Below are 72,089 nucleotides of genomic sequence, written 5' to 3' on the forward strand. Positions count from 1 at the left end.
TAGCCCAGAGGCCTCATCTCTTCACCCAATGAGCTCTGGCGTACATGGGCATGGTTATAAAAATATGTCCTATTGGGCTGTGACCCAGGCAGAGTCTACTGGCAACCGATGCACATAGCACAAACTAAATTTCTGTGCTCACTAAGTTACTGTGTGACCTTGGGCCCTCATCAGAACAAATGAGGAGTCCTATTATCTTACTCAATCCTCAGGGCTCTTGTGAAGGTAGATGAGGAGAGTGCTTTGAAATGGTGCTTTGAAGGACACTCTGTAAGTATGAGCTCTCTTAAGTCGACCTTCCTACATTTTCTTTTCTTAAGTGGAGGGAAGAGAGTAAAGAAATGGATTATCCCCAGATGATTAAAAGGTATTTGTTAACCCTGTCCCCTGGAAATCCTTCGGTCTTGCACTCCTTTTTCAAGCATATCTCCTAGTACCAGTGCTATGCTGAGATATGTTAGAGATGGAGGCAAAAGAAAAATGAATGGTACTGGTGATATTTATTTAAAATGTTGAGGTTTTGTTCACCATAATGTTTTTGCATGGATTTTGATTTTTTAAAATATTGCATTATTATTTACCTTGTTTACTAAGGCTTTTGGCCATCTTCACTGCTGTACCCAAGGTGAGTGCCTCACTCGCCTCACCCTAGTTCTGGACTTGCCTCGTACCATCTTGTGCTGCTGCCAATGTCTCACTCATTGGCCCTGGAGTAGTCCCTGGGCTCTCCTGCTCCTGAGAATTTGCTTACACTGGTCCCTTTCCTGAAGAGCTTTGCCCATCATCCCCCCACCCTGACCTCCATCCAAACTGACCGTCACCTTGTCTGGGAAGCCATCCCTGATCTACCCCAACCATAAGCAGTCTTGCCCTACGTAGAATCCCCATGGCACCTTACCTACACCTTGCTTAAGGGTTAAGTACTTGTTATATTGTAGGATGGATAATTATCTTAACTATTAGGTTGCATATTCCTTGTGGACAGGCTTTTTTGTGTGTGTGTTTTTAGGGGGGAGAGGTTTGTTTCATTTTGTACCTCTTGCTCCTTGTTTAGAACTCTTAACATACTGATGAACTAATGAACTATGCGGTCTTACTTTCTCTTGTTTCTCTTGATTGTCAAAGAGAACAATCATTCTGTTCTTCCCCATCTTCTTTACTTCCTTTTCTAAATTGAGACATGTTGAAATTCAATGACTTGACAAAACGCCTATGAATTTGGGGCTAAAATATACTAAAGTGTCAAAGATGCAGAGAGCTGGCATGGCCTGTGCCAACAAGAAGAACTTGCCAATTTCTTCTCCGGGAAACAACCCAGGTTTTTGTTTTCTCTGTGGTTTCATTTGCTTTTAAAGAGAAGAAGAAGGAGAGAGAAACACCTGATGGCCAGGGAGGGCAAACTTAGAAGACACTGTGCGTCTGTTGAGGTCTCTGAGTAGAGCCCCCACTGTATCTCCTGGATAATATGGACCATGGCCTTGTGTTTACAAAGCACCCTTCTTTTATGGCCACACTGACAAGGGTGGCAATGGGCACAATTTCTGATGTTCTGATTGGAGAAGTTAAGGTCAGAGGCATCTCATTCCTCAAGGGACCGTGCAGAACTGGGATTCAGTGCTTTTAGACCCTACTCAGTGGGCGTGTCTTAGGGCTTTGGGACTTGGGACTGGGCCAGGTGCCTCACTGAGGATCCACACGAGCGATAATTGCTTTTTCTTAGAGACCACTTTAGCTATCGACTGGGGATTTCAGAGCAATCGTCTGTGGCAACTATTAGTGTCTTCTCCAAAAGAGAATTGCACTGGGGCCAGGAGCCCACAGGAAGAGATTTTTCTCCAATCTCTGCTATGCCAGCCAGCAACTGAACAAAACCCAGGGTGAGGAATGCATCTTAACCAGATTTACCAGATCAGAGAAACAAGGAGAGAGAGAAGAAAGTGCTTGACAGACCAGTATTGAGAAGGCTATAGTTTTGGGACTGACATTCAGGCAGCTAACACAGTGTCCCTGTGTTGATTCACTATGTGTGTGTGTGTGTGTGTGTGTGTGTGTGTGTGTGTGTGTCTGGTGGGGGGGGGAGTGTAGGAGGAGGGGGATACCGAGGCCCCAAGAGATCAAGCAGCTTGCTCATCATCATAGCTGAGCAGGTGTGGGAGACAAGTACCACCCAGAGCCCCTGCTGCCCAGGGCAGTGATCTCTCCCCTGCAGCCGTAGGGTGCTTCACCAATCAGAGAAAGAGAGACGATCTTTAGAGATAAAGGAGAATTAGTGGACAAAGAGAGAAGAGGACTGGCCAGGTGAAGGTGAAGTGGAATTCAGGTGAGAAGATCGATCTGGTTTTCTTGGTTTATGCTCAATTCAGATCACCAGGTCCCATTTCTTTTATTTAGCATTTTCCCTAATATCTCAGTCCAATACTGGAGTAGTTGCCAAAGTCAAATGCTTTAAAGATGATCAAATATCTTCTTTATCCTGCCGCATTACAGCTCTGCCAAATGACTTTCTATCCATTAGCACAGAAGTTTCCATCAGCCTTTCCATCAGCCTTCAGATCTGAATAGACTGCAGTCCTGGTATCCATGATTTCCAACTTAAAGGTAGACATTTCCTGAGTCCAGCTGGGCTCTTGGAGTAGACACGTGATACATGTAAAATCCTTTTATAAGATAAACAGTGTATCTGTGTGTGGTTTTGTTCCTAATGACAGTTCCACCATTTACTAGCTGTGCAATGTTGGGTATGTTACTTAAACTCTTTCTGTCTCAGTTTCCTCATCTGTAAAATGAGGATAATAAAAGTTCCTACCTTATAAAGTGGTTGTGGGGATTAAATGAGTTGATATATAAATCATTTAGCATTGTTTCTATCTATGTGTTTCTATTATTAAGGACAATGTCAGTTCTTATAAAATCTATTTCTGGTAAACTAAGAAGCTCTAATTAAGACAGCAGCTTTCTGTTAAGTAAGGACATTGGTAGGTTGAGAATGGAAGGGTCAACCCGAAAATGGCTATGACTTTTGTGAATGTTGATGATTTTAATGAGTTCTTAGACTTCAGCCGTTTTTTGTTTTTAAACAAAAAACGGATTATTTTCACAAAAATAATCACTTGGACATTTGTGTAGTGCCTTTCCCTTTGCAAGGTACTTCATAGCTCATTTGATAACTTTATTCCAGTAAAACATATTGAACCCTTACGATGGCACATACCCTGGCCAGGGAAGACAGATTCGTGAGAGACTTCTTGTGGGAAGTACCACCTGAGCTGAGGTTTGAAGCTAGTGTAGGAGCTGGGCAGGACCTACTATAGGAGCTGGGGATGGGAAAGAGAAGGTGTTTGAGCAAAAGGGGTGGCCTATGGAATGCTCAGAGATGTGAGAGGAAATGGGGAGTTAGAGAAGCTGCAAACAGTTCATTGTGCCTGGAGAGAAGTGTGGGAAGGTGGAGTGTGGCTGTGAAGAGAGAGAAGGAGACATGAGGACGTAAGTAGGGAAGCACCCATGGAGGACATTCCCTGACGTGCCGAGGAGCCTAACTGATATCCTGTCCTTGATGGGGTGCCATAGCTGGAGTTTTAACAAGAGAGTGAGACGTGATCAAACTAAAGTCTTAGAAATATCACTCTGGATACAATGAGGGGCAAGAATTGGCAAGAAGCAAGTCTGGAGGCAGGAAAAGCTGTTAGTTACATGGCTGTTGTTTTGATCCAGGTGAGAGATGAAGACGGTTTGAAATAAGGGAGAAGCTGTGGTCACAGAGAAAAAGGCACAGAGTCCTGGGATGGATATTCCCGTGGTAGGCAGGACCCTCTGTATTATCAACCCCTATAGGAGCAATAGAGAAATTTTGGTTAAGAGTGGTTATCTGAATTGCAGGGGCTCACACAGTTAGTTAGCAATAAAGGTGGGAGATTATGGACTCTTATTCTGAGAATGTCTACCTGTATGGGTTTTACTGACATATTAACATGACTCTATGTCACAGAATTCCCTTGAAGGTAGGAACTAAGACCAGTAATCTCTGAAGCCCCACACAGCACCTGGAGTATTTTGTCCATAGTACATGTTCAATAAAATGTAAACTAGAAGCTCAGGTAAGTTCTATTTATAGCTTCCTAACTTGCTTCTCATCCTAGCCGTCACAGGTACCTCTGGCTTCATGGCAGAGAAGAACCTCACCTTAGTGACTGAATTCCTCCTTGTAGGATTCACTGACTCTCCGGAATGGGCATTCCCTCTCTTCCTCCTGTTTCTGTTTATCTATCTCATCACCTTGTTGGGGAACTTGGGCATGATTAGCCTGATCCGTGTGGATCGCCGGCTGCACACCCCAATGTACTTCCTTTTGAGTCACCTCTCTTTCATGGACATCTGCTACTCGTCTGTCACTGTACCTCAGATGATGGCCGTGTTGTTGGAGCTCGGGGCAACTTTATCCTACACACGCTGTGCCGCTCAGTTCTTCCTCTTCACCTTCTTTGGCTCCATTGACTGCTACCTCCTGGCCCTCATGGCCTATGACCGCTATGTGGCTGTGTGCCAACCCCTGCTCTACGTCACCATCATGACGCAGGAGGCCCGTTTGCGTTTTGTGGCTGGAGCTTACATTGCTGGTCTCTTCAGTGCCTTAGTGCGGACAGTCTCAGCTTTCACTCTCTCCTTCTGTGGAAACAATGAGATCGACTTTATTTTCTGTGACCTCCCACCTCTTTTAAAGCTGAGCTGTGGGGATAGCTACACCCAGGAAGTGGTCATTATTGTGTTTGCCATTTTTGTCATCCCTGCCTCCATGGCGGTGATTTTGGTGTCCTACCTGTTTATCATCGTGGCCATCATGCAGATCCCCTCAGCTGGAGGCCGGGCCAAGACCTTCTCTACCTGCGCCTCCCACCTCACCGCTGTGTCCCTCTTCTTTGGCACCCTTATCTTCATGTACCTGCGAGATAACTCGGGCCAGTCCTCAGGGGAAGATCGGGTAGTGTCTGTGTTTTACACAGCAGTGATCCCCATGTTGAACCCCCTCATTTACAGCCTGAGGAACAAGGAGGTGAAGGAGGCCCTGAGGAAAATTCTCAGCAGAGCCAAGTTGTCCTAACCATCTCCAACCTCCGACGATCCTGAGAGTCAGTCCCTCTGCAGGGCCAGCATTCTGGACACTTATTAATTATAGCACGCTCAATGTTTAAATGAATGTGTCATGGCACAAAGTATAAAAAGGGACCAGAACTTTTAGTTCTAGAGAGAGAAGGGAAGAGGCAGCCTGAGAAGAGGGATTGGGGTGAGAGCTCTAATTCCCAGGACAAATGGGTCTGAAATCAAATCCCGTGTAATCCAGATGTGGCACACTTTACAGGTCTGTGACTATAAAGCAAGATTACATTTTTTTTTGCCAAGTTTTCTGTGAAAGATTTCCATTATATAGAAATGTTGAAAATAATGTGTAGTGAACCCTCTATACCCAATACTTAGATTCTGTAACTGCTAATATTTTGTCATATTTGCTTTATCATATATGTATATACATATAAAATCTACCTATTCATTTATCCATCCAACAATTCACCCATCAATACACCTTCTTTTTTGATGCATTTCAAAGTGAGATTCAGACATTGGTATTAATAGTCTTCACCTGCATACACTTCAAAATGATGTCATCACTTGGAATCCAATATTTAGATTACATTTATTTTTAATGATTAAATTAATATATTAGTTTGATGGTCCAATTAATAAAGCGACCCTGTTTGCATTTTATTCAGACGCTGTGTTAGTTCACAGGGATGCCTCACATGAATTGCTAAAAAAAATGCCCACAATAACATGTATGTCCATTGCTATCAGCACTGGAAATATGTCCTGTTCTTTCTTCTTCCTCACCTGTTCCAGCTCCCACTTATCACATTATTTGCCTGAGAATCCACTTGGTAAATTCATACCATCCCTACTGCTTATAATAGTATCTTCAGTGTCTCTTTTGTAGATGTCAACACTCTATGTTTTTAAAGCTTTTGACCGTGGGGAGGCAGAGCCTTGCATCCCATGCAGATTGGGCAGGAGAGACTCCTGGCCTGCACTGGGTCCCTGTGCTCTGTGACAGCTCAACCTGTGACCAAAGCCTCCCAGAGTCTGATGGTTCTTGATCTTCACTTCTCTAACTGTAGGTGCCTACATCAAACCCAAGGCACTGGAAAGGAACAGGTCCCACCTACTCATAATTTCCTGTTCTTTCTTTGATCCTATTCCTAGAATGCAAACTCCTTTTCTCTCTGTCCCTTGTGTTATCAAAAAAGATTTCAGGTATGTGAATGGTATAAACCATCATGGGAAGGGGAGAGGAGGATGATTCCAAATTCAGTCAAATTCTGTGACACCTGGAATTCCAGTAAAAGGATTTTAAATTGAAAGAAGCAAAACAGTGAAGAGGGGAACATTCAGGGTGAGGGCAGCCATAGGATATTCAATCTAAGGTCACTTATAGTAAAATAAAACATGTAAATCTTCAAAGACATTATGTTTATTCTGGAAGACAGGATGCTTTAAAATACAAGTACATACTATAATTTTCATAAGAAACATTTGATGGTTTTTCTGGTTATTAAAATCCAGGCTGAAAATTTATAGCTCCACCAAGGGGATAGTTAATAAATAGTTTCTGTGTCAGTTGTGTCATAGGTGGTGGGAAAAGTTAGGGAAGTAGTTAGAAAGCTTGGATTAGTTATGTAGAGTTCCCTCCTGATGGCAAAGGACAATATCAGGTCTGTGTGAATAAAAATAGTACACTGAAGAGTTATTTGCTGTTTTGGAATCTGCCAGGAGGCAGGCAGAGTGCAGTGAATTGAAAGGGACTAGAAAGAAATGGATTACCAAGTCTAAAGAGACAATTTAATGCCTCCATCTAATTAAATTCTAAGCAGGCAGTTAAAGGTTTCATTTAAAAAGAAAGGGCTAACTAAAAGCCTGTAGGAACTAGTGGCCACAAAACCCAAATGTTGTGTATGGGACTCCATGTAAGTACATTTTACTCTACAGAGAGAGCTCAGGGAAAGCTTAAAAAAAAAAAAGAGGTGCTTCCTACTTATGTATGAAGGTGAGACAGGGTTAAATTAGGTAATTTTAAAGAATAGTTGATAATATGGAGGTGACCTGGTTCTAAATAGGTGTTAGTATTTCTTCACATCTTGCTATACCTTGTGTTGAAGTCATTCAAATAAAGCAAACTGTCATTGCTTTTGTTGGGTTATTTTAATTCTAAATGTCCTATTTAAATAGAAAATGAATAGCTGATGATAAATCATTCATAAATCCACTTTTGGATAAACATGCTTAAGAATACTGGGGTATTCAGACCAGAAAAAGCCATCTACTGGAAGTTTTCGGATGTGACTATAACACTTGAAAGGAGAAGAAGGTCTTTAGGAGAGATAACCTTGGATATCCAACTCGGTACAGGGATGGTCAGTATAATACTTTACCCACAGCCTGCCCGGTCTCATGCCTGGCACTCAGCTGGACTCCTCCCTTCTCAAGTGCCTGCCAACACATGGTTTCCTCGAAGAAGAATTCTACTACCATAAACCAGGCCCTCCAGGAGATGTCAAAGGAGAGACTTGTTGGTATCATGACCTCTCTGGTGTTTCCAGGAGACCCTTCCGCCCTCTTTTGCCCTAGACTTGAAAGACAGGTCCTGGGGACCACATTGGTTGGTGCAGGAAGAGGGAGAAGAAAAGCCACAGCCTTTCCAGAGGCAGTGCAAGCTAGCAGATATTACCTTACATTGACCGCAGCCAGCATGAGCAACATGACATGATTTTCAAGGTGCCAAGAAGGGGCTGATTCCCTCTTAAATCCCCTTTCTTTGTTTATAATACTTTCGCTTGAAATTTGCCGGCTTGTCTTTCTTTTCTGGAGATTGTAGGATATGATAGAAGGAGTGCTGGGTGGTGACTGCCATTTACCAGCTGTGTGTCCTTCAGTAAGGGAATCTCCCATTCTGTACCTCAATTTCTCCATCGGAAAAGTTGGGGAGAGGGTGGAATATGAGAATTCTAAGTCCCTTTGTGGTCTGACATTCTATATAGCTAGACTTTTACCCTGTTACATTGTAAATTAGTTGAGAAGAAATTCCACCTTATGGGTTGCCATAATCCTTCAGAAGGGGATTGTCGGAGACCTCTCTGAGCATGGGTTAAGATGGCGAGTGAGCACCCAAAAACTGGGTACCTGAGAAGTATGGCAATGGGTGCCAAGGCCCAGAAAGGTCGAATGGCCAGAGACAAACTTTCAACTTCACATTGACTCTAGGAGGTGAGGCATAAAACATAAAGAAATCACTAAACAGCAGTTGTCTTTCTAATGCCTTGTTGGTGGGCACCAGTGGCAGACCAGCTTCCAGCTCTGCCGCTGGTTGTCTCCCCAAGTCACTGCTCAGCCACCACCCCTGTGTGATTCCCTCAAGACAGGTGCAGTGGGAATTTCTCTGATTCTCTTCATGTTAGCATAATGGAAATCTGTTCTTTTGTGTTTCCAGAACAGCCTCGTCTCTCCTATGGGACATGCTCCTTTCCTTAACCTTGTAGTTCCCATGAGTACGTCCATCTCCTTGATCCCATCCTTCTGGTCTTCACTGACTGGCCCTGAGGTAGGCACCTGACTGACATTCGGCCGGTCCTGGAACCCATCCCTTGGCCACATGACATCTGAGGCCTTCCTTGGGATTTTTTTTTTTTTTAAACTTGTCACCAGAAATAGATGTTTTCATCTCTTTTGTGGTGAAAAAGCTGGAACATGTGAAGTGTGGACATGGCAGGTAGCCATTTTTTTCCTCTATTTTTGTGGAGGAAGTAAGTTTAGGAAGAAAACAAAGCTAATAAACAGAGACAGTACGGTCAGCAAAGAAATTCCTGATGCCATGGTCCCAGTTGTGCACCCTTGTCTGTCCTTCCCATGGTTTTGAGAGTCTTGGTGTGAATTCATCTGTGTGTTTAAACCACATTATGTGCTGAGCTTTCATCACTTGCAACTAAGAAGTCCTTAATAATAAAAAAGAAAAAAAAAAAAGACAAATATAAAAAAAAAAGAAACCCAGGGACTGTAAATCATTCCCCTTTTAGGATCTCATTCTCCACACCTGTAAAGAGTTGGATTGGATTCCTACATTGCTTCTGACTCCATCATTCTGGGACATTCAAACATAGAAGCTCTGAGAAGACTTTGAGAAAACTTATAAAGGAAGCAATGAAAGTAAGTTGTCTCAGGCATGCGCTCCTGAGGGAGATTTTGAGAGATGGGAAGGGCAGATACACATTTTAAAGAATTAGACCTGAATCAAGATGAATTCGCCTGATCACCAGTTCGTCTTTTATCTGGGGCCTCTTTTGTATTTTGTAGAAGTATGGGACTGCTGAGTAAAGTGCCAGTTAACCAGTTTTGCCTTAAAAAGTTGTGGATTGGGAATCAAATTAAGTGATTCAACCAATAACCATCTTTCTAGTTGGGGACCTTGGTCTGTTCACCTATCAGTTGGAAAGCCTGGGTCATTTGACTTGTAATATTCCCCTTTAGGTTTTGTATCTTATAGGAGCCTATAAAAATTCTGGAATTCCAAAATATGTAAAGTGAGGGCGATGAACTGTTACAGCAGTTGCAGCATATTTATGAGCACTAGGCAGTCTTCAGCCTTGAACTGGCATGAGATCCACCCAACTATGGATGGGAGAAGATAGTAGAGATGGATACCAGGGTGAGAGTTGATGATATATCTTCCTTATGCCAAAACCTGTAGTCCTTCCTAGTCCCTTCTCCAGACTATAAGCCATGACATGAATAAGGTAGTTCAAGAAAAGAGCTTTTTGGAAGAGGAGAGTGTTAACTCAGATTGTGTTTTCTCCTCATCCAATCATCTGTGCTTAGAAATGTGAGGCCCTATGGGGCCGAGGAGCATGCTGAATCCATCGTTTTCCCGTGGCTGTGCACAATACTTCTTAGAAGAACCAAGGGCTTGGCCAACTACCCCAATAATTTTTATTTTTTTTATCACAACCTGCTCATTCTTCAACTTAGGTCCCATCTCTGAGCACAGACACCCCGTTTTTTTCTAGAAGGCTAGAAAGAAAATATAGATGTAGAAGAAAGAACTCCCCAACTATTTCCAAACATGGAGTTCAGAGCCTTCCTCAGGAGGGTTTACAATATAGTATAGGAGTTCAAATGTGCATTCTGGAGCCAGACTGCTTAGGTTCAAATCCTAGCTCTGCCCCTTACAGTGGAACTATTCGTGATCCACTCCAACTCCCCGTGCTTAAATTTTCTCATCTCCTTAAAATGGAGATAATAATAGTGCCTAACTCATAGGATTGTTGTGTGGATTCAGTGACTTAATACATCTATCTATCTATCTATCTATCTATCTATCTATCATCAATCACCTGTCTATCATCTGTCCATCCATCTATCTACCACTCCATCATCATCATCATCATCACCTTAGACAGAGAAATGCATATAGTAAGCAGCTTAAGTAGTCTTTGCTACTATTATCCTATTGGATTTCCTTTTCACAATTTGGCTCAGCTACCACCATACCCTGAATCTCTAAATCAGGAAACCAAAGCTGGTCAAATCTGTAGGTTTTAGGAACAAGTCTTTAAACTTCTTTTACTTTAGTTTTATGGGCCTCAATACTCACAATATGTGAAATCTTGGTCTATACTCTATGAAGTTCATTCTGCTTCTTTTCTGGGGCTGACCTCCTGGTGACAGAATTATCTTAATAATGATCTGATAATGGTTTTAAATTCTACCATAGCTTCCTAAAAGGAGGGTTCTGGTGGCTTCAGCAGCTTATTTCAACTGGGGGTGGGGTAGGATTGGGTCACTACTGTTTATGAAGCAGAATTGCAGGAGCTCAGCCATTGGGTCCACTTCACAACTGAAGGAAAAGTCTTTCTTAGAAGGAAAGATGGTTTTCCTGTTCCATAGTTCCTGAGGGATCCATCTGGAAGGATGGTGTTCCCTGCCTAGCCCCCTCCCAGCTCCTTTCCCAGTAGGAATGATTGCTCTTGGGGCAGCCAGTCTGACAGAGACTTAAAGGAGCCAGATCCTGAGATGATTCATCAGGAGATGCTTTTCTTGGAATGATTACTGCTTTGCTGTTTGGCATTTGGTCAATTGCTGAGCCTTTAAAAATCTGCACTGCCTAACCAGCATCCTTCCCTAGGAACTCTAGTTCTGCATGATGGTAATCTGCTTTCAATGAAATAGAGGTTTGTGGTCAAATATTTTTGGGAAATGATAGGTTAAAGAAAGTTGACAAGGGATCTTAATTATAGGACTTGAAAGATCCTTTAATATGCTGGCATGTAACATGATTTTCCATGTGAGGGAATGTAGTATGCAGTGATTTCCAAACTTATGAGAACAATAAACCTATTTTCCTCACTGGAACATCTCCTTAAGACACCTGGGGAAACATAAGACTTTGCAAGGTAGGAGCCCTTTAGTGGTCGTTCTCAAACTTTGCAGCATGTTGCCATTACCTGGAGATTAAAACAAAAGTACTGATGTCTAGCTTCTATAATCAAATGTTCTGATTTGAGAGCAACTCCTGTTGAGTCCTCTTGTCTTGTGTCATCCTCTGAATAGGCTTAGTCAGCAGAGCACTGACCCATTTCAAGTCATTGTTTTGCCACCAAGTAGCTGCATAGCCCTCTCTGTATCTAGGTTTGTACATTTATAATACAGGGAAACATCAAACCACCTTGATGACCTTAGGTCTCCTGTGAGGAAGAAAGGTGCTGATGGGACTTTGAAGAAATCATGCCCTTCAAGAACATGCTTGTAATGTTACTTTAGTTTATGGTGCAATACACAGAAGGTCAAGAACGACTAGATCTCCTGAGCGTGCTGCTCAAAGCACTATCTCTAGATGATTTTTGGAGGTTTGCTGTGTCAGAACCACAGAGATGCCTGCGCCCCATGGCAGACACACTGCATCAGAATTTATGAGGGTGGGACGATAGTATTCATGTTTTGTTTTTAAATTTATTTTTTAAATTTATTGGGGTGACAATTGTTAGTAAAATTACATAGATTTCAGGTGTACAATTCTGTATTACATCATCTATAAATCCCATTGTGTGTTCACCACCCAGAGTCAGTTCTCCTTCCATCACCATATATTTGATCCCCCTTACCCTCATCTCCCACCCCCCACCCTTCTCCAATTAAATCTTAAAAAAAAAAAAAGTATTCATGTTTTCAATAAATTCTTTGGATACTTGTTATCCACACTGAAGTTTGAGAGCCAGTGCCCTGGAGGAGAGTCTGTCACCAACAAGAATTTGCTGTTTGTTTGGTAGAAGTCTGTTCATGACCTGCTCACACCTGTCTTTCCATCATTTCATCTCACGACTCCTGCACGTGCAGCCTTCTGTTTCTGCTATATGGTCACCAATTACAGTGTGTTGTGCTGATGAGGAGAAAAGGCTTGTGCTTAAAAAGCAACCTCCTTTTGGGATCAGATCGTAGCCAGCTAGGGTGACATTGTGCAAAACCCTTGACAAAATTCCCAAGTGAGATATAGGAAAACTTCAAAGAAATGCATTCTTTTTGGTACAAGGCAGGAATGAGGCAAGACTAGGAACCAGCCGCATCAGACCCTGCTGAGTGATGGCAGGATGTGGGATGGGGCTTTGGGAGTTTAAAATTAAAGAGAAAGTTTCAAAGATATTAGATGCCTTGTTAGGAAATCACGTGAAGATGAATTGCGTGTCCTTGGAGACTCACCTCAGGAACCAATTAGGGCATGATGCTGGGGCACTTAATATAAAAAAAACCCCACCAGCAGGGTCTAGTGCTAGATCAGAAGCTCAGGGAGAGAGGCTGGTCCCCTAGCCCTACTATCCTGGGCTGAGTCTGAAAAAACAACCCAGGAAACCCTAGTGCCCGGGAGTTAAGGGTGACAGGAAAGAGAGGGACTCTGAAGTGAGACTAAGCCATAGAGGTTCTGGGAGTAACCCCATCTCCACTAGATCACTATAATGATGGACTCACGCTGCATTGCTGTCTATTGAAAGGGAACAAAGATCAGGCAATTAAAGTCCAGAGAGGAAAAGTGACTTGCTTGCCCAGGGTCACACATCGAGCGTGAGTGAGATAGAACCCAGGTCTCCAGCGGATCAGCAGGTCACGGGCAGAGGAAATACTAAACAAAGGAGGAAGGCGCTAGTGAAGTGGAATTCTGGTGAGGACAGTTCGTGCCCAGCTCAACGGCTCCCAGGTCTAATTTCTTTTGTTATCCCTCATGGGTTAGCTCAGTACTGGCCTGACTGCGGTTACAGCAGGTAATCGAACATGATCAGAGTTCTTCTTTACAGCCGGTTCTAGAGCTCTGTGCAAAATCCCAGATCCATTAACACAGATTCCTCCAACAGTGTTCAGACAACACCAGAGCTCTCTCTGCTTTGTAATTTGGGTGCCGTTTGTCATGAAACTACTGCTTTCATTAAGACTGTGAGAACAATCAGACAAGGCTTTATGAAGCTTTGTTAGGTGCTGAAATGAGCCTGTTTACTCTTTTGATTCCAAGGTTAATGCTAGTACTTACAAAAAATAAAAATGCAAACAGAGAAATCCTTAACAAACCAGCTTACTCTAATTAGGATAACAGCTGTTTGTTAAACATTCATGTTGCTAGAATGAAAATAGAAATATTCCTAAAAGCAGAGCCCATTGCAGATTGTTAATGGATTTTTTTGGGTTCATGCTCTTTTGTTCATAGCACGTAAATTTTCCTTCCTTAAAATGTTCATTAAACATTTTAAATAGCCACCATAGCTATGTGGAGTGCTTTTCTGTTTCCAGTGCATTTCTTCATCTGTTTTAATCTATGCAGTAACCTTATCTCGTAAAGCAGGGCAGATGTTATGATTCCCTTTCTGCAGAAGAAAATTGACGTTCAGAGAGGTTAACTGCCGTGTATAAGATCAAACAGCTAACTGGGGACAGATTTGCCAAAACAAGGGCTGACTTGTAAGTCAGAATCACTTGCTCTCCATTCCTGTATAATAGAAGCATCCATCACTTTTTATCTTACATTATAACGAGCTCTATATGTGTCTATCTCCACATTAGATGGCAAAGTTTGTTGAAGTCAGATACCCAATTTAAAGCTTTATTACTTGAAATGACTTGAACTTTTCCACAGGGGTCCCCCCATCCGGCTCTTGTCTCAGCCGTCACAAGTAACGTGCTGAATGGATGGCGGGGAGGAATCATTCGGTGGTGACAGACTTCTTGCTCATCGCCTTCACTGAACATCCGGAGTGGGGGCTACCTCTCTTCCTCCTATTTTTGAGTTTCTATCTTGTCACTCTGCTGGGGAATGTGGGAATGATCATTCTGATCCACAGAGATCGCCAGCTGCACACCCCCATGTACTTCTTCCTGGGCCACCTTTCCTTGGTGGACATGTGCTACTCCTCCGTCATCGTCCCTCAGATGCTGGCTGTGTTACTGGATCACGGCGCAACCATCTCACAAGCTCGCTGTGCCGCTCAGTTCTTCCTCTTCACCTTCTTTGCTTCCATTGACTGCTACCTCTTGGCAATCATGGCCTATGACCGCTACGTGGCTGTGTGCCAACCCCTGTTCTATGTCACCATCATGACCGAGAAGGCCTGCTGGGGCTTAGTAGCTGGGGCTTACGTTGCTGGTTTTGTCAGTGCCTTTGTTCGAACAGTCACAGCCTTCACGCTCTCCTTTTGTGGAAACAATGAGATCGACTTTATTTTCTGTGACCTCCCTCCTCTGTTAAAACTCACTTGTGGGGAAAGCTTCACTCAGGAGGTAGTGATAATTGTGTTTGCCATTTTTGTCATGCCTGCTTGTATATTGGTGATTTTGGTGTCCTACCTGTTTATCATCGTGGCCATCATGCAGATCCCCTCAGCTGGAGGCCGGGCCAAGACCTTCTCTACCTGCGCCTCCCACCTCACCGCTGTGTCCCTTTTCTTTGGCACCCTTATCTTCATGTACCTGCGAGATAACTCGGGCCAGTCCTCAGGGGAGGATCGGGTGGTGTCTGTGCTTTACACAGTGGTGACCCCAATGTTGAACCCCCTCATTTACAGCCTGAGGAACAAGGAGGTGAAGGAGGCTGTCCTGAAAGCCCTGAGCAGATCAAAGGCTTCCAGAAGGCCCTAGGTAGACCCTTCTCCAATATGTCATTCTTTAGTTTCTTCATCCTTTGTTTTTCCTCAAGTATAACCTACTTGGGTAGACTTTCCCAGACAACCCTCTTTAAAATTGGACCCGAACTTCCTACCTGCACATTCTGATTTATTATTCTGTGTACTACCAGGCACCATCTGGTGTACTATGTTTTACATATTTGATATTGTCTAATTCTCACAGCTAGAAAGTAAACTACATGAGAGTAAGCATTTTAATCTGTGAGATTAATTTCTGTATGTCAGAGCCTAGCAAAGCACCTAGCACATAGGCTCTCAATTTATTGAATGAATGAGTTATTCTCAGGTTCCAGTGTCTACCTTTAAATTCCAATTTCTTCAGTCCTCAGTTTTCTTATCTGCCAGTTGGGTTTAACTACTTTATAAGACTGCAGGCTTGAGCAGCCAATGCATGAAGAGGCAGGGACCATGTCTGTCTTATTTACTAGTAGCTGAGTGTGGTTCATTGTCTGGCACAACATATACCTGGTGAGTGAAGCAAAATATTTGTAAATTCAAAAGCTATCTACAGATGCAACTACTCTTTTGCTCTAAGGGAATTTTCCAAATCCCATCATTTATTCTTTCATTGTTTCCCTTCTATTTTGTCTGTGGTTTCGAATAATAATAATAATAATAATAATAGATATAAACTGATATTTACTAGACAGTTACCACCTTCCAGGAATTGTGATGTTTGCTACAGGAATTATCTGATTTAATTCTCAGCACAACTTTATGAGGTCTGTTCTATTATTATCCCTGCTTTATGGGTAGATGAGGCACCGGAGACGTAGAGGTTGAGCAATTTTCCCAAGGTCAGCAATCAAAAGGTAGAGTGAGGTTTCCACCCAGCCACAGCCTGAGCTCTTAATTGCCGTACACACAGCCTCCTGCTGTGATCTGCTGCCCACTCTATACAGGCACTCAATCTGGAATTTATTGTTATTGCGCTTTTCTTATTTCTTTTACCTGGTAAAGAAAAGGCAAAAACCCAATCTTTTTAACAATGAATGTATTTTCCATTTACAGTTGGCATACAATATTAATCTCATGTGTACAACATAGTGATTAGACATTTATATACCTTACGAAGTGAGGTACCCATCCAACACCATACATAGTTAGTATAATATTATTGATTATATTCCCTATACTGTATGCATAAAAGTCCAATCTTTAGAGGTGTGAGACAGTCAACAACAGTCACTGTATAGCCTCCGTGTGCCAGTATTGTGCAGTGTAACAGCATATGTTAGTGTGTGCGTGTACACACGTGTGTGTGTGTGCACATGTAGTTGTGCATGAGAAAATAATAAGTGTAGATTAAATAAATGGTAGCTTCTGAACTCTAGTAACTTTCTTCTAAAGGACATATGACAAAAAATATAGCAAAGAGTTGGGTAGGCACATCTAAGAAAAGATATAGGGGAAAATTGAACTGGTGACCAAAGAGATTTGGGTTCACACATCAGACTTTGTTCATGTTTTTGCACAAATCACTTAAAAACTGTAGAATGGGGATGGAACAAATCTAAAGAGTGCATCTTAGGGGCCATTTTTCAAATGTTAACTGCCCTGCAAATGTTCCCCTAACACATCAACTTCTGTAGCAGGTGATAGAGGCATTTGTGCTGTAGAAAAAGGTCAGAATTTTGCACCAAAGTGCACATTCTGCTGATTCTCAGTTGTATGGCTTCAGATTAGTTAGAGCCTTTCAGTCTGCTTTCTCAACTGTGAAATAAAACTTATAGAGCATTTACTCTGGGCCAGGTTTTATATGTATCTCATTTATTCTCACAACAAATTGGTGCCTATAGAAAATGGAAAGATGCTGGGTGAAGTTCTATAAACATTAATTAGTGTTATTATAGTGATTGGCTCAGGCCACACACCACACAATGAGCACTGATGGGCAGAGAGACCCATAGCTGATCAATGGACCTCTTCACTTTAGAACTGTCTGGAACTATCTCTCCTGGGCCAAGGTCAGCATTCGCTCCAGATAACTGTAGAAATATAATATTTCATGTCACAAATGGAGATGAAATACTGCCATTTGTGACAACATGGCTGGATCTTGAGATTATTATGCTAAACGAAATAAGTCACACAGGAAAAGTTGAGAACCATATGATGTCACTGATATGTGGTGTATAAAACTGAAGCAACAAGACAAACAAAAATAAAGAAACAAAAACACATTGCCTCTTGTTATAGCCTTTGTTTTAAAGTCTATTTTGTCTGGTATAAGTATTGCTACCCCAGTTTTTTTGTTTCTATTTTCATGAAATATCTTTTTCCATCACTTTACTTTCTGTCTGTGTATGTGTTTCCATCTGAAGTGAATCTCTTGTAGGCAGCATATGTAAGCGTTTTGTTTTCTTATCCATTAATCCTCCTATGTCTTTTGGTTGGAGCATTTAATCCATTTACATTGAAAGTAATTATTGACACATAACTAGCTATTGCCATTTTATTATTCATAATTTTGATTTTTTTTTTTTCTGTCTTAAAGAAGTCCCTCTAAGATTCCTTGTAATACTAGTTTGGTGGTGATAAACTCCTTTAGCTTTTTCTTATCTGGGAAGCTCTTTATCTGTCTTTTGATTTTGAATGATAGCCTTACTGGGTAGAGTAGTTTTGGTTGTGGGTCCTTGCTTTTCATTACATTGAATATTTTGTGCCAATATTTTCTGGCCTGCAAAGTTTCTGTTGAGAATTCAGCTGACAGTTTTATGGGAGATTCCTTATAAGTTACTAGTTAACCTTTCTCTTGCTGCTTTTGGGATGCTCTCTTTGTCTTTAACTTTTGTCATTTTAATTATAATGTGTCTAGGTGTGGGCCTGTTTCGATTGTCCTGTTTGGGACTCTCTGTACTTGTATGTCTATTTCCTTCACTAAGTCAAGGAGGTTTTCAGTCATGATTTCTTGAAATAGATTCTCAATCTCTTGCTTTCTTTATTCTCCTTCTGGTACCCCTATGATGCAAATGGTGTTACACTTGATGTTGTCTCAGAGGTGTCTTAAATTCTCCTCATTTTTTTGGATTCTTTTTCCTTTTTGCTGTTCTGATTGATTGGGTGTTTTCTGCTACTTTCTCTTCCATATCGCTGATTTGATCCTCTGCTTCATCTAGTCTGCTGATGATTCCTTCCAGTGCATTCTTCATTTTAGTTATTGTATTCTTCACTTCTGATTGGTTCTTTTATATGGTTTCAGTATCCTATTTTATGCTTGCTATCTGTTTGTTGAAGTTCTCACTAAGTTCCTTGAGCAACCTTATAACCATTGTTTTGAACTCTGTCCCTGGTAGTTTGCATGCCTCCATTTCATTTAGTTCTTTTTCTGGATTTTTCTCCTGTTCTTTCATTTGGTACACATTTATTTGTTTCCTCATTTTGGCTGCCTCTGTGTGTTTGTTTCTATGTATTAGGTAGATATTTTATATCTACCACTCTTGGCCAGATAGCCTTATATAATAGGTGTCCTGTGGGGCCCAGTGGTACAATCTCCCTGGTCCTCTGAGCTGGGAGTTCCAGGAGTGTCCCTTGTATGGGTTGTGTGTGCCCTCCTGTTATAGTTGAGCCTTGATTGCTTTTGGCACATCAGTGAGTGGGACTGACCGTCAGGCTGACTGGCTATGGGTTTTGGCCCTGTCTTAGCTTATGGGCTGCTGTGTTTGAAGCTTACCCCACTGAGTGGGATTTGCTTCAGTAGGCTCTGGTGCCTATTGAGACCACAGTTGTGTATGCCACTTGTAGGTCTAACTTGTAGGTCTAACTGGGTGGTGCTGTGCTATGGTCTGAAGTCAACCTCCAAGTATGTTGGTTCTGGGGCCTCTTGGGAGGGGCTCTGGTGCAGGCCCAGGTCAGCCACTGCCTGTGACTGCCTGGGGCTTCGAAGTGATCCATGGTTGTTCACTGCTGGTGCTAAACCTGCACGCTGATGGGAGAGGCCACGATGCCATCCGAGGACAGCTATCACCAGTACCAGACCTAGGGTAATGCTGCAAAAGGCCAGGATACCCAGAGGCCTGTTGCTATCTGCTGGCTCCCTTAAAGTTCAGCTGCGGATAAAGCCTCGTGCAGCATGCAAATTGGGTGAGGCAGGGTTTCAGGGAGTCACTAGAGTGGGAAGAGTTGTGTCACTAGGTTAATATAGACTCTGGTTTGTGCCAGTGCTGAGCCTGGAGAGACTCAGCAAAGTCTTAGAGCACACCGAGGCCAGTCTTCACCTGCCTGGGGCCCCTGGACTGCAAGAAAGAGTGTAACATGGGACTCCAAGAAATAGTTTTCCAAGAAAGAGAGCAATGCGGGAGAGGCTGGCTGGTCACAGAGAAAGTGCACAACTTGGGTGAGGCAGGGTCCCAGCTGAGTCAGCAGGGCAGAGCAGTGGAGCTCACTGGGCCAATCAGACTCAGATTTGGCCTGTGGGGGCGGGCTCAACATAGGAAAGATGGAGCCTGCCTGCCTGCCGGCTACACAAGTGGAGGACCTGTCATTAGGAAAATGCCGACTATCTTCCAGTACTTCCCCTGCAGTCACACACATCAGTCTGGCCCCCTCCCCATATGTCTCTGAGGCCCCCTGAGTCACCATCCCTCCTCTGGAACCCAAGGTGAGTGCCTGCGAGTGAGTCTGTGCGCCGGCTCTTTAAGAGGACGCTTGAGTTTCCTACTATTTTCTGGCCCACCTGAGCAGTCAGAATCCCCACTATTTTTCACGGCTAAATGTTGTGGGGGGTCCCTGTTCCAGGCACCAGTACTCCAGGCTGGAGCCTAGTGTTGGGGGCTGGGTTCCCTCACTTCTCTGGGGGAACCTACGTGGCTGAGATATCCCTCCTTATTCTTAACCACCACAGGGAGGTTTGGGGCCCATTTCGCGTCTCTGCCCCTCCTGTAAGTCTCGATGTGGCTTCTTTATATTTTCAGTTATAGGACTTCTTTTCAGCTAGACTTCAGATGATTCTCCAAGTTGATTGTTCTATAATTTAGTTGTAATTTTAATGTGTTCATGGAAGGATGCAGGCACAGTGTTTATCTACTCTGCCATCATAGATCTCTTCAATAGTTCATTTCTTATTATTAATTGGTGCTCTTCCACTACATGGATATATAATACCATAGGTTGTGTTTTTACTTACCTGTTGATGTGCAGTTTGGTTGTTTATAGTTTTTGGCTCTTTTAAATAAAGCTGCTATGAACATTCATGAAAAGTCTTTGTATGGATATACACTTTCATTTTTCTTAGGTCACTATATAAGGGCAGGATGGTTGAATGGTAGGTATATGATTAACTTTTAAAGAAACTGCCTATTTCCCAAAGTGGTTGTATCGTTTAACACTTCCACCAAGAGTGCAGAGTATTCCAGGTATTCCATATCTCCTTGACCACGTGGTATGGCCAACCTTTTTAATGTTAACATTCTAATAATATGTAGTGGTACCTCATTGTGGTTTTAGTTTGTATTTCTCTGATGAGTAATAATGTTGATGATTAATCTTTTAATGAGCTCAATTGCCACTAGTAAATTTTAATGAAGGGTCTGTTCAAATCTTTTGCGCATTTTTAAGTGGGCTGTTTTGTTTTCTTATGATTGATATTTGAGAGCTACTTATATTTCTGAATAGAAGACCTCTATCAGATATGTGATTGCAAATATTTTCTCCCAGTTTTTTGCATTGTCTTTTGTTACTCTTAACAGTGTCCTTCAAAGAATAAACACTTTTAATTTTGGTGAAGTACCATTTATCAATTTTGTCATGATGGCTTGCACTTTTTAAAAAAATACAAGAAATCTTTTAAGAAATTTTTGCCTATCCCCATGTTCACAAAGATCTTCTCCTCTGTCTCCTTCCAGAGGTTTACAGTTTTAGGTTTTACATTTATGTTTAAGGTCCATTTTGAGTTGAGTTTTATACATGGAACAAAGTATGGGTCAAAGTAAATATTTTTGCATATGAAGATCAAATTGTTCCACCACCATTTATTGAAAAGACTATCTTGTTTTCCACAGAGTTGCCTTTGCACCTTTGTTGAAAATCAATTGTCCACATATGTGTGGGCCTGTTTCTGGACTCAGTTCTGTTCCAATTATCTATTTGTCTTTTTTTATGCCGATACCATGCTGTCTTGAATACTAATAAATCTAGAAATCAGGAAGTACTATACTTCAACTTCATCTGTTTTCATAGTATTTTAATTACTGTATGTAGGCCCTTTCAATTTCCATATGATTTTTAAAATCAATGTCAATTGCTACAAAAATGTTTATTGTAATTTTGATTAGGATTGCATTGAATTTCATTGATCAATTTGGGGAGAACTGACGTATTGACTTTTCTGACCCTTGAACATGGTGTATCTCTCCTTTTATTCAAGTCTCCTTTAATATCTCTCATTACTGTTTTGTACTTTTAAGTGTATAGACTTTTCAAATCTTTTGTCAGATTTGAATTCCCTAAGTAGTCCCTTATTTTTGATGCCATTGTAAGGGTATCAATTTTAAAATTTTCATTTCCAATTTTTCCTTGCATGTGTATAGTAATGCAATTACTTTTCTATATTAATCTGCTAACCTCACTTATTAGTTCTAGTAACTTTTTGTAGATTCCATTGAATTTTTTGCATAGACAATTGTGTTATCTAAGAATGAAAACAATTTTCTTCCTTTCTAATCTGAGTGACTTTATTATTATTTTTCTTTCCTTATTGCACTGGCTAGAACCTCCAATATGATTGTGAAGATAAGTGAAGAGAGTGTAAATTTCTGTCCTGTTCTTAATTTTAGGGGAACCGTCTCAGTCTTTTGCCATTCATTAGGCAGATTTTTTCATAGATACCTTTTATCAGGTTAAGGGATTTCTAGTTTGTTGAGAGTTTTTTTTTTTTTTTAAATCAGAAATGGATTTTAGATGTCAGATGTTTGTGCATCCACTAGGATGACCATAGAGATTTATTCTTTCTTCAGTAATATGGTGAATTACATTGGTTGTTTTTGGAACATTAAACCGTTTTTGTATTTCTAGAATAAGCTACACTTGGTCACAGTGTAGCACTCTTTATTTTCAAAGAAAGCAGAAGATGTTTCTGAGAATTCTTGGTTGGTTAAGAAGGTCACAGATGGTATTGCCTAAAGCCATATGCCAGTTTTAAAAGGGGTTTGTAGTTCTGAGCCGTCTAGTCCTCTAAATTCCTCTATTAAAAGGAGGAGAGAGAGAGGCAGTGAAAGGAAGATGGAGGCAAAGAAGAAGGAAGATGGAGGCAAAGATTTGGGATGTTTTAATCTTCTAAGAAATATGTCCTGAATTAGGCAATTTCAATTAGAATTCAACCCTGAAGATGCACGACTGGCCGAGAGCTCACTAGAGGTGACAGCTCTCAGAAGGTATGATTTCAAGGGTGATAGTTTAGATCCTGTGGTATTTGAAACAGTTGATACCCCCATTTTCTTGGAAGAATTTTCACTGTCTTCCTCCATCTTCTTGACACTATTTATTCTGGTTTCCTACCTCCCTTGCTGTTGCTCCTCAGACTTGTTTGCTGGGTCCTTATTTCTAAATGTTAGAATTACCTGGGGCTTAGTCATATGTCTTTTTCTCCCTGTGTAGACACTCCTTAGGTAATTTCATCCAGGCCCATGGATTTAAATATTTAAAGTGTTTTTAAAAAATTCGAAGTCTTTATCATAGCCTACAAGGTTCAGCCAGTTTGGGGCCCTAACTACCCTACTCTCCTTCACTCTGGTTGAATCCACTCACTCTTCCTTAAATATACCAACCTGTTCTTGCACCAGGATCTTTATACCTGCTCTTCCCTTTTCTTGGAATGTGTTTCCCCAGATTTTCTCATGGCTCACTCCCTTATTTTATTCAGTTTTCAGTCAGATACCTAAGAAAGGTTTGCCCAAACTCAAACCTCTCGACATAAAGTAGCTATTCCGCCCTGTGTCATCATCTATCCTCCGATCCTGCTTTACTTTTTAATCATAGGCCTTCTCGTGACCTTGTACTATGGGCATCATTTATATCATGTGTTCATTGTCTGTTTCGTGCACTGTGATGTAAGAGCCAAGAAAGCAATGGGGTTGTTTATTTCCTTTTGACTCTCACTAGGTACTCAAACATATTTGTTTAGTGAATAAATGAATTAATATCTTACTAACAGTTTATACATTAGGTTTTACAAGTCATTCTTACTCGATGTATGGATTTTTGTTTTGTTTTGTTTCTTTATTTTTCTAGGCATTTCTCTTGCATTTGTATTACCTATAATTAGATGGCAGGGGTTTCTGTTGATTTACTCATAAAACACAGTTGGCTTTTCTCAGGTATGGTTAACACAAAAGAACAACAGTAACAGAAAACTCAGTTGACCGTGATTTGCACAAAATCTTTATGCTTTCTAAATCTAATGACATTAATTATTGACTAAATATTGTCTTTGCTTATCCAACCTTAAAAATCACTTAAATTCTTTTTATGCCAGTTTCTGTCTTTAGTTTATGAGTACATTGAGGGCATGGACTGTGAATTATTCATCCTTTTAGTCCCAGGGCCAGACTCAGTGCCTGGTAAGGTGAAAGTTTAAAATAGATGTTTGTTAAAAATGACAAGTAAGAGAAGGATTCAAGGAAATGAAAGCATCTAGGTACAGATTTATGCCTCTTCTTTGTGAAAACTTGTCAAGGTCTTCATAAAAAGTTTGTGATTCTGTATTTTCTTAATCAATTGTCTTTTGTGTCCCAAACTTAATCCTAATTCACTTTGTCAGGCAAACTCCCCACTGGCATACAAGTCTATTCCCAGCCAAATCGGCTTCCCCATTACTTACTACAGATGGAGCTATACCTTAGAATGGATATAGCCTCCTGTGGAATCTACACGCTGAGGGTAATAGCAGACCAGGACAGGCCCACAGGGATGGCAACCAATTTAAACCATATAACTTGAGTCCAACTCTGATGGTTCTTGTTATGTCAAATATGGGCTAGATGAAAACAGAATAAAGAGAAAATTGCAGATCTGCCCAATTGATGTTTATGTAACTGAGAAGATTCTGGCACCATTCTGGTTTAGTAGGCAAGACAGTTTATTTTCCTTACAAAAAAACCCAATATTTTTTTTTTTCCTTCCTAAAATACCAGCCACTGTAAAATGTTAAAGCAATAACAGGATATAATATAAATCACTTTTCCCTATGAAACAAAACCGCCATTTCATTTACAAACCACCCCAAAATATAGGGATTTAAAACAATAACAATCATGTTATTGTTATCTCTCACAGTTCTAGAAGTTGACTGGACTCAGCCAGGCAATTTTCACCTGGGATCTCATGTGCTTGTAGTCAGAGTTGAGACTGGGATCAGCTGAAGTTTCATTCACTCATATGTTGGATGACTGACTGGTAAGACTCAAAGACTTGTAGGCTGGAACAACTGGGGTTCCTTGGGCATCTCTCTCTAACTCTATGTGGTCTCTCCACTGGCCTTTGCAGCATGGCAGCTTCAAAGTAGTGCGACCTTTTACATGGTAACTCAGGGCTCCAGAGGTGCATGCTCTGAGAGAAAGAGAGAATGCCAGGTGGAAGCTGTTTTGACTTTTCTCTTAGTTCCTAGAACTCCTACAGCACTGTTTCTGGGGGTACTCTATTCCTCAAAGGAGTTCCCAACGTCCCCCAGGTTCAAGGGGAGGGACATAGACTTCATCTTGTGATGGGACCATGGCCAAGTTCATCAAGAGCATGTGGATTGGAAAATACTGTTTTGGCCATTTTTTGGCAGAAAATCTGTCACACCCACTGGTAAGATACTGTCAGCTCTCCTCCTAGGCATCTGTTTCTGCACACTCTGTTTTGCATACATGTGTTTTCATGATACGTGCTGTTATAAAAACTTCTTTGTTCAGATTAGCCTAATTGTTATATTACAGAAAAAGCAACTGAAGTTAATAACACGGCTTTGTCACACAGTGAGTTGTTAGCTGCAGAGCTGAGCCAGACTCTGAGTCTCTTGATTACAAATCTAGGCCTCTCTACTACTCCACATGAAATCATAAACGCAGAGCTCTGTGATGTTTCATGTGGAAGCTGTGGGTGCAATAAGTTGGATTTTGAGGTACTCGAGGAAGGCAGGACAGTGAAGAGGCTAGCTGGTAACCCATGTAAAAGCAGGTGACTTTATATTCGTAATGAAAACTCAAATGAAACATAAAAGTTTAAGAGATGCCATAGAGAAAGGCAAATGGCTGATTATATATTTTCTCTTAAAAAAGTTGGATTTTTATAAGTATAGAGAAAAATAGAAGTAAACTTAGACTGGGGACAAATAAACCTAGTTTGGTAGGGCTGGTAGATTACAGTTGGAGACCAAGGGACAGTTACAAAAAAAGCAACACTTTTTTTTTTAGTGTCTATGATATACTAGGCACTATGGTAATTGTCTGATATACATGTCCATTTAGCCACAACCAGTTTTATGATGAGAGGATTATTAATCTTATTTTATAGATGAAAAAGATAAGTGTCAATGCTTAGATGATTTCCCTTAGATCTCACAGTGGAATCACAACTTGCTGAAAAGCCAAGATTTAAAACCAAGTCTTTTCTCTACACTACAGAGCAATTGTTAGAGGAATTAGATTTAATACCTAGGAATAATTTGCTCCAGAGCTGGAAATATTTAAAAAGAGGATTTAGATAGGGAAAAAGAACACACTCTTCTGGGTAGCTATAGAATGTTTTTGAGATGGATTCTGAAAGACACCTCCATCAACCAGTAGGCATCTAGCTTCACAAAATCCCAGAGCTGGAGTGGAACTCAGCTCTGAATCATGTGATTCAGAGATTCTTTAGCACATCAGGGCCACTGAGGGATGTTTTCAGAATACAAGTGCCTGATTCCTTCACTAGAGTCCGGGTTAGTAGATCTAGCATGGCGGTTGGAAGGAAAGCAATAAAAGCTAGTTTGTAGTCTTCTCTCAGGTTCAGGATAGTTGGAGGTTTGACTTTCAATCAAATCCCCCTTGCATCTAATTCAAGAATTGTGTAGGTGTAGACTGGATCCAATATATATTCAAGTCCTGTTGAAATGGCTTTGACTTGACTAGGGCATTTGCATCTGTTTGTTACAATTGGTTTTGGAGGAATCTGTAATTGATGAGTCACCTGACTTTGCTGAAATGCAGATGCACCAGAAAATGTGTGCTTGTCACATATCCATGGAGGGGCTATGTGATAGGCAAGGCACAATGCTTAAGGAACTCAGGGCTGACATTTCCTTGAATGAGGTGGTCCACACCCACTCAGCACTCTGGTTATGGGGATAAACGGAGTTCAGATGTCCAGGGCATCAGAGGGAGGAAGCTTTTCCTGTGGATGAACTTCCTCAGGGCACCTTGCATGTCCCTGTTCCTCAGGCTATAGAAGAGGTTCACCATGGGTGTGATCACAGTGAATAGTATCGCACCAATCTTATATCTGTTGTCAGGGTGAATGGGTAATGGGAAGAAATAAACCCCCACAAGGGTCCCGTAGAAGAGCAATACAACTGTCAGGTGAGAGGCACAGGTGGAAAAGGTTTTCCACTTCCCCTCTGTGGATGAGATTCTCAGAACAGCCCTGACAGTGCAGACGTAGAAGAGGATGAGGGCAAAGGGGAAGGTGATGACTACTGAGCCCATGATAAATACCATAAGCTCATTGATCATTGTGTCTGAGCAGGACAGTTTGAGAAGAGGGTCCAAGTCACAGAAAAAGTGCAAAAGAGTGCTGTTGTCACAGAAGCACAATTGAAGGAGCAGAAGAGTGTGTGTCAGGGCAATATTACTGAGGACCCACGGTGTGACTGTGAGCAAAATGCAGAGCCTAGGTTGCATGATGGTGGTATAGTTCAGAGGATGGCAGACGGCCACAAAATGGACATAGGCAATGACTCCCAAGAGGAAACTGTCAATGATGACAAACACAACAGAAAAGTGTATCTGTGTGATACAACTTGTATAGGAGAGATGGATTGACTGTTGGTCTGAATATTCATCAGCGTTTTGGGGATTGGGGTGGAAATGGATGAAATATCAGCAAAGGATAGACTGGCAAGGAAGAGGTACACTGGGGTGTGAAAGTAAGAATCGAAGCCAATGGACAGAGTGATGAGCCCATTCCCAACCACAGTGACCAGGTACATACCCAGGAAAAGCACAGCGAGGAGCTTCTGCTGCTCAGCCTGGCCGGAGAGTCCCAGGAAGAGGAATTCAGAGACGGTGCTTTGGTTTCCTTGACACATATTTCTGCTGATCTGAAGAAAGGAACACAAAGTCTCCACACCCCCACAAGGAACCCCAATATGGTACCTCTCAGCTGCAGCCATTGCAAGGAGGTGGGCATTCCCCCTAGGCTGAAGGGAAATGAAGGGTGGAGAAAAATCACTTAATAAGGAGCTACATCAGCAGTGCAGAGCTTCAGGAAATGTCTTAGAAGGAAAAGACAGAGACATGACAGATACTTCTCAACGAACATGTATTAAACTCTAATTCTGAATGTGATTTTTACAATTGGCTCCAAATGTAGTTAAATGCCCCCAATTAAGGGTAACATGTGAGGTGTACTTCATATTCTAAAGATGCTACATATCCCTGAAAGGATTACTTTACAATGAACAATCTGGTCCCAAGACCTTTCCCACCATTCACCCTCATCCTTTAAATCTAAGAAGACAGAAATGTGAAGAATCATTAAAGTGAAGAGTTTGGCAAGTAGAAACAACGGAGGGTTAGGAATGCTTATGGGAAGACACCGTTGTCGGGATGCTCCTCCTTCCCACTCAAGTCAGCAGGGGACTCCAAAAGAATGGTTCTTGGAGAATGTGTATAAGAAGGGGAGACCAGAACTTTACTCACGGCTAGATGTTAGGTGAATGGAGAAAAATTAGAGGACACATATGAACATAAAGACACGTGTTTGCCTCTCACTTCTAAATAAGAAGGCTCAGGGGATCAGCGCACTGTGGCCAGGGTAAGGGGAAAGCATGGTAAGGTAACCCTGCTTCCTCACCCGTGACATAGCATGAATATGTGAGTTTCCTAGAGGCCAAGTAAATCCTGCAGGAAGTCACTGGATTCAAGCCACCTTGTTGAGACTCCAACCAAGAGCTACAGCCTAGGGTATAGGAGGCTATAGTTCTGAGAGGTCATAGAGTAGCTCTCTTATGAAAGGATCATAAAGAGATGAGGGAGGAAATTCACTAAGCTTCAAGAATTGACAAATTCTAGTCATACAGGTTATGACCCCAAAAAGATGCCATCTCTAATGGAAGGGGATAGTCTATGGCCTCTGTACCACTTGAATGAATGCCAGTGTAGGAAGGGAATCTGGGGACCCAGTGATTCAGCACTTAGGGCTCTTAGTTGCAAACCAAAGAAATAAACTCTGGCTTTTAAATATTGAAATGAAATGTATTGAAATGGTATTGAGTGGTTCACGGATACATTGGGAAGGCTGGTAAAACAGACCCTGAAATGGACAGGAGCAAGGGAGGCTGTACAGCCAGACACAGCCCAAATTAGTAGATCCCTTCTTCTAGTGTATACATGTGCCTTATAATAAAGTGTAGCTATTTCTCGCTCAAATCAAGAACACTCACCCCCTCCTCAAGAGGAAACAACTTAACTTATGGACTAACTGTACAATTATTCATGACTTATATTTAAAATAACGGGTGATAGAAAAGCAAGTTGATCTATATCTATCTGTCTGTCTACCTATCTATCTAGTCACAGCTAGGAAGGACATGTGTGTTGAAGCAGAATCCTTGTTTCTGCAACTTGTCCATGAGGCATATTTATAAACTCCTTCTGCTACTAGCATGTTTCCCCAAAAATAAGACCTAGCCAGACAATCAGCTCTCATGCGTCTTTTGGAGCAAAAATTAATATAAGACCCAGTCTTATTGTACTATAATATAAGACTGGGTCTATAATATAATATAATATAATATAATATAATATAATATAATATAATATAATATAATAGTGGGTCTTATATTATTTTTTTGCTCCAAAAGACACATTAGAGCTGATTTTCTGGCTAGGTCTTATTTTTTGGGGAAACACGGTATTATGGTCTGAATATTTGTGTCCCCCCACTGCCCCAAAGTTCATATGTTGAAACTTAATGCCCAGGTGATGGTATTAGGAGGTAGGGTCTTTGGGAAGTGATTAATCTTGAGAACAGCCCTCAGGAATGGGATTAGTGTCCTTATAAAAGAGGCTTGAGAGCGCTGTCTCTCCCCTTCCACCACGTGAGGATACAGCCAGAAGATGGCTGTCTATGAACCAGGAAGTGGCCTCTCACCAGACACCACACCTGCTGGTGACTTCATCTCAGACTTTCAGCTTCTAAAACTATGAGAAATAAATTTCTGTTGGGTACAAGCCACCCAGTTTAGGGTATTTTGTTACAGCTGATTGAAGGGACTAAGACAACTGCTGTCTTAGCATAGGCCTTCTAGAAAGCAGACTCTGAAGGAAGAATTTATATCTTGACATTTTATTTGGAAGATAAAACCCCAGGGAGGTAAGGAGGACAATAGAGGGAACTAAAGCTAGACTAGATACAAATCGATGCAATGAAATGTATTACGGCAAGGATGGTTATTCACAATCATGGAAGAGCCAGAGATCACGTATCAGCTGTTTGCTCAGCATGTGGGACACCTCTGCAAGGAGAAATCATAGCTGGGAGCAGTTCAGGGTGTGGAGAAAAGAAGGGATACTTATATGCCCTATTCTTTCTCATTTCTTGCTTCCCATCAGCCAAGGTTCACCCCATGGGGATTTGACTCTTACGAACTTCCGGGTTGTATCTTCTGGCCCTGAGGTGGACACGGAAAGTCAGGAACCATGTTCCGCAATATGGCTGTTAACCTGAGTCTGGAAGAGAAGGGAAACTGTGTGGTCAGGTTTGGCATGTAGGTTCAATGTGAACGTGTGCTAGCTGAGAGACCTTAGAAAGAGGTAGCAGAGGTTGGGAGGTGAGTAGTGTCATTAGAAGGAAGGAGGTAATATAAGGTTTGTGTCCAGTGCAATCCCCCTCTTTTGATACATCTACTCATGCCCTCTCATTATCCCGATATTCTATAGTACAATCCAGTGCCTCCATTTCCCCAAGAGAATGAAAATACTCTGAGAAGGGAAGCACATGCCCAGTCAGTCTAGAGCAGTTTTTTTCAACCTTTTATTTGTCATTGACCAGAAAAGCCCTTAAGGAGCCTTTATAGATCTTTTATCCTCAGTCTTTTCCACCTGTCATGAAAATAAATACTATGGAATAAGATTTTGTCACACAAGCTTGAGCTTTGGAGAGTCATAAGCCATTCAAATATCTAATTGTTTTTTATCCTCCAAGTACTAAATTTTGCCCACTTTGGGGAAATATCATCTATGTCGAGACCCCTTTAAGGGGGTGGTCAGTCTTGATCTCTTGAAAAACCACAGCAAAAGTATTAGCTAAACAAGTCGCAGTCCTCATGTCTGTAACTGGCACTGAGGCTCTGACTGATATTCTTTATCTCCCTCCTCTATCACTCACCAGATTCCTCCCTCTTAGCTCACACTTTGGCTGATCTGGTTGTTTAATGTAGGACACAGAACCTTTTCCCTGAGGGGTCCAAATTCTTAGTTGTCCTGACTGTTTGGGTTGTGGTTGTGTTCACTGCTCATTGCAATCTTTCCTCCAGAGTTCAGAATTACCCTGGTTCAAAGTTTCGGGAATAGGAAGCCCATTTTCCCTACCATGCTGTGAAATTCTGGAGATAGAATCTGAATGTTAGTCCTATCTAAAGAGGAAGACTTGGAAAAATCTCCTGAGCCTCTGACTGCATTTTATACGTTCAAAGATTTTAATAAAAGATTACTTATGCTTTACTCAATATCCTGTTCTGGCCTAAATATTATGAAGAAGTCATGATGCCTAACACTCAGGTTCTATCCTCCAGATGTTCACAGTTGACCTGAAGATATAACATGTGAACAAGAAGCAAGAGCTTGTAGTTGCCAATGGCAGGTAAATTAAATGGTTGCCCTCAGATATCAAGCATGGAAAGGAAAATGCTGCAGGAATTTGCGGGGCAGAGAGCTGCCTGTGGACGGGGATAGTAAGTAAATATTTTATGGAGGAAGTGAACTAGAGCCATTTAAAAAAGTGGGTGGGGTGTGTATAGGTGTGGAGACACGGAGAGGAATGTTGACGTAGGTGGACAGTATGAGCAAAGGCCAGATGGTGGGACCATGCCTGGTACATTCTGGTTCAGTAATGAGATTGTTGCTAAGACTGAGGTTTACACAAAGAAGTAAGACATAAAGTTGTGAAGTTGTAGCTTGAGGCCTGATCCTGGAAGGCTTTTAATGTCTTTGCTGGGATTCTGGAAGCAGAAGCTGGGAGACAGAGTGGAGCCAAGGATGCTCCTACGTATGATAAGCCCTGGAGTGAAGATTCATCCTCACGGACAGTATAATAGGAGGTTAATCCACAGTAGCCAAGACAGAAGAGACCAGATGTGACGATTTCTCCAAAATAGGACCCAGGATAGAATAGCCAGCAGGAGGCACTTAGGCAAAACCACAGGGACTTATTGGAGGCTTGTGACCTCATATGTGTGTATGGGAGGGAGTTGTCAGTTTAGACATTTTGGAACTAGGGCTCCTAAGAACTCCTCGATCATAAAAAAAATAAAAAATAAATAAACCTTTCTTGGGGAACAACAGGAGAACTACCAAAACTTATATTGAGGAAGACTACCATGGTCTTGCATATATTATTGTCCTCTACTCTAGAAAAATAATTGATTTATAATTACGTGCTTATTTTCCCAGTAGTCTTTAAACTCCTTGACAGCAAGCATCTTGTGTTTTTGTTTTCCTATGAATTCAAGCATATAACCCAGTGCCTGACACATAAAATGGTCTCTTCTTCATCCCCAAGTCACTCTGTCAGCTTTCTGCTTCTTATCCTAAACCCTGCTCCCCAATTTTTCTATTTATTGTCTCTTTTCTCCTCTTGAACATTAGATCCATGGAGTCAGAGACTTTGGCAAATAGTAGATTCCGTTTAAATATTTGTTTAAAAATAAGAAATGAATGTGTAGCAAATATTTATTGAAGCAATTGTTGTATTATGGCATGAAGGGGTCTTTCTCAAATAGTTTCATGAAAATCACCCATTTGTGTGGTCTGTGGTCTCTGGGGATGGTGATACAACATTCTGCCCCATCTCTGTTGAGTAGCCTCTTTCTCAGTGCTGTGAACACCATAATTTTTCCTTCTCATGAGGGCTGGATTGAAACCAATAAGAAGCAACTAGGACAATTCTCAAATTGGAACTAGTGGGCAAATACAGGACCCAGCATAATCACCATATTTCCAGCTTCTGCCAATTTTCACTAGAATCTATAACTTTGCAATGTTTTTTAAAGTCACTACTGAAGGACAGAGAGAGAGAAACAGAAAGAGAGAGAGAGAGAGAGAGAGAGAGAGAGAGAGAGAGAGAGAGAGAGAGGAATGTGGTTATCATTATGAAAATACCTACTGAGATTTTATTTATTTATTTATTATTAAATTTACAGGGGTGATATTGATTAGTTAAATTATGTAGGTTTCAAGTGTACAATTCTATAATACATCATCTGTATATTGCATTGTATGCTCACCATCCAGAGTCAGTTCTCCTATCACCATATATTTGACCCCCTCTCCCTTTTCCACCCCCCCCCCTTACCCTCTGGTAACCACTAAGCTGTTGTCTGTCTATGAGTTTTTGTTTCTTTGTCTTGTTCATTTGTTGCTTTCAGTTTTATATGCCACATGTGAGTGAAATCATATGGTTTTTGACTTTTTCTGTCTGACTTATGTGTATTTCACTTAGATTTTTGATAATGTGGTACTGCACATTATTTTGACCAATACAATATCCATACAACAAATTGTCTGCCCAGGATGTGTTGTTGTATAATCTCTCCCATTCAATCATTTCCTTATCTAGCATCTCTCCATCTATACTTCCTGGTTGTAATTAGACAACACAGACATGCACAAACATACATGGTCTTCAACATGTGAGAATGAGAAATTGGAATTCCTGGGAATTTTCAGGAATGCATAAAAGTGTAAGTCATTCTTAAAATATTTTCAACATTCGTTATACTCTTTACTCATTATTATAGATATCTAAATTTGTTTAATAGCTATAATCCTAGGTGGATTAGTGTATACCAAGTACTATAGACTATATAGTGAATAACTAAACACTGGAAAAAGCCTGTAAATATCATTGGGTGGAATTTTAATAAGTAGGCATTCATATTTCCCAATAAGATTAATAGCCCTACACAGAATCACACGTCAAATTTACCAATTTGAGGACTTACTTGCTTCCAAAATTTGTTATTTCTTGGACCATCATTCCTAGGATTTGTATAAAGTATCCTAGGCATATAAAGTTAATGAATATTAACTTTGTTTGCAAGAATGACTCACTGTTGGCAGCAGACAGAATGATGAATACACACATGGAAAGATCTCCCAGCAAGACTGACTGATTAGATGGTGACTGCTTCTCTTCCAATGCTTCTTGTCCTGGTTCCAGAAAAGAAGATTTAATCTTTGACTCTGCCTGTCATGTTTTCTGCTCTTCCTTTCCCCTTGACATGATTCCTTGGAACCTGTCTCCTCTCTGCAATGATTATTATGATATAATTCTTGTAGGAGAATTATAATACTTTTCCCAACTTTCCTGATTTCTCAATTACTTTTCCTCAGAATTTGGATTTAAAAATGAATAAAATTTTTTTTGAGAAATGCTGGCAAGGAATTCTCATGTAGAAACACTACTCCCGCCACTGCGACTGACCTTTTCTTTCATCCACAAGTTAAACCATAAGACAAGAGTTGGCCAAATCCACTGTGACAACATACCAGTGATATTTTTGCCATGTCGTTTGGACTCAAGGTGTTGATTGATTTGTAGTGGAGACATATACGCAATTAATGACACTACATGATAAAATGTATTCATAAAATTCCAACAAGACAGGCATAGATAGAGAATGTCAATGGATGGAGAGGATACTTCCTGGGCAAGGACTTCTTTGTGAGTCAGTTGATACCAAGGACAGACTCATAAAACCAAAAGGCTGCATGAAGGGTATAAGCAGTGTTTTGAAAGAAGGAGTAGAATTTTTAAAGAAATGGTGAAGATGCAAAAGAGGAAAAGTGGAGGAAACCTAAAATAGTTTTGTAAGTTCAGACTTTCACTAATCCTACCTGGAGGCTGCCTTGTTATGGGGGGCAGGGGTCATCATCCTCTCAAGAGAAAAATCATTGATTGACATTTCAGGCCCATCACTTGACCCATGCTTTACTCCACTCAATGTTTTAATCCCAGAATCTAATAATTTCATGGAAAGATTCTTATATTAAGGAAATAATTTTTTTATTAAGAAGGAGGAACTCATTCTATTCAGCTAAAATAGGTCCAGGAAGGTAACCAGGGGAGCCCAATAATTCAGTTGAAAGGATTTATCAACACTTCAGGGCCTTCTTCCCAACAGAGTAACATTTCACTTTCTTCTTTCTGAGTTCCAACTTAATCTTCTATATAATTTATGACATTAAACACAAATGAAAGGAGACATGGAAATGCAGTTGCAAACTTTCTTTTTGTTGGCATTCCAGACAATGCCTAGCGCAATGTTTACATTTAATTGATTCGTTATGTTCGGATGTGATTTGGCTTGGATATGTTAATAAGCAAACTGCCAACCAGAGAGTGTTGTTCCTCTTTCCCAACATTTAGTTGGAAACAAAGACATTTCTAATATATTGTTAAATCCATGACTGTTCCCAGAATAAGTATCACTTTGTAGTTCATTCTCCTTATCTCCATGTGAAATCAGCTTCAAAAATTAAAAGCATCAAAAGTAGTTTTGAAGAGAAAAAGAAATAACTAAAACAAAAAGTGCTAATCTAGGAAAAATATGACAAGTGGAGAAAGATCATGCGGTGCTGATGGGGGGGTTTATGTGCCAAATAAATCTATATAAGCTTCAGATTCTTTTTAGAAATGATCATTTTTCTGATTAGAAGAGGAACACAGTCTTCTTTATAAAAGCATGATTTAAAAATGCGTAAATTAATAATAAGAAAAATATCCATAATTCTACAAATCACAGATAATAACTGTTAACTTTTTGGTGTTTTTCTATTCGTTATGCATGTCTATTTTTACAAAATTGGGCTCCCATTATAAATACAGGTTTGTACCTTGTTTTTATTATTTACTTATAATGACAAACATTGCACCTTATTATTAAATATTAATTTACATATGATTTTAAGTGTGCTGTGTTTAGATAACCAAAATTGGAAGTTAGATTTTAATAGCTTCTCATTTTATAAACATTAAGAAACAGCCTTATATTTTCAGTTTTGTTTGACTTAATTTTTTGAGGTTATGATTTTAGAATAAGAATTACTGAATCAAGAATAGAAGTTTTCTAGGCTTTTGGTACACTTAGCGATAAGGCATTCAGAAGGATTACACTAATTTCTTAGATCAATTTTAATGTCTACTGGCAGACACTCTTACTCTCTTCCTGGAGTCGCTGCCAGGTCAGCTTTAGGGGCTGGATCCAGACCCTTGCCTGACTGTTCTGGGCGAGGTCATTCCTGTTAAAGACTGTCTCTGGAACCCTCTTCACCTCATTGTTCCTCAGGATGTAAATGGGAAGGTTGAGCAGCGTGGTGTCAGCCGTGAACACCAGAGACGGAAGTCGATTCTACTTGAGGGTTTGTCTGTGGTTGTGGCACAGGGACAGGAAGATGTAACAGCCATCCGGCAGCAGGACCTTGCTGCAGTAGGAGGAACCATGGCGCCACCTGCTGGTGGATCTCCGAGCAGCAGCCCCTATGAAGGCACCGGAAGACTTGAAGGAGGAGGAAGAGCAAAGGCTGAGTGGGAGCCACCAGCAAAGCCAGCTTGCACAGGCCGTGCTGGCATCAACCAGATGCAGTTTTCCATATTCTAGCGTGGCTGGCACGCAGTGAGTGCTAATTCCTGACGGCTCCCTGGCATGGCAGAATGAAAGAAAACCAAGGCGATCAGTTGGGATGCATGGAATAAAGGAAATTGATGCATTAAATAAGCTATGGCTTGCCATGCATTCGTATCTAAAACAATAGTAGAATATACTTCTTTGAGAAAAACATATGTTTTAATGAATAGTCTTTTACTTGAGGCATTTTTCACAGGACAAATTAATATTATTGCCTCCCCAGAAGGCAGGGTGTCTAAATGAATCAATCTTTATTCACAGCATGTATGGGGTGGGGGTTCCCTGACAGAGCAATTGCCATGGGTGAGCTGTGACCCTTTAAATTAGAGCTACCAAATTAGAGCTCCTACATTGACAGTTTTGTCCAAATTTCCAAATCTTATTCAAAGCACTTCAGGAAAATGAATGTTGACTAGGGACATGGGGCAAATATGGCAGAAGAGAAATCTCAACTGCGAAGTTTGAGAAAGTCAGGATTGTAATTCTACACTTGTCGTTTAGAGTTTATTATTCATTATCATGGGAACCTACAGACACCCACCTCAGTCTAAGCCCTCAAATCGTGTCAGAGGCAGCTTTACCAATGAGGGCACTCCTCGGGCACCTTTGACTTCCTTAAGGGTGTAAATCAGGGGCTTGAGTAGGGGGTAACAAAAGTGTAAACGAGAGCAAACTGGCAGTCCTCATCTACCGAGGAGCTAGACTGGGGACGCAGGTAGACCAGGCACAGAAGCCATCCCGCAGCAAGACCACGGTGACGCAGAAGGAGCAGGTGGAGAAGGCTGGCGGCGGTCCCCTGCAGAACGGATGTGCAGGATGGCCGAGGTATGCACACCTTGGAGACAGAAATAAGGATGAAGGGGATGGGCAGCACGATGATGCTCACGACACAGAGGATGGCCTGCTGCACGCGGGTGTCCGCGCAGGCCAGCCACAGGACTGGAGGCACATCACAGTGGAAGTGGTTTGTTTCCCTGGAGGTGCCCGCAGAAGGGCAAGGTGACAATTAAGGATGTGAGCTGCAGGGACAGTCGGTAGAGGGCCAGACCCACGGCGCAGGCCACCATCTGGATGCACAGCTTCCGGGTCATGATGAGGTGTAGTGCAGTGGGTGGCCGATGGCTACATAGTGATCGGATGCCATGATTGCCAAGAGAAAACAGCACCACCAAGTGTGGGAAAAAAGAACATCTGGGTCCCACAGTCAGCCAGTGAAATGGGCTTCCTGGCTCCAAAAATGTTGGAAAGCATCAAGGGTACCAGGACAGTGGTTAGGTGATGTCTACGAAGGACAAGTTGGACAGGAAGAAATACATTGGGGTGCGGAGGGAGCTGTGGGTGCACACCACCCAGATGATCGCTGTGTTGCCACCAACTATTGCCAGGTATTGGAGGAGGAAGAGGAGGGAGAGGAAGGCCTGGAATTCAGGGACAGTGGTGGACACACAGAAGGCAAACTTAGTGGGTCTGGATTGGTTGAGGACAGGGCACCTAGCAAACACGTCTCCTGCAAAAGAACAGAAAGTACCGAATCTTCCTCTGCTGAGTTGCGTTATTGCCCAAAGTACAACAGTGACTATAACTGTGATTTTTGATTTAGAATGATCTATTAGTATCAACTTTCTAATCTCAGTGCTTGGAATGAGTGCATGATAGAAGGGATGGTGTATGTCCATCCATATTGTTGCAAATGGCACTATTTCATCTTTTCTTATGGCAGAGTAGTATTCCATTGTGTATATATACCACGGCTTCTTTATCCAATTATGTATGGTAGGACACTTTGAGATTATTATGCTAAGCGAAATTAGCCAGACAGAGAAAGTCGAGAACCATGCGAATTCACTGATATGTGGGATATAAAACTGAAAGCAACAAAGGAACAGGACAAACAAATAAAGAAACAAAACTCATAGACACAGACAGTAGTTTAGTGGTTACCAGAGGGGAAGTGGGGAGAGGGGTGGTAGAAGAGGGTAAATGGGGTTAAATATATGGTGAACACACAATGTGATGTATAGATGATGATGTATTACAGATTTGTACACTTGAAACCTGTGTAACTTTACTAACTATTGTCACCCCAATAAATTTTAATTAAAAAAAAAGAAGGGATGGTATATTTTTCCATGGAAATCTTTATAAGTGGGATAGATACTCATCTGTAGACATTTTTGGTGACAAAGAGGTAGATATTTCTGGTGAAATGTCTTTTTTTAAAATTCTGGGACACGTATTTTAAATCCAATTGACAAGGGCTAATTCTTTGCTTTTTAATTCAACTAAAGAGTTGTATAATTGTAGATATTTTCAAAATTGATAAATGAATGTGTTGTTCACTTTTTTGGTAAATTCTTATTGAAATATAACATACATGGAGAGAATTTCACAGATCCTAAGTGTACAGCTTGATCTACTTTTTTACACAGTAAATATACTAGTATAACCACTCCCAAAATTAAAAAATAGAACAATTTCAGTAACCTACAAGCATGTTTTGGGCCGCTTCTCAGTCTGTATAGCTCAGAAAGGTAAACTACTCTTTTGACTTTTTTCACTAGAGATTAGTTTACATTTCAATTTATATGTGTGCTGCTAAAATCTGTCCTGTAATGCTAAAATATGTACTGTAATGCTTTAACATTACGTTTGCAAAGGTCATTCCTGCTGTTCCTTGTAATAAGACTTTGTTCTTTCCATCGTTTTTATTCTATCCCATTTTATGGCTCTCTGATAATTTATTCATGAGTGGTTCACTTTTCATCCAGTTGTTTTGACTCCATGTAAAACTAGGAAAATAGCCTTTATTCCAATCCTCTCTAATATATACTCTTTATTTCCTCTTATTTAAATATTTTTTCCAATGATGAACCTAAACTTCAGAACTCAGACAGGTTCAAATGAAAGGGAACTGTAAGGGAGTCAGGTAAAAATGAAAGTGGAGCTATATGACATAAAGAAAGACAATAAGGAAACTAAATATGCAACAGCAGAATTAAAACAGGCCTCAGAACAATCATGTGAATAAGAAAGTTTTATAAGCATCTGGGAAGGAAAAAATACCTATAACTTAGGCATTTTTGGTTTTGACCACAACTTTATTTTCAATACAAAAACTCAAGGAACAATAGAACTTTAAGAACAAATTCTTGTGAAAGAATTCTATACCCAGGCTTTAGTGATTAATGTTCAAAAGCAACAGAAAGACTTTCTCAGATTTACAAATACTTAGGAAATATATCATTCTAAATACAATTAAAGCAATTTCTCAACAAAGACTCTGGATTGCTGGGTGATTAATCAGCATACATAATTTAAGATTGGGGAAGCTGTAGTGTAAAAACTGGATTTGAAAAATGAAATAGTAAAATATGTATTTAACACTTAATGGTTAATGCAAATATTATTAAAAGCAAAAAATAATTTCCAAGAATAATTCTTGAAAACATACATAACAAAAAATGCAAAATTCAGTAAAATCAATGCAGTATACACCAAAATTTATTTCTAATGGACTTAGACTTAAATATTTTTAAAAAGTGGAGGAAAACTAGAAGTTTTTTTTCAGATCTCGGAGTATAACCAAATGACTTAAAACCAAATGAGCATAGTCCATAAAACTATTGATATTTTGACAGAATAAAAATTTTAAAGTCCATGGATCAAAAATACAATACGCAAACTGAATAGAACATGAAATTTTATAATCCAGGAAAAAAATAAATCCATCATTACAAAAATGAGCAATTCAAAAAAGAAATATGCAAAGGCAACATATATATAAAAATTCAATTTCATTAGTATTCAAATAGATAAAAAATTAAACAAAATAGGATACTATTTTCTGTTTACAAACTACCAGTAATGGAAAAAAGAGACTACCTGGTGTTGTTAAAGTTGCAAGGAGAGATATGTTCCCAAATATTGCTACTGTAAATATAAAGTGCTATAAAAATGTGTGGAATACAATCTGGTAATATGCAATAAAAGACTTGAAGAAATGCATACACTTTCATTTGGCAATATTGTTTTTAGAAATTTGTTCTTATAAACTAACCATGACCATGTCCATAAAATTGTTTACAGGAATGTTCATCACAGTTTTCAATGTTATGGTGAAAATTGTATTAACCTAAATAGAAATAATAAGAAAATGCTTAAATTAATTGTGGTCTATCCATGTGCTGGAACACTGCAATCACTTAAAAATGATATTATAGAAAAATATTTGATAAAATCCGGAAAACTCATGGAAAAAAGCAGATTATAAGAAAGCATTATATCATGATTTCATTTAAAAAATAATTATATCTATTCATAAAAATTAAAAGAACATATCTCAAAATGTGAACAGTGGGTATTACCAAGTTAGCGGGATTGTAGACCTTTTTTTTTAAATTAAAATTTATTGGGGTGACAATGGTTAGTAAAATTACATAGGTTTCAAGTGTACAATTCTGTAATACATCATTTATATATCACATTGTGTGTTCACCACCCAGAGTCACTTCTCCTTCCATCCCCCTATAAGACCTTTTTATTCATGGCTTATGTTTTACAAGTTTTACAATGAACATACACAATTTTACAATCATATACCAAATTTAAAATTTTCCTTTGTCCTTTGGTATTTCAACATAGTATTTAGAAGGAAGGATGGTAGAGTGTCAATCACATGGATTTTTTTAAATCTTAAATAAAAATTTTATTTTAAAATGAAAATAATTTACTTTTTCAATATCTTTCTTTGCTTTATTGTTTTAAAATTAAATTTATTGGGGTGACATTGGTTAATAAAATTAATAGGTTTCGAGTGTACAATTCTATAATATATCATCAGTATATTGCATTGTGTATCCACCACCCTTAAGTCAAATCTCCTTCCGTTACCACGTATGTGATTCCCTTTACCCTTTTCTGCCTCAACACCACTTCCCTTTCCCTCTGGTAACCACTAAACTGTTGTCTGTGTCTATGAGTTTTTGTTTGTTTGTGTATCTTGTTACTTTGTTGCTTTCAGTTTTATAACCCACATCTGAGTGAAATCGTGTGACTTATTTTGCTTAGCATGATATTTTTGCAGTCAATTAGATCTTGTTTTGAAACATAGTCACCTTATATATTAATTTAATTTTTTTCATGAATTATGTTAATTGATGAGCTTTGGTTCCCTAATATGTGATTGGGAATGTGAATGTGGAGCTTTATAAAGAATTTATGAAGATTAAGTGTTTCAGCGTATGTGCCAGAGACATAACAGATATCCAGTGAATGTAACTCCCCTCTTTTTTCTCATGATGGTGAGTTTCCCTTGGATATTTACCTTTCAGTTTTTAACTTTTCCAGCCTCGATAGTGAGGCTCCTCTAGAGCTATATCTTTTCAGGCCTTGCAGATGCTCTGTTAAACCTTGAATAATAAGAAGAGTAAAAGAGAAAAGGCAGAAGAAAAAAATAAAATGGAAGAGAGATTTCAGTAAAATAATTGTAATTACATGTCATCAAAACCAAATAAGACAGACCTTGACTCAGGAAAACATTTAAAAATGATTCTATCTTATTAAGACATGAACATCAAATGAGCAGCATTGTGCCTAAATGGAAACAGCCAGGATTTGGTGAAAAATATCCTTAATATAAAGCAAGACATGTGGTATTGAAGCCTGATATCTGCCAAGACAAGTCACGATAGGTGATTTCAAGGAAAAACTAGCTCATATATCCAAGGTGAGTTATAACCCACATAAAAAAAATCAAACACATCAGAATTTGTACTTACAAACTAGTATTCTCCCTTCTAATGGTCACTTTCAAAGGTTTTTCACTTACTCTAATGGTGTTGGTTCTTTCACACCATTTTTGGAGCTCCTCTGGGGTTATTTTGAAAGACTCTTGAATGTCTTGAATAGCACATTTTCTTGAATACCATCAGCTGTGACATATGTTCACACTTGGAGGACACATTTGCTTTTTTTCTAAATAGCAAAACATTTGAAGTACAATGAAATTAAATACAATGAATAATCTAGCTGGTCACATTTTGCACTATACATTTTGATCAAAATAGGAATTTGTGAGGCTAATTGTTGTGCAGTAAAAAGCATGAAAGGTTTTTTTTAGCTTTTATGAAATATAAGAATAAATATTATCATTGCTCTTAGGTTTATCATTGAAGATGTGTGGCACAGTCTTTGTGAAAATTTCTCTCATGTTCAAGTTTTCAACCCTAAGTAATTGATTCTGTCATTTAAATTCAATTCTTTTGGCCACTAACCTTGAAGTAACCTGTCCACTGGCACAAATGGAACAGCTGGCCATTTCAACGTTTTCATCTGGCTAATGGGTGAGAAGTTGATTACATCTAAAAAGTTCATAATAGACATCTTCCCTGTGCCAGCTCTTTATTTCATGTCCAAAAGAACTCTGTGAAAATAAATTCCTCTGTTCTGAGTCTTTATCATCCCGTTGCATGATGTGAGGCATCTAAAGCTTCATTTCTTTATCACCTAACAGTCCATGCAAATTCATAAGCTGCATTTATTATTCTTAGTCATGGCCCCAAAGCTTTTTTCAGATAAACTCCCAACCCTGTTATCATCACTACCCATAAAACTTACTTGAGTTCTGGTTCCTATATTGCTTCCTCAGGGAGCTGATGCTTAAAGCACTTAATTCCTGGCAATGCCACTTTGATAAATATTTCAATCAGGGTTCTATTTAAGCTCTACCAGGGCAAGAAGGCCTGTCTTGTTCACCAGCATATTCCCACCACAATTGGCTTGATTTGAACAGAACTGAATTATTTTGTAGTTAAATCTCCTTTATGCTGCAATTACTTTTGTTCCACATAGACTGAGGATTCCTCAGCCTAATGGTTATTTTGTTTATATTTGTCTGCTACATGCAGTAAAGGAAGGCACGGCTGAAATGGATTCAGTTGATAAATGGATGCTTAGAAGCAAAGCAGTTAAACTATTGATGTGCTTGTTGAACCAATAAGTTTGATAATGTTGAGATACTTATCTTGGTAGCAGTTACCCTTTAATGGCTGATGAAACAGTATTACAGTGTGTAATGTATGGATTAGCACACTGCTAATCCATAAACACGGCATATAAAACCAAAACACTTTTGAAAATGTCAGGGAACCATGAACCCAATAGCAAAGCCCAGTCATAGGTCAATCGTGTGCTCATTTATAAAACACGTAAAGTTAAATCTCTGTATCTGGGAATTGTAAGAGAACTCAAGAGGCATCTAGTCCTATCCTCTCATATCCTAGTACATGCAAAAACCAAGGCCCACCAAGCTTAAGCCTTGTCCAAAAGCACATGGCTAGTTATGTGCACATTTGAGGCCAGAATCTACATTCTCTTTGATCAGTTAGCAGAGTATGGAGTCAACATACACGCCTTTAGTATATCTCACTCTTTCTTTACACCAAAGGCTATGTAACTTAGTTAAGAGACTGCAAACATCCATGCAGAAAGGTCACTTCATGTGATTCTGGCCGTGCTGCTAAAAAAACATTCCCAAACTCAGTCTGGTGTTATGCATAAAGAGAAAGGAAGCAAAATATTTTGTAGAATAATTTGAGAATTCTTCAAAACTTCTCCTAACCCCAACTGTTTCCCCTAATGCCAACCACTGTGCTATTCCCAGGTTAATTACACCTTTAGGATACCTTTGACCTCTCAACAAGAGTATGGCTTTTGGATCTGCCGTTTACTAGTTTTAGAATGATGGGCAAAGTTACTTACTCTCTATGAAGCTCAGAATTTTGGCCACAAAGGGTACACTATGGTTACTGTATAGAGTATTGTGAGAATTAACAGTAATGTGCATTAAGTCTCTGCCTGACTTCTAGTAGATGTTCTTTTCCCGTTCTTCTTGTTGCACTCTCTGCCCCAGCTCTGCTGAGCCATTTTCAGTTTCTTTCCACGGTCTCTCTTGCTTTGGGGACTTTGCATTATCTATTCTGTCTGCCTTGGACACTCGTCTCCTCCTACTCCTAAGCTACGAGGTGTGATAAAAAAATATGGTGAATGTGTAAATTTAAAAAATATTTATTATAGTAAAAGACACGTTACCATTAATGCCCCTCAAAATACTCCCCCTCACTTTGAACACACTTATCCCATCGTTCTTACCACTTTCTCAAGCAGTTCTGGAAGCCCTCTTTTATGAGTGTCTTTAGTTGCGCTGTCATGGCTGCCTCGATGTTCTGAATTGATTCAAAATGTTTACTTTTCATGGTCATTTTGACTTTGGGGAAGAGCCAGAAGTCGCACGGTGCCAGATCCAGTGAATAAGGTGGATGAGGACACACTGCAATGTTTTTATTTGACAGAAATTGCCGCACCAGAAGTGATGTGTGACACGGAGCCTTTCTGTTGTGATTATGAAATACAGTGAATGCTGCTGCCGAGTGCCATCCAAGGAAAGGCAGGGATCTTCAATACGGGAAGTGGTGCATTGAACCTTAGTAACAGTGTGTGACAAGTTTCAACTTGTTCAGTGCAGTCAGTTGGGTGTGAGCTACGGTTGAGCGCTGTGTTTTAAAGTGTGCTGTAAATCATCCTACATCATGGCAGTGCTCCGTGTCAGACATCACTTCTGGTATGGCAATTTCTGTCAAATAAAAACATTACGGTATGTCCTCATCCACCTTATTCACTGGATCTGGCACTGTGAGACTTCTGGCTGTTCCCCAAAGTTAAAGTGATTCAGGATACTGAGGCAGCCATGACAGTGCAACTAATGACACTCATGAAAGAGGACTTCCAAAACTGCTTTAGAAAGTGGCAAGAACTTTTTCATATGTCTGTTGGCCTAGGGAAATTCACTAAAGAGCAGGTTAACTTTTTTGCTGAGATGCAAAAATACTAGAAGGAGCTCTCCCAGAGCTCACTGACCCTCTCTATCCTCTTCTTACAGGATAAAATGGAATGAGGATCCATAAGTTTGTTTTGTGCAGTATCTCTTGGAGAGGACAAGTAGACAATATGTGACACCTCCATAATATCCAGATGAGACTGGAGAAGTGTCCTTTGGAAGCTAATATTCAAAAGAAGAAATACCTCTTAGAAATTTTTGATCAGGGTGGAGCAGGATGAGAGGGACATCCTTTGGAAGGATAACATTATGGAACAATCCTAAATCGAGTCCTGAATGAGAAGACCTGTCTCCTCCTTTATGATAAAAAATAGATTCTGATACATCTCTTCAGAGTCCAGTCTTGCCTGACGTAGTCAGATTATTTAGTGTTCTTTATGAAATCTCTTTAAAATTAATGGGTCCCCACAGAGGAGCAATATCACTAGTGGTTCCCATAAACTAAAGCCAACTAGGGAAAATATTTGAGAATGATTTCCCTCGTTTATCAACTAAGCAAGATTAATAGGCAACTCTTCTGTGTGGCTACCACAGACAATCATTATCTGGGAAATCCAAGTGAGTATTTTCATTCCTTCCCTACACCCGCAGAGAACTTACTGCTGCTGTGTTCCAGACATGTCTCCCAGTGAGCACTGTTGAAAGCACACATTCATTTCAGCTTGAACTCATGTAACAGCACTAGCCATCTGGAGATCTGGAGTCTAGCTCTGGTGTTGCCATGTGGTAACTGTGACATCAAGCAAGTAGTGAAGCTTTTATGTATGATTCCTCTTCTGTGACATAAGGCGTTGGACTCCATGGGTCCTTCCAGCTCTAAAATCCTATTAACTGTATCTATTTCTTGAGAAGCAGAAAATTTATCTGACATCGTATGTAGCTGTTACCGTTCCACTGACTCTACTCCTTATGCTGTGCTCCACATCCTGTGACTGTATATATATTAAATTATAGTTGACATTCATTTTTTTTAAATTTATTGGGGTGACAATTGTTAGTAAAATTACATAGATTTCAGGTGTACAATTCTGTATTACATCATCTATAAATCCCATTCTGTGTTCACCATCCAGAGTCAGTTCTCCTTCCATCACTGACTTATTTTGCTTAGTATAATAATCTCAAGATCCATCCATGTTGTTGCAAATAGCACTATATCATTTTTTCTTATGGCAATAGTATTCCATTGTGTATAGGAATATATATGAGTATATACCACATTTTCTTTACCTAATCATCTATCGAAGGACACTTTGGTTGTTTCCATGTCTTGGCCACTGTAAATAAAGCTGCAATGAACATCGGAGCACATATATCTTTACAGATAAATGTTTTCAGATTTTTTGGGTAGATATCCAGGAGAGGGGTTGCTGGGTCATACGGTAATTCTATTCATAATTTTTTGAGGAACCTCCACACTGCCTTCCATAGCAGCTGCACCAATTTGCGTTCCCACCAACAGTGTATGAAGGTTCCTTTTTCTCCACAGCCTCTCCAACACTTGTTACTATTTGTCTTGTTGATGATAACCATTCTAACTGGTGTGAGGTGATATCTCATTGTGGTTTTTATTTGCATTTCTCTGATGATTAGGGATGTTGAGCAGTTTTTCATGTCTATTGGCCATTTGTATGTCCTCTTTGGAGAAATGTTTATTCAGGTCCTCTGCCCATTTTTTAATTGGATTGTTTGTTTTTTTGTTGTTGAGTTGTATGAGTTCCTCATATATTTTGGATATTAGCCCTTCATTGGAGGTGTTGTTTGCAAAAATCTTTTTCAATTTGGTTGGTTGCCTATTTATTTTGTTGATGGTTTCTTTTGCTGTGCAGAAGCTTTTTAGTTTGATATAGTTCCATTAATTTATTTTAGCTTTTACTTCCTTTGCTTTTGAGGTCAAATTTATAAAATGCTCTTTGAACCTAAGGTCCACAAGTTTAGTACCTATGTTTTCTTCTATGCAGTTTATTGTTTTAGGTCTTATGTTTAGGTCTTTGATATATTTTGAGTTAATTTTGGTACATGGTGCTAGATAGCAGTCTAGTTTCATTCTTTTGCACATGGCTTTCCAATTCTCCCAGCACCATTTATTGAAGAGGCTGTCTTTGCTCCATTGTATGTTTTTGGCTCCTTTGTAAAAATTTGTCTGTCCATATTTATGTGGATTTATTGTTGGATTTTCAATTCTATTCCATCGGTCTGTGTGTCTGTTTTTCTGCTAATACCGTACTGTTTTGATTATTGTTGCTCTGTAGTACAAGCTGAAGTCAGGGAGTGTGATACCTCTAGCACTGGTCTTTTTTCTCCGGATTGCTTTGGCTATATGGGGTATTTTGTAATTCATACAAATCGGATGATTTTTTTGTTCTATGTCTTTAAAAAATGTTATTGGGATTGTCATTGTTATTGTCATTGTTTAAATTGACATTGTTCACAATCTTAGCTGTAGAGGGTGCAGCTCATTGGCCCATGTGAGAATCAAACCCATGACCTTCGTGTTAGGAGCACAGCGCTTCAACCACCTGAGCCACTGGGCTGGCCGAGGAGCTTTCTTAGCTGGCTTCCTGTCCATATAAAATTGGGAGTCCAGGATCTCTTTTTCAGTATAGATTGTCCATGTCCCTTTTAGTCCCATTTGATTGTGCTTTTATCATATAATACAATATAGTGTAGTACAACACAACACCACACCACAACACAACACAATACAATACAGTACAATACAATACAATGCAAATCAGCACAGATATCTTAACTTTTTTGTATTTTCTATGAATCCTTTAAGGGTTTCACTCTATGGGTTGCCATCTGTCCAGACCCCCCTAACAGTTTGCCATATATCCAACTTTACCAACAACCTCCTGGCTGCTTTTAAAGCCTCAGATTATGCCCAGACCTATGCCACATGTTTTGTGCTTCTGTTATGGCAACACCCCACTTTTAGGTACCAATGCCTGTACCCATTATTTATTGCTGCATAACAAATTATTATGAAACTTAGCAGCTTAAAATGACAACTATCTATCATTTTTTGCAAATTTGTGGGTTGACAGAGTCACCTCTTGCTGGTCTTGCTTTAGGATCACTCATGAAAGTGTAATCATATGGAGAGATGTCCAGGGAAAAGAGTTGACCTAGGGCAGTGGGGCCTCTCAATCAACATATTCTTTTTTTGTGTGGGGCTGTTCTTTATGACATGGTGGTCTCATGATTCAAAGAAGGCAACCCCAATGTGCAAGTGCTTATCAAGCCTTTATTTTATCATGTTTGCTGATGTCACATTGGACGATACAAGTTCAGAATTGTTGTGGGAGGGTTATACATAAGGGCACAGAGAGCAGGAGGCAGGATTCTTTGGGGGGTGGGGCACTCTATAACGATCAACTTCAAAAGGAAGAAGTACAATTATTTTTATTTACAGAAAACATGATTGTTTACATAGGAAACCTTATGTTACATAGGAAACTACTAGAATTAGTAAGTGAATTTATCCAAGTAATGGGATACTACAGGTCAATGGATATTTTTGTAGTATTTCTATATATTAAAAGGAAACAATTGAAAGCTAAAGTAAGAAAAAACATTTACAATAGTGTTAAAACACTACAGCAACCTAGGTGTGAATTTAATGAAAAAATGTTAAAGATACCTATCCAAAAACTATAAATCATTACAAAGAAAACTTAAGACCAATTAATAAAAAAATACCAAGTTTATGGATTAGAAAATTCAATATTGTTATGATATCAATTATATTCAAATTGATCTCTAAAGAGTTAATGTAACAAGATATAAAACAAATAAGTCTTGGGGATGTAATATACAGTATAGGAAATGTAGTTAATAATATTGTGATAGCATAGTACATGTCAGATTGTTGCTGGACTTGTCATGGTGATCACTTCTTTAGCATAAGGAATATAATCAATAATGTGGTAATAACACTATATAGTGGCAGGTGGGTACTGTTGAATAGCTATGATGTATAGCTGAAACTAATACTGTATGTTAGCTATGTTTTAATAAAAATCTTTAAAAAAAGAGTCAATGTAATCCAAAATAAGATCTCCTTACTTCTTTTTATAAAATTTACAAAGAAATAAAAATGACTTAGGATAGCAAGATAATCTAAGAAATGAAGAACAATTTGGGAAGGCTTATGCTCTTAGATTCCAAGACACTAAAAATATACAATAAATAAGACCCTTGGTGCTACCATTAAGATAGAAGAAATTTATTAGTGGATCAGACTACAAGGCCCAGAATTAATTTCACACATACATACACACAACAAGACACACACACAGACATTCAATTGATTTTCCACAAAGGTACAAAAATTCAACAAGGAAAATAATCTTTTCAATAAATGGCACTGAAATAACTATGTGTCATATGGAATATATGAACATTGACCCTTAGTTTGTACAACACATAAAAATTAACTTGTGATATGTCATAGACATGAATGTGTTAAACTATAAAACTTTTGGAAGAAAGCATAAGAAAGTTTATTCACAAACTTGGGGAAGGCACATATTTCTTAAATAGGACCCAAAAGCCATTACCATAAATAAAAACAATGATAAAGTAGACTTCATTTAAAAAAATTCTGCTCATCAAAAGGTATCAATGAGAGGTTTAAGTCAAAATTAGGAAGAAAATATTAACAATAAATATATCTGACAAAGGAATTATATCCAGAATATACAATAAACTCAGAAAAAAATAAAACAACCCAATTTAAATTGGCAAATTCTTAAAGTAATACTTCATAAGTGAAGATAGCCAAATGGCCAGTAAGCCTATGAAAAGGTACTCATTATCATTTTGGAAATGCAAATAAACATTACTTCCGAAGCTGGAACCACTGGGTTTAAGTTACAAATTCCATCACATATCTGCAGGATCTCCCACCAGCTACTTAAACTCTGTGACTTAGTTTCACCATTGCAATATAATAATGATAATTTACTTCATAGGATTTTTGAAAATTAAGAGAATATATATATATATATTTAAGGTACACAGTAAGCACTCAATGTTAGCCAATCACTGCAGTATTTGAAAACAAATTAAAGGCTTAAAAAGCGAGTTAACATGTGGCCATGGGAATGGATGTGAATAAACCCGAATGTTGGAGATCATAGAACTACAAGGCCCTTCTGTATTGTTGTTTGGAAGGTTAGTGCCTGGCACAGTTCAGGTGCTCAAAATTTACCAAATGAATGAATAAGTAAAAGGGTAGCCACAAAGAAAAAAATTATTTCATACAATAATTGTTTAGCAAATATTTTATTACGAGAAAATTGCATTGTTAACACATTTGCGTATTTATATAAATTCTATAATAAGCAATCTTTTTCTGATTATTCTGTTTGTCCCTAACTCTCAAGGTCCGTCTCTGCTCTGCCTTGTCCCAAAAAGCTAACTTCTGAGAACTGAGTCATTCAGTCTCCTTTGCCCTCTGGCTTCCTGTTGGGTTTGGACAATGAAAGACAGGACAAGAGATGGGAGGTTACAAGAGGAGAGAGGCTGGAGTATTTATTTCCCTGCTGTCTCCTTGCATTGTCATAGTTCTGTCAATAGTTGCTTTTTAAAAATTTTTTCCTGAAGCCACAGTTCCTACCAGGTTGTTTCTCTTGATAAATCTGGCTCTCACTGGTCTCAGACAATACTGTATCTTTTTTTTTTTGCCTGTGAGGTCTAGGGGTCATAATGGCTTCCTGCTATTGCTAGTATATAAGAGTGTTGCCATCCCTCATTGGTTGTCTCACTCAGACTTCTGCATATAATCCCTTCATTACATTTTTAACTTAAAATCTATTGAATGACACATCTGTTTCCAGCTGATACCTGAAATTCAGTCTTTTACTTATCACTTTATATTATGTTATGCTTATTTGTTAATTTCTTATTTAGAAGAAAAACTACTGAGTCTACTAAAATGGGTAGAAACATTTTAAAGGTCTCTGGTACATATAGCTAAACAGTATCCAGATAATTTATACCATTTTTAAAGATCAGTTTAAACATCAACTGAGAGGAAGCGCAGTTGCCTTGGGGTTTTGCATGGGCTGGAACCAAATCCTTGTCTGATACGTCAAACACTTCCCTAGTTGTTCTGGGAGAGACAATTCCTGGTAAGGACTCTCCCTATGGCCCCCTTCATCTCACTGTTCCTCAGCGTATAGATAAGTGGATTGAGCAGTGGGGTTCCCAATGTGTACACCAGTGAGATGAACTGGTCCTGCTTGGGGTAGTAGCTAGAGTTGGGGCGCAGGTACATGAAGGCACAGCAGCCATACTGCAGCAGGACCACAGTGAGATGGGAAGAGCAGGTGGAGATGGCCCGGTGGCGACCAGCTGCAGAGGGGATCTTGAGCACAGCAGCCACAATGAAGGCATAGGAGGTGGCGATGAGAAGGAAAGGCACGGCAATGGCTAGTGTGGCTGCCACCAGCACGGACTGCTCATGGATGTGGCTGTTGGCACAAACAAGATGCATCACTGGTGGCACATCACAAAAGAAGTGCTCGATACTCCGAGCCTGACAGAATGGCAGAGAGAAGATGAAGGCCACCAGCTGTAAGGACAGGAACAAACCGATGACCACAGAGACAATAACCAAGCGGACACAAAGAGTTATAGTCATGATGAGAGGGTACTGCAGGGGCTGGCAAATAGCAACGTACCGGTCATAGGCCATCACAGCCAAAAGGAAGCAATCAGCACTGCCAAAGCCGATGAAGAAAATCATCTGAGTGGCACACCCCAGGAGGGTGATGGTCTTGTCTGATTGTAGGATGTTGGCCAGAATGTGGGGCACCACCACAGCAGTGTAGCATATTTCTATCCCTGAGAGGCTGCCCAGGAAATAGTACATGGGCGTGTGTAGGCGGGCTTCTGTCTGGATGGCCACCACAATGAGGACATTCCCACTGATGATGAGTGTATAAACCAGGCTGACTCCAAAGAAGGACGAGACACACAGCTCAGGGTGGGAGGGATAGGCCAGGAACACAAATTCCATCAACACTGAGCGATTTCCCCAGGTCATTGAACTAACAGGTTTTCTCTGGTGTGAGTTACAAAGACAGAAGGAACAATCAGGCTGACAATCTACTAGTTCACACTGTGAGCCATGATCTAATCTAATCAGCACTGGTGTTAGAGACTAGAAGAATTAGGACTAATTTTCTGGTTTCTTCCCCTTCTACTAAATCTGTTCACATAAATATCTGCAGCTTAATTTCTATCTGCCAAGAGTTGGACTAAGTCACATGAGAACTTTTTTGAGGAAAGGATTCAGAGGAAGTTTGTGGAATTCAAAGCTATTTTCAATTGAAATGCAATTAAAACTAAATACTTTCAGTAAAGTCAGAGGAAAGTGTCAAGAAATTCTTGAGACAAGGGATCATTAAGGTGAGGGTGGGAAGCTATTCATTCATTCATTCATTCATTCATTCATTCATTCATTCATTCATTCATCTATTTATACACAATACCTCCTGAGGTATTAACTCAGGGATATATGAATGCAACGCTGAAAAACTAGTGATATGATGGAAAATGAAGAAAGAAAATGATGCCCGTGAGCAAAGAGCCGATAGGCCTGAGATTGACAGTATCAGGGAGAAGCCTCAGAAAACAAAGCCCTCCCAGCTCCTGGTTTCTCTATCCATAGCCAATCAGGAGAAGTGTAGGACTTGAAGGAAACAGTTTTATCACAGGGCTCATCCTAGCTTGTGGTAGTATAAGAAAATATGTGGTCATAACTGTTGGAGATCTAAGAATCCTTCCTATGAGTTTGGGGATGAATAGGGAAGACCAAGCAAGTCTTCATTTATTTTTCCTCTTTTAGGAGCTGAAGTGAAATCCAGGAAAAGCCATCCAACTTCCCTCTAATGAACAGATATAACTGTCAAAGGGCATCCATTCTACTTCTTTTCCAAGACCAACTCATATTCAAGAAGGTGGAAAAGAGGCAACGTGTGACCTTGTTTCAACTTGCCCAATTTTAATGTTTATTATTTATTATGAGCTTTGAAGAAAAATCCAGTAAAAATCGTTCACGTAAATCCACCTTGGTGTCACAAGCATAGGGATAAATGTGATTAGAGATTGTCTGTCCTAAATATTAAGAGCACTTAAGGCATGAACGGCTCTGTGTTGTTTTTTCAATAGCTAACAAGCAGTGTCCATTTCATTCATTCTCTTTTCCTCTTCTGAACTTCAATAATGCTTTAAATTATTTCTAATGTCACTTAGCATATTTAACATTGTATTACAACATGCAGAGGAGGGACAGTGTATCAGTGTGAAATCAGTTTTGAAATTAAATGATGTGGCCTGAATAATCCCATTCCCTGGTTCCATGATGCTAGGCAATATATGCTTTCTCTGAGCCCCAGTTTCTTTATTTGAAAAACAGGGATAATAATTGTATTATTTATTATTATGTATAACTAAGGTTGTTATGAGGATTAAATAAGATCATAATGTAAAGCATCTACCACAATGCCTATTGCATAGTGATAGCAGACTAATAACAGATAACTGTCATTATTTGTAAGTTCAAAGGCAGCTATCTTCCCTTATTTATATTTTTATCTCCCTATATCACCAAGCCTAACGTATAAGGTATAGACAGCAATAGTAGATGTCGTATGGATAAATAGATTGCGAAAAATGTGTTATTTACACTTTTTTTTCATTTTCTCTGTTCACCTTTATTTCATAATAAAGTCACCTGTTTAAGAGCCCTTACAGAAAACAAACAACTTGGCATTCAACATTTGGGCTGTGGAAAAAAATCCCATTACTCATGGACATAGTATATATAAGGCTCCAATAAACAGACATTTGAGGTTAGTCTACCACCTGTATTATGGTGGAGGGCTTTGAAATCTGTGTGCTAATGACTTCTGAGAATTTTATTATAGTCAGTCCATTCATATAATCTTAATGGTGCTCTCCAGGATATATAATAAAATATTTATTATAGTTATCTATAGCTCATGAATCTTAGTGCTGAAAAGGACTTCAGAAATTGCCTAGTTCAGTCCCCTTTAGATTCTCAAATCTCTAGTACAGTTTACCTTCAATGCTTAGAGAACCTCATTACTTCCTGACTTGCTTGCTCCATCGTTGGATGGCATGATTCTCAAAGTTCTTTCTCATAATGTCTGGAATCTGCCTCTGTGCAACTTCTCATATTTATTCGGTTCTATACCATGAGGCCGTTTCTACGTGAATCACTTTGGGAACTAAAGAGCTCTTGTTATGCAGCCCTAAGTTTTTTTTCCAGTTTACTTTTTCTGTTTCTCATGTGACATGGTTTTGATACATATCACAATTTTAGCTGTGGAAATGCTCTCATTTTAAATAACTGACTTAAAAGTGTCCTACGTGGGCCAGATCACAGGAATGGCCAGCTGTAAAATATCTGGGTGTCCCCAATCGCTTCATAGGCAGTCCATTTCTTCAGTCTAATTAAAATACAATGAATTCATGAGCTCGTGTTGAATTGTATTCAAGGTCTCATACTTGGACTGATAGGTAGCTCCCCAGATGCTAAAACTAGAATGATTTTGTTTTTCATTTTCAGAGAGGCAGAGCATCCTTCATCATTTCTTTAACATTGTTCATTGCTCTAGTGACATTTTAAAAAGTCTTCAGTCTGTGACTGTACATCATAACTATTCTTCCTTAAGTCACTCACACTTATTTGTTATTAGGTGCCAAGGTCCACATACAATGGTGATCAAAATGGCACAGTTGTGCCCAAGTGGTTATATATCCTAGTGAGAGAGACAGACACTTTGAATTAAAAAAAATCTGGCATATGTATATGTATATGCCAGATTTATTTATATATATATATATATATATATATATATATATATATATATATAATTAAAACTGTGATTAGATGTTGTGCTATAAAGAAAAATAGTGTGTTGTAAGATTGTTCAACAAGGGGCTCTGGCAGTTTGTGATTAAGGAATTCTGAAAAGGCTTCCTAGAGGAAGTAAAGTTTAAGCTTCGATTTGTAAAATGGAAATTAATTAGAAGAGAGGTAGGTGGAGTAACGGGGTCCATATTCTGGATAAATGAAGTAGTGTCTTTTATGGTTCCAAGACAGTGACACTTATATCACAGATCATCAACTTGCAGTTCCAAGTTGTTGCTAGACATGGTGCAGGATAAGAGCACTGCAGCAGCATCCCCAGAAATCTGCCCCAGGCTGGCATCTGTGCGTGATTCCAAACCCATCTGAGGGCTTCTAAGTCACCTCCCACATCATGTGCTCATCTTCCTCCTTATCTCTCCAGCCAGACCCGCCCCAGCTGGCAAGGATTCATGACAAACTCTATCCTTGTGCATTTTGGAAATCCAGAGAGTCTGGGCTGGAACGGCTCTCCAGTTCTCTAACTAGCATTGTATACAAAAGGGGGTTAGTATACTTGGCAATAACAGAACCGAGGTAGAATCTCAATCTACCATTAATAGTGTTGTCACCTGGGCAGATCACTTCACATTAATTTCTATTTCCTCATGTTTAAAAGATGTAAATAATAATACTTACCTAATGGACTTGTGATGAGATTAAATGAGATAAAGTATTTAGAACATTTGGTTTGATGTATGAAACCTGTTAAATTACATTAAAATGTTAGCTCTTCCCTGCTCTTTTGGAATCTATTAAGGGGGTGATATTAATATCTGTTTCATAGCAGAGGATTAACTGAGGTACCTTATGAGGAAAGTGTTTTCCATTAATCCTTAAACCTTATCCAAATTCATTTTAGTCATTCCTCAATATTTCATAGATTGGGATTAGTTATTACCATTTTAATCAGAAGAATAGGCCTTCCAAGTGAATTCAGAGGAACACTCTTAAGTCACAGGCTGAACTACCGGTAGTTCTGAAATCTACAAGTCTCTACTTGTAAAGCCATCACCTGCGTTGCTATTCCAGCATCAGCAAGTGCCTGGCATGCAGTAAGTCTAGAAGGAGGTAGAAAATGACTTTCTCTTACCTTCAGCATGAGGAGAAAGAGGGGTGTACTGAGCCAACCTTTTCAGTTATAGTCATAAAAGACAGGACCTAGCAGGTGACACCTGATTGCTCTGGTGGATAGAGAAAGGAGGGCATGAGTCTGGAGAGACTACTCAGTAGGGCTGAAGCTTTATGTAACCTTCCCAAGTGAAAAATCATGAAAGGAGTAAATTATTTTGCTTTCTAGGGTCTTGTCTCATCAGTTCCATCTCCCAGAAGAAGGTGGTGTAGTGATTGCTGACCTCCTTCCCTGTTATCAGATAATTAGTCCAAACCAAAACGGTCTCTACATTTGGGATCCCCTGTCAACAGAGGATCTAGGGTATGCTTTTCAAAGTAAAGATCAATATTAAACCCTTTATGAACCTTCTCAGTACTTGAAATAACTTCCTGAGAAATATAAATTTTCCTAATCAAGGTCACTTGAGCTTCCTGTTGCAAGAGGTTCATTCCCACTAGATTATCATAGCTGGATTCTGCCCAAGTCCCAAATTATTATCACCCTGGAGAACTGAGACCATATTTTATACTTTATCTGGCTTCCATGAGATCTGCTATAGTGCTCTATACTAAATAGAGCCCTAGGGACTATTTATCAACTGTTTTTTCTTTTCTATGGCTTCTTTCTTTGCTTAACTCTTCCTGAGCAGAGATACTCCTATAGGTCTTAAAGAATTAGCTTATTCCTGGGAAAAAATGTTAGCTGGTCATGTGTATATAATTTTAATAAGTCTGTGTGTGAATGTATGCCCCAATGTGCCCCATTTATTCAAGGGCAATTCCTCTGCGTGTGTCTAGAGTGATTAATGAAACTCTTTGATGTGTGTGTGTGTGTGTGTGTGTGTGTGTGTAGGGGGACAGGTAGTCAGATCCCATCAGCCAGGCAGGGCTGAGCTACCTGAGATATTCAGAGACTTCTGAAGTATTTCAGTACCAATAAATGGAGGAGAAAGGGAGTGGAAAGAATAGAAAGCACAAGGTATTGTTTACTATGTGCCCAGCATTATAATAATTACAATCGCTAAGTCCTATGTTGCACTTACTATATTGCACACACTTTGCACATATGAACTAATTTCATCCTTACAACTCTAAGATAGAGGAACTATTGGTATCCCATTTACACATTACTATTTAGTCCTCATAAGAACTTTGCTGAGTGAGTGTTAGCCCTATTTTACAGGTAAACATAGAAGGTGAAAGACAGATAGAATTTGAGTAAATTGTCCAAGAATAGATGCAGAAAGTAGCTGAGGTGAAGTTTGACCCTAAAGCATATTCTTTTTCCTTTACATCAAGCTTCATCCAGCCACATTGTTCTCAATTGCTTTTTAGTGAACAATGTGGTTCTTATGACAAAAATGACCCACAATATCACTTACAAGGCCATAGAAGGTCTGATTCCTACTAACTTCTAGCCTCCTCCTGACTATTGGTCCCAGTGAGCTTGTCGCTCTTGCAGTCTTTTTTCCTCGCCATTCTTCCTCCTATCACCGGGACTTTGCACATGCTGTTCGCTCTGCTTACAGTGCCCTTTCTCATTTGTTTTTACTGAAGTCACTCCTGCTTATCCTTCATCCCAGTTCCATTACAATTTCCTCAGAGAAAAGTTTCCTGGCCTTGGGCGTGTCAGGGTCAAAAGCACATTTTGGAATGTTCCTTTTGGAATCTCATGTACCCCTTCATCATTGCAACTATCACTGCTGCATTTCACATGTGTTTGTGTGCTGTTTGATGACCTTCTATCTCCCCTAGTAATATATGAGCTCAATGATGGAAAAGACTGAGTCTCTTTGTATTATTCATATATATATAAAATCCCTTGACCATTCTCTTGTCACTCCCGAAATCATGGAAAGTCCCTGAGCTTAGACGACTTTTCCTTCTTTTCTTCTTAGCTAATTTCTACAGGTTTAAGCCCAGGAATCATTTCAGGAATTAATTATCCAAGAAGCATTCCTGATTCTTATCCTCTTTGCATCTCTGGGTAAGGTGTTCCGCCTATGAACTACTATGGGATTGTGAACATATCTCAATTGCAAGGCTGGTTTGCCTGCGTCAGGCTAACACTGTCAAGTGAGCCAAGAAGCTGGCTAGTGTTTATTGAGCACATGCTAGACGCTAAAATCTTAGTTCAGCTGTGGGGGAGAATATAAAAAAATATTAAAATATGGTCTGTGTCCACCCTGAATAGCCACAGCAATCTTGAGAAATAAGAACAAAGTGGGAGGTACCGTGCTACCTGACATCAATACATACTACAAGGCTACAGTAATCATAACAGCATGGTAGTGGCATAAAAACAGACACATAGATCAATGGAACAGAATAGAGAGCCTAGAAATAAATTACTTCCTATGTGGCAATTTAATCTATGACAATGGAACCAAGAATTTACATTGGGGTAAAGACAGTCTATTCAATAAATGGTGCTGGGAAACCTGGAAAGACACATGCAAAAAGAAAAAATGAAGCTGGACCACCTCCTCATGCCATAATGAGAATAAATTAAAAATAGATTAAAAACTTAAATGTAAGATCCAAAACCATAAAACTCCTAGAAGAAAATATAGGAAGTAAATTGGCAGACATTACCCTTAGTAATATTTTTACTGATATATCCCCTCGGGCAAGGGAAGTAAAAGAAAAAATAAATATATGGGATTGCATCAAATTAAAAAGATTTTTTCACAGCAAAGAAAACCATCAATAAAAAAAAGGCATCCTACTGAATGGGAGAAGATATTTATCAATGATACATATGATAAGGGGTTAATATCCAAAATTTATAAAAAAAAACTCATTCAACTCAACACCAAAAAAACAAACAACTCCAGTAGAAAATATGCAGAGGACATGAAACATTTTTCTAAAGAGGACATACAGATGGCAAATAGACAAATGAAAAAATGTTCAATCTCGCTAATCATTAGAGAAATGCAAATAAAACCCAAGAAGAGCTACCACCTCACTCTGGCCATCATCAATAAATCAACAAACAACAAGTGCTGGCGAGGATGTGGAGAAAAGGGAACCCTCATCCACTGTTGGTGGGATTGCAGATTGGTGCAGCCACTATGGAAAACAGTATGGAGGTATCTCAACAAACTGGAAATGGAACTACCTTATGACCCAGCAATTCCACTCCTAGGTATCTATCCAGAGAAATCCAAAATGCAAATTTGAAAAAAATGTATGCACCCTTATGTTTATTGCAGCATTATTCACAGTAGCCAAGACGTGGAAACAACTGAAAATGCCCACTGGTAGATGACTGGATTAAGAAACTGGTACATTTATACAATGGAGTATTACTTGGCCAGAAAGAAGAATGAAATCTTACCATTTGCAACGATATGGATGAACCTAGAGAATATTAAGCTAAGTGAAATAAGTCAGACAGAGAAAGACAAATACCATATGATCTCACTTATATGTGGAATCTAAAGAATACAATAAATGAGCAAACTAAACAGAAATAGTACCAGAGATATAGAGAAAAAACTGATGGTTGCTGATGGGAGGGGGGTGGGGGTGAGGGAGAAGGTGAGATTAGAAAACACAAATTGGTAGCCACAATATTGCCACAGGGATATGAAGGACAGTTTGGGGAATATAATCAATAATGTTGTAAAGATTTTGTAGAGTGTCAGATGGGCACTTGTCTTATTAGGGAGACTGATTCATGGATGGTGTACATGCCGGACCACTGCAGTGTACACCTGAAGCTGAAGCTGAGTAATATTGAATGTCAACTATAATTTAATATATATAATTATATATAATTTTATATATATACACATATATATAATTTAATATATATACACTCCACGGTATGTGGAGTACAGCATAGGGAATAGAGTCAATGGAATTGTAACAGCTATATACAATGTCAGAGGGGTAATAGGTTGGGGGAGGGGGTTATTACTTTGTGAGGGGTATAAATGTCTAACTAGTACATTGTTTTGTACACCTGAAACTAATAAAAAAATATAGTCTTTGTCCTCAATCATATAAGGGAGACCTGACATTTAACGAATTTGGGAAAAAGTCTTCTAAGTGTGGGTTTCCTATATAATCATTAGAACACTAAAGCTATACAACGTTCTTCACCCAGACAGAAGTATAGATAGATACACAAATTTATAAATAAACAGATTTGGACCTGGAGGGTATTGTAATGAGTGGAGTGTCAGACAGAGAAAGACAGACGCAATGTGATTTCACTCATATGTGGAATCTAAGAACAAAATTAACAAATAAAACAGAAACAAACTCATTAAAAAAATGAAACCTATCAACCCATGTAACTGAAAACCCGTGACCTGACCTGGACATCCTCAGGCCTGATTTGCTCCAGGAATACAAATGATGTCATCAGGCCACAGTCTTTTTTTAAAAATTGATATATAATTGACATTGAGATTTAAGTAATATTGTATAAGTTTAAGGTATACAATGTGTTAATTTGATATGTTTATATATTGCAATAGGATTACCACAATAGCCTTAGCTAATATCTCCATCAGCTCACATAGTTGTCATTTCCTTTGTGTGGTGAGCACATTTAAGATCTAGTCTCTTATCAACTTTGAAGTATATAAAACTTGTTAACTATAATCCCAATGCTGTTTATCAGATCTCCAGAAATTAATCATCTTCTAACTGCAAGTTTGTGCCTGTTGGCCAACATCTCCCCAGTTCCACCACCTTCCAGGCCCTGGTAACCATTATTCTCCTCTCTGTTTCTCTGAGTAAGACTTTTTTAGATTCTATGTATAAATGAGATCATACAGTATTTGTCTTCCTCTGACATATATCACTTAGTATAATGCGCTCATGTTCCATCCATCATCCAAATAGCAGGATACTCTTCTTTCTTATAGCTGATTAATATTCGTGTGTGTGTGTGTGTGTGTGTGTGTGTGTGTGTGTGTAACATTTTCTTTATCCATTTATCCATTGATGGACACTTAGCTGTTTTTCGATGCCTTGGCTATTGTGAATAATGCTGCACTGAACATATGGGGGTGGGGTTTGCATGGGGATATCTCTATGAGATAGTGACTTCACTTCCTTTGGAGATATATATATTCAGACATGGGATTGTTAGAGCTTAAAATAGTTCTTCTTTCTCAGGATTACTTTGGTTATTCAGGGTTCTTAGTGGTTCTGTACAAGTTGTAGGGCTGTCTATTCTGTCTCTGTGAAAAGGCCATTGGAATTTTGATAGGGATTTCCTTGATCCACTTCTTAACTCTGCTTCGGGCTGTCTATACTGCACATAGTACCCTCAGATGCCTCTGATGTAAATACTCAGATGTCTCTCAGGAAACAAGAGCATCCTTACGTATCCCAGTTACCAGGTCGGTACAGCCACCTGCAGCTGCTGTGATGTTGGCTGCTCACTGCTTACAGCTACAGCTTCCTCTGGAGCATTGCCCTCAGCGAAGGGATCCACTTCTCCCAGGAATGCCTGGGGGGTTACACCTCCACCTCTTGGGGGCAGTCCACACTTGATGGATAATTGATATGAGCTACAAAAGACCAAAGCCCTTGCCTTGAGGCAGAACTGAGTGTGTGGTGTAATTCATGCTCCAGAGTTCCCCTAAGGAGCAGATCAAAGCTAGACTCCAACTGAAACTACATCTCTGCTTGTCTATTTCCTGTTTCCTTCACTCCCTTACAGGTTTCTTCTGTGAACACTCTCTCAGTGAAACAATTGCCCAAAAATCTCTGTCTCTGGTCTTTTAAAGGAACCCAACCTAAGACACGTCTTTTCCCAAAAGTCCAAACAAAAGTTCTAGGCAAAAATGCTTAATATTAATAACAACAACAATAATAATTGTGTATTACATCAAAGCACTCCAGATTCCCCCAATCTGTTACAAAGGGAGGAAGGTAATAAATATTCTACAATCATTCACTTCCACAAGTTCCTCAGGGAATGACTGGCATATTCTCTCTCCTTATTCTCTACTTTTCCCAGTGGCCACTCTCTCCTTTAAACCCCTCCAGGGAACATTTGCAATACAATACACATACTCTCACCACAGTTATTTCAATAGGTATTTAATTACAGGAAATGATAACAAATATTGTCAAAAATGCATTGGAAGATAGAATTCTCTGTGCTGCCAGAAGTCTTGATCTGTGGCTGCCTCCCTGCTTTGTAAAATATTCTTGCATCACCTGGCATCTGCAATTGCAAAAACCACACTGGCCAGGTTAAGTGCTCGCTAATTATCAAAGGGTCTTATCCCAGCTACATAACTCTGGCGTGAATATGGCACATGGCCTCTCAGAGATGCCTCTTGCTGAAAGAGTTCTGATTCTAATTGATGAGTGGACGAACGAACACATACAGGCCAGAGGCGTGATTCCTCTGAAGCAGAACACAAGTTCTTAGGAGGAAGCAAGACAGGTTCTCCAGAAACCCACAATCTAGCTGCAGAGATGAGACTAACCACCCAGGGACAGCCATGAACAACATAAGGCAAGTGGAATTAAGTGCCAAATTGTGAGGTTATAACAAAGGAAATATGGGTTTCAGATACTAGGGAAGAGGTGAGAGCTGAAAGAGCCAGAGAAAGCTGCTCAGAGAAGCTCTGGAAATAGAGCTTCAAGGAAGGTTTACTAATAGCTACTCAGGATACAGATTCAAATGAATCATGTTTAGACCACCCTACCCTCATTCACTTCTGAACCAGTACTCATTCTTCCTTATGAAATTTTGAGCAGACAATGCAACTACATTACAGCCCCTGAGATGAGACTTGACATCAGATTCAAGGATGAAGGCAGTATAAAGAAACTTCACACAAGTCTTCAGATCTGAGTTCCAGTCCTGGCACTACCACTGCCTAACTGGGACAGCAGGACATTAATGGTTACCGGCAGAGGAAACACGTCCATTCCCTACAGAAACTGCTAATGAGCTTTGAGACTAAGGAGACTTCGGAGTTGCCATGAATTCCCACAAGATTTGTTTTCAAGTTTTCAGTCTTCTCGGTTGTGTGGAGAGGATGAGATAATGAGCCCTGCTGAGGTGTGTTCTCCAGGACAAGAGTGGCTTTTTCTGGGAGCCCTGGGGGCTGTCCCAGGTGCTGATTCATGATTCAGGAACAACATTTGTGCTCACTGCATCCCTCCCACAAGACCATCTCCAAAAGTACTTTAAATATCCCGCTGGTTTTCTTGGTAACAAAGAACCTAAAATCTGTCAGCTACATTCAACTATTTGAGTCATCTTTGCTGCTTTCTCCAAAATGCTTAAATGATCTGATTACCTCGATTCCAAACCTAAGAAATCCAGCTGGATCCTTTTGCCAGGTAATTAAGACGTCATTGTATCCTTGGTAATGTTGAGAGGATACTGTCTCTGAAGTAAGGTCCACACAAACCAGGGAAGGTGAAACTGGGCAGAGAGTCTGGCCATTGTCATAAAAACTTGTCATCTAATGGGACTGTGTCCAGATTAGAATTTCAGCTCTTGTATGAAATATACAAGACTGGATTTTTTTTTGAAACAGACAGATGTAATCTCTGTGGGCTTATGTGTCACTAGGTAAATTTTAGAAAATATAAACAATTTCATGGAGGCAAGGATGGAGTATTAGACTGCATTGCTTAGACAAGAGACTTGACTGTAAATGATGGTACTTCTTGCAATTATGCTGGAGGTGGGATTGATCTATGTTGTACTATAGCTTTGGCTTTGAAATAAGACAGACCTGGGTTAGAATCTGGGCTTTTTCACTAACTAACCATGTCACCCTGGCCAGGTCCCTTAACTATTCAGAGTCTTAGTTTCCTCCAGGATAAAATAATACCTCTATCATACGGTCATTGTGAGAATTATGAGATAATGTATGTAGAATGTTTAATGTCCTGATTGGCACATAGCAGGTGCTTTAATAAATGACTACCAGTATTAGGACGGGCAACACGACACAGCGGTTCAGCACCCCAATCCTGGGGTCAAAGAGCCAGGATTAAGACCTAAACATCTACTCTTCCTAGATATGAAACCTCAGGCAAAATGCTTAATGTTTCTAAGGCTTGGTTTCTTCAAGTGTAAAATAAAGATGAATATTCCACTCTCATAATGTTATTGTCAAGTTAGAATGAAATAAAGCATTTACAGAGCTCAGTGTGCTCCCTGACTCAGGACAAGAGCTGGGTAAATGTTGACAGTAACGTTTGGAGACCTCGATCCCAGGGAGATGAGGAGAGTTAATTTTGTTGAGCTCCTTCATTCTCCCCAGTAAACTCAACTTTCGGAAGCAAGAGCAAGAAGAGTTCAGGAGAAGGTTCCAGTTAAAGTGAGCACAACGTTTAGGGGCCATCTCTACTCTGAAGGGTTCCTCCAGGTAAGACGGGTTCTCTTTCTTCACTCCCTCCAGAGATCTCTTATTTTTCTACATTAATTATTGTAATCAAAACATTTTACGAGTGAGGATGTCAGCCCATGTGTCCTTAGGCCTTCTTAAAATGTCTACTGGCCGTAGACCTTTATTTTCCCTCTTGTAAACTGCTCTCGGTTTAGGGAGTCTGTTGCTGCCCTCTCCTCTGGGCCCGTCCAAGCTGCTGGCAAACCCAAAACCTGTCTTAAATAAGCTCATACAAAACTGGGTGTCACCAGCTATGTTGTGAAATTTTTCCTTCTGGGAAATAGTCTGGAAATTGTCTTTCTGTAAAATAAGCACACTCTACCACATTAGGTAAAAATCCATTTTAAGTTTCCAAAAATCATTATTATGTTCCATTTTATTATTGAGAAAATTGAGACTCTAATTTGGTTAAGCAATTTTCTCAAGAACATACCAAAGGAGGGCTATGGCCCAACTAAGTCTATCTTAGTCCTAAAACAAGAAAAGAGAAACGACATGAACAAACAAAAATAACTCCTAAATCAAACTTAATCCTCTTCTCCCACTGAAGTTGAGTATTTGCCTAATCATCTTAGAGGTGCTATGATTCTCAAAGGGGAGACTTGGGTCTGTAGAATGGAGAATTCTCTTCCCCTAAGAGAACAGCATGTTGTGGCATAAAGAACACAGAATTTGGAGTCAGAAAACCCCAGATTCAAGTGTTGATTCCATTTCTTCCCAGGTGTGTGGCAAGCGGGGCAACTTCCTTAACCTCTCTGAGCCTCACTTTGGCCATCCTTTAACAGTCAAGCCTGTACCCACCTTGGGGGCCTGCTGGAGGGGCTAACACATGAGGCAGGCCTGGCACACACGTGGCACCAACCCCGTGTGGTGTGTCTGCAGCCCGATGATCTGCCTCCTCGTCTCTGGCCGTGTGTATTGGACAGTCTTGTTCCTAAGTCAGAGGGAACCCTGGGATCTTGTCATGAGATGGACAGAAAATAGACTAGGACAATTTCTCATGGTTTAAACGTAGGAAGGATCTAGCAGTCTGAAGCACTACAGAGATATTTCTTTGATTCCATAAATCACAAAGATGCAGTAAAATGTAGAAAAGCAGCAAAACAAATTCATAGCAAACAGCACAGGATTTTCCATCAAGTCATTAGTATTTAGAACTCAGATCCTCCACTTGTTGAACATGATGACCTAGGACAAACTCACCTCCCAGAAATTCAAATTCCTCATTGGGAAGAAGAAGAAGGAGGAGGAGGAAGGAAAAGAGGAGGAGGAGGAGGAGGAGGAGGAGGAGGAGGAGAGGGAAGGGAGGGGGAAAAGCAAGGGGAGGGAGAGGGGGAGGGGAGGGAAAAAACAGCAGGAGAAGGAGAAAAAGGAAAAGAAGGAGGAGGGGGAAATAACAACTGCCTGAAGGTCATGCAGACCACGCTGCTGGAGTTGGGCGGAGGGAACAGCCCAAGGAGGCCATGTTTTATATGACATGTCGTTGACTCACTCCCACTAGTAACCCCTGATTAGAGCTGGAGGAAGCCCTGGGCCTAAGATTAAAGTGGTAAAGATTAAAATGAAAGAAAGAGTTTTAGGTATCTTTTTATTAATATTATGAGATACAATTGGCAATAATATTGTGTGAGTTTAAGGTGTACAACGTGTTGCTTTGACACATTTATGTATTACAATATGGTTTCCACCATAACGTAAGCTCCCGCCTTTATCACGTCCCATAACTATCATGTCTTCTTCGTGGTGAGAATAATTAAGAACTAATCTTCTCTTAGTAACTTTAAAGTTTATAATACAGTATTGTTGGTTATAATCACTATACTGTGCATTAGATGACAGAACTTATATCTACTATTTGCAAGTTTGTACCCTCAAACAACATATTTTAATATAATGTGACTAATCAAATTTTGACCTCATGAATAATTATATAACTAGGAAAATATATCAACAGGTAAAATGAAGGCATTGTCAACATAAAGAGCATATTCATCATCTTCCATCTTGTGAAAAGTTTTCATGAGAAGGGGTGAAACTAAACCAATGTGTGCAAGATAGAGTGTTCTGGTTGAAAAAGAGAATTAGCAGGTAGAGCTGTCCACAGTCGGAGGCTCACACAGCAACCAGATGACCTCGTGGAGAGTAAGCAGTAGAGGAGACTCCAGCATCCAGTGGGGATTACAACACATGCTGAATAGATTCTTCCCAAATCTGAGAGTTTATGTGTCTCTTATCTTCACAGAAATTTCCAAATATAAACCAGAATTCATCTGAATCAGAAACACCAACTCATGACTCAGCTCTAAAACTACAGGAGAAGAACACAGGTGCCCAAGGAGAATCAGCCAGGTACAGGACTCCTCAAAAACAAACTCTATAACTTGGCCCAGAAATATAAGCCTAACTTCTACCAGAGAGAGGAAGAAGCTGTCCTTCAATTCTGGGACTTATTTTTGTTTCATTCTCATCAAAAGTCCATACTAAATCCATGGCCAGGATTAATCTCACCACAGTGAGCGAGTTCATTCTCATGGGCTTCACTGACTACCCCAGGCTGGAGATGCTCCTCTTTCTGGTGTTTCTAAGTTTCTATCTAGTCACCCTTCTGGGGAATGTGGGGATGATCATTCTGATCCAACTGGATGTCCAACTCCACACGCCAATGTATTTCTTCCTGAGCCACCTCTCCCTGCTCGATGCCTGCTACACCTCAGTCATCACCCCTCAGATCCTGGCCACACTGACCACAGGCCAGACGGTCATCTCCTTTGGCCAATGTGCTGCCCAGTTCTTCTTCTTCACCATTTGTGCAGGTACAGAGTGCTTCCTGCTGGCAGTGATGGCCTACGACCGCTACGTTGCTATTAGCAACCCACTGCTCTACACTGTGGCCATGAATCCCAGAATCTGCTGGACATTAGTGGTGGGAGCCTATGTCTGTGGGGTGTCAGGGGCCATCCTGCGGACCACATGCACCTTCACCCTCTCCTTCTGTGACAACAATCAGATCAACTTCTTCTTCTGTGACCTCCCACCCCTGCTGAAGCTTGCCTGCAGTGACACAACAAGCAGTGAAATTATCATTATCTTCTTTGGCAACTTTGTGATTTTGGCCAATGCCTTGGTCATCCTGATTTCCTACCTGCTCATCATCAAGGCCATTTTGAGGGTGAAGTCTTCAGGTGGCAGGGCCAAGACTTTCTCCACATGTGCCTCCCACCTCACCGCTGTGGCCCTTTTCTTTGGGTCCCTTGTCTTCATGTATCTGCGGACTGGCTCCAGCAAATCCCCCGAGGAGGACAAGGCCGTGTCTGTCTTCTACACTGTGATCATCCCCATGTTGAACCCTCTGATCTATAGCCTGAGGAACAAGGATGTGAAAGCGGCCTTCAAAAAGGTCACAGGTAGACTGCAGGTGTGCCAGGAAATGTAGACCTGAGTGAGCAGGCCTCTCCTTTAGTCCATTTTCTTCCCAGATCAATGTATTCTAACAGACACCAGCACCATATGCAACCTGTGCCCACAACCAGAGGGAAGGTAGACAGGTGCCACCAGGCGCACAAGAAAAACTGTAAAGGCAGTACATTTTTTTCTAGAAACCCTGTGGTACTTTCTTCTTCTCCCCGTCTCCCACCTCCGGTCAATCTCTAGCCCCCAGAAGCCTCATACTACACTGACATTATAACATAGAATCTCAGAGGCCCAAGGTATCTTCAGTTTATCTCTTCCTACCCTATTACTCTTTGCATCCATACTTGGGTTTGCCATTTTGTCTCTTATTTTTGCTCCCATGACTACTACCTTTTTCTTTGTGTCTAAGGTTATATCTAGGGATCCCTGTAAATAATGCTAAGTAGTCTTTTTATTTTTTTTTCCTTTTAACAGGTCAGTGACTGATTATCTCAGTAAACAGGGAGTATTGTATAAGAAATAACTGAGTTTCTGAACAGTCAAGGGGAAGAAGGTGTTTGAGAAACAGGCTTTCTTCTTCACTATTCTAGGGACTCAGGTCAGCCCCTTGGAGTCTTCCTTTTTGCTCATGCTGGAACAATGGAATTTGCAAATTGCCTTTCTACTTGATCACTCACTGGTTTTATTTTTCCTGCTTTAATGCCACTCTGATCTCTTTAAGATTAACTAAGCCTTTGGGGATTTGCCCTCAAGGCCAACTCCCTAGTTTCTGAAGGTTATGGTACATTGTTTCTCTCCCTCACCCCCATTGCCTGCGTCATGAACAGTTCTCTCTTACCAAGCATCCCATTTCCAGGAACAGCAAAGGCAGATATAAGGAGAAAGTTGAACCACATATTATCTTCTCTGGCAGTGTGCTTGGTGAGGGTGGAAGGTAATTATAACTCCTGGGCCAGACTGTAAAACCCTGCGGGGGAGAATATGTTTTCTTCATTGCTGAACTCAACCCCACATCTGAAGTCTTGCATCTTAATCCTGATTCTCCCACTAATTCACTGTGAAACCTAGGGCAAATTGTTTGATTTCTCACGTCCCAAATTTCCTCAGGTCTAAAACAAAGATAACAATACCTAATTCAAGAGCATACTGTAAAAATTAAACAAGGTGAAGAATAAGAAATCTTCTAGCACAAATCAGTTGCTTGACTTGTATTGTTCTTTTCCCTTTCCTTTTCCTAACTTTCTGATATCAACCCTGGGCCTTGCCACAATGCCATGGCCATTGACAAAAAATGAAATAGATCACAAACAAATGACAGTGGAAGACAATGAACTGAGGAAGATGAATCACTCAATCCTTTTCACCTAAGAAATAAAATGAACTTGGGTATTTAACTGGGGGGAGAAGTGCGTGTATCTATATCCCACATAGTCAAGGATAACCAAGGGATGTGTTTTTATGGAATGTATATTGGTGTACCCAATGAACCCCTGTATCCATCTTTGATGTCATAAGATGTTGATCCTCCGTGCCCCTCCATATGGGAACAACCATCAAAATGGCTCACCAACCTGCCTGCAGTTGATTGGTTCAGAAATAAGAACCTGACCCATGTTAGGTTTAATAAAAAATTTTCCTTGGGCGTTATGAAGTTGGATACTTAGGAGAGATTCAGAATAAGAGACCCGGTTGACCAAGGTAGAGAAGTCAATAGGGAGACAAGAATGAAGCAATTATTCAAAGAGAATCTATAGCAAAAGACTAAGAAAGAGCCCTGCTGTGTTCCATGCCCTACTTCCCATTGTATTGAGGGACAGCTACAGTAATTGTCCTAATTCCTTAAGTCACATTGGGATCCTGCAATAAATTCCTCTTTTTGGACTAGTTCAAGTTTAGTCGTCAAGTTCAGCAGATTCCATGTTTATGGAACTCTAATGGATAGGAGTTCAGCATATTGCAGTAGATGTGCCCATGTAGACACTGAATATATCTATACCCTTGAATAAAGAAAAGACTGGATCTCAATCTCCTCTATACTTCTGTCATACTCTCATTATGAAAGAAACTTACCCACCCATAGTCCTTTGCTTAAGTAACCATTGTTCTAGCACTTGAACTTGCCCTTCAGGTAATCAGACTAGAATAAGCCCCTGACCCAGGGTCCATCAATGCATGAACAGAATAGAGAGCCATGGCATGTCCTAGAGTTATTCAATGACTATTAATCAGGACCAATAAAGTTATCTCTTCCTCTTTAGAGGATTTAAACTGAAAAATATGGGAAAGGATGAAACCAGCTGAGAAATGAGACTCACAAATGATAATCAGATATGGAGAAAATGGCTGAGTCATTTTAATGGGAAAGACCAGGAGAAAAATGAGCAAATGTAAGATGCTGCAGAGGCAGCAATACAACCCAGTCCCTGTCATATCTTTCCAAGTCTTGAGTTATGTTCCAGGCTAAATTCTAGGGCTCTCTGTAGATCCCCAAGAAATCCCTGTCTCCATGTTGAAACATAACCATCTTAACCATAGACCCACAGTCTACTACGTAATCTGACCGAGACTGCTACAATCTAAAGGACCTAAAAACTGTTGTCCTAGCTCTTAATAACAAAATGATAATAATAATAATAATAATAATAATATAATAGCTAAGACTTACAGAGCACCTATTTTATATCAGACACTATTCTAAGTACTCGATTATGTATATAACAACCATGTGATGCCTTAGCAACCCTATGATGTAGGCACAATTATTGTCCCCACTTAGAAATGGGGAAACTAAGACATAGAGAAGTTAAAATAAGCTGCCCAATGTCACAGGAGCCAGGCCATGATTTGAGCTCAGGGAATCTGGCTTCAGAACTCTGCTCTTACCTCCATCTTATATCACCTTTGAACACCAGTTTATAGACAATCGTCCTTTCTCTGGTACAGAATCACTTTAGGGAAAATAGCCTTATTCATTAGGCTCTTTCTCCAGGAACCACAACAGACGGTTTTCCTGTTTAGGAACTTGGAAGTTATGTAAAGAGATATTCAAAGGTCGGTGAAGTAGTAGGAGGTGACAAGATAAAAAAAAAACCCGTTTAGCAAAGAGAGGACCTTACTTATTCCAAATGCTTATGTACTTGCACTTTCTTGGCTAAGAAGCCAAATGGAAGCTGAAAAAGATTCTGTGCAGTTGTCATTCAATAAATATTTATTCAGAACCTACACGGAGCTGGGCTGACAGGGCCCTATTCTCTGTGACTGCTGAGATGGGAGGAGGGCATTGAGGTCAGCGTCAGCCATAAGGCCTGTCCCAGACAAGACAGCTCTGTTGACCCTTGAGAGAATGAGAGCCACACTGATCCTCAGTCCCACCGACCGAGTGTATTTTAACACGCCCAGTAAAGGTTACTTCTCTGGGCTTCAATTCTCTCGTCTGCCAAATGAAGAGAACAAGTAGACCAGGTGCATTCAAATCTCTTTTTAACATTGAGCCCCCTTTCCAAACAAAATGAAATGAAGCACCTGGCTGTTTACAGGAGTTAAAAGAATTGTTGCTTTGTGTGAAGCTGGGGCTGAGTTGGCAGCTCCCCACATGCTCAGCTCCCCCTCGCCCTTTTTTTCTGCTGCTGTGTCCCTTTGAGGTATCTTGAAGAAGGCTGAAGCCTCTGAGAGGAAGAGATGGAAAATCCCAGAACTACGTTGCCAGGGTCCTTTCCAACTCCAGGGTTCTGTGTGTCTATAAATTCTGGGGTCTATGGTGAGGTTCATGGATACTTTCAACAAGTGTGGAGAGGAGCATGTGAGCCTCCATTTTCAGTGTCTCTGTCCTCACTGAGCCCATCCTGAAGGCTATGTACACAGTGACCCTCAACACTTGAGAGAAAGAGAAACCAGTCACCCAGACGCTCCCCTGACATAAGGCCACATTCAAATGTTGGGCATTGGAACATTTATGGCCACAGAAACAGACAACAGCTCATAGCTTAGAGTTTCA

At 39.9% G+C, this 72,089-nt stretch overlaps 6 protein-coding genes across 6 annotated transcripts; 3 read left to right on the forward strand and 3 right to left on the reverse strand.

Annotated features, from left to right (window-relative positions):
• Window positions 1–4,159: 4,159 nt before the first annotated feature.
• Window positions 4,160–5,122, forward strand: LOC109439120 (olfactory receptor 9Q1). Its single transcript, XM_019719337.2, has one exon. It carries the CDS (start codon window positions 4,160–4,162, stop codon window positions 5,093–5,095), a length of 936 nt encoding a protein of 311 aa, XP_019574896.2. The 3' UTR covers window positions 5,096–5,122.
• Window positions 5,123–14,259: 9,137 nt separating this feature from the next.
• Window positions 14,260–15,204, forward strand: LOC109439121 (olfactory receptor 9Q2). Its single transcript, XM_019719338.2, has one exon. It carries the CDS (start codon window positions 14,260–14,262, stop codon window positions 15,202–15,204), a length of 945 nt encoding a protein of 314 aa, XP_019574897.2.
• Window positions 15,205–26,548: 11,344 nt separating this feature from the next.
• LOC109439119 (olfactory receptor 1S1) lies at window positions 26,549–27,516 on the reverse strand. Its single transcript, XM_019719336.2, is given in 2 exon segments — window positions 26,549–27,244; window positions 27,247–27,516. Coding segments are annotated over 2 exon segments (966 nt in total).
• A 9,375-nt stretch (window positions 27,517–36,891) lies between these two features.
• OR10Q1 (olfactory receptor family 10 subfamily Q member 1) lies at window positions 36,892–42,717 on the reverse strand. Its single transcript, XM_074337090.1, is given in 11 exon segments — window positions 36,892–36,935; window positions 36,938–36,979; window positions 36,982–37,062; window positions 37,065–37,121; window positions 37,124–37,165; window positions 37,168–37,309; window positions 37,311–37,432; window positions 37,435–37,500; window positions 37,503–37,613; window positions 37,616–37,843; window positions 42,609–42,717. Coding segments are annotated over 11 exon segments (1,044 nt in total).
• Window positions 42,718–51,341: 8,624 nt separating this feature from the next.
• OR10W1 (olfactory receptor family 10 subfamily W member 1) lies at window positions 51,342–52,286 on the reverse strand. The gene has a single exon (XM_019719340.2). The coding sequence runs from the start codon at window positions 52,284–52,286 to the stop codon at window positions 51,342–51,344; it is 945 nt and encodes a 314-aa protein (XP_019574899.2).
• Window positions 52,287–67,172: 14,886 nt separating this feature from the next.
• LOC141572467 (olfactory receptor 9I1) lies at window positions 67,173–68,117 on the forward strand. The gene has a single exon (XM_074337166.1). The coding sequence runs from the start codon at window positions 67,173–67,175 to the stop codon at window positions 68,115–68,117; it is 945 nt and encodes a 314-aa protein (XP_074193267.1).
• The last annotated feature ends 3,972 nt before the right edge of the window (window positions 68,118–72,089 follow it).

Source organism: Rhinolophus sinicus, linkage group LG06, assembly GCF_036562045.2.
Source record: "Rhinolophus sinicus isolate RSC01 linkage group LG06, ASM3656204v1, whole genome shotgun sequence".
NCBI classification, from domain to species: Eukaryota; Metazoa; Chordata; class Mammalia; order Chiroptera; family Rhinolophidae; genus Rhinolophus; species Rhinolophus sinicus.

Coding starts and splice junctions, on each gene's coding strand:
- LOC109439120 (XM_019719337.2), top strand. CDS start 4,160: ATGGCAGAGAAGAACCTCACCTTAGTGACTGAATTCCTCCTTGTAGGA.
- LOC109439121 (XM_019719338.2), top strand. CDS start 14,260: ATGGCGGGGAGGAATCATTCGGTGGTGACAGACTTCTTGCTCATCGCC.
- OR10W1 (XM_019719340.2), bottom strand. CDS start 52,286: ATGACCTGGGGAAATCGCTCAGTGTTGATGGAATTTGTGTTCCTGGCC.
- LOC141572467 (XM_074337166.1), top strand. CDS start 67,173: ATGGCCAGGATTAATCTCACCACAGTGAGCGAGTTCATTCTCATGGGC.